Source organism: Miscanthus floridulus, chromosome 8 (assembly GCF_019320115.1).
Source record: "Miscanthus floridulus cultivar M001 chromosome 8, ASM1932011v1, whole genome shotgun sequence".
Classification (NCBI taxonomy): domain Eukaryota; kingdom Viridiplantae; phylum Streptophyta; class Magnoliopsida; order Poales; family Poaceae; genus Miscanthus; species Miscanthus floridulus.
In genome coordinates, this window is record NC_089587.1 from 186,179,918 (window position 1) to 186,251,040 (window position 71,123).

The window sequence follows — 71,123 nt, forward strand, 5'->3', positions numbered from 1 at the left end:
TGGGTTGCCAAACATGATGGGCAGGTCGATCTACCCAAGCGGGTACGCCTACGCTCCCAGGATCACGCCATGGAAGGGAGAGCTCGCTGGGTGGAGTTCCGACCGGGGGATGCGCATGGCATCGAGGGTGTCGACGTAGAGGGTGTTGAGGCCACTACCTCCATCCATCAGCACCTTGGTGAGGCACTTCTTGCGGATGATGGGGTCAACAATGAGAGGGTAACATCTTGGTCTGGCGACGTGGGAGGGATGGTCCCTCTGATCGAAGGTGATCGGAGATTCCGACCAACTAAGGAAGAAGGGGACGGCCGTCTCGGTGACGCATGCCTCTCTATAGCATACCTTATGCTGGCGCTTGGAGCAGATGGCGTTGGATCTCTCGAAGATCATGGTGCATTCCTCAGGGTCAGGGAAGCTATCCCTGTCCTTGCCCACCGCTCCTCCTTTCTTGGCTATCGCCTCTTTGTCGTCTCCTTCTTTTGGCCCGCCGGCCTATCGCAGAAAACATTTGAGGAGCTCACAGTCCTTGTAGAGGTGTTTGACGGGGTAGGCGTGGTTGATGCACAGGCTATCCATGAGCTTGTTGAAGTGGTCAGGTAGGCCCTATTAGGGCTGCTTGCCCACGTGATCAGCTGCGGCGACCAACGCAATGTTGGTCAGTCGGCGCCGATCCTTTTTGTTCTTCTTGCCCCTCTACATGGAGGGGCCCTCGTCATGGTCCTCACGGTTGGCCTTGCCTTTGTCTTGGCCTCCATTGAAGACCGCTCTGATCGCCTCCTCGTCGGAGGCATGGTTCATGGCGACGTCGAGTAGGTCACGGGTGGTATGGGGCTTTAGGTAGCCAAGCTAGTGGATCAAGGACTCACAGGTTATCCCAGAGAGGAATGCACTGATGGCATCCATGTCGATGACATCAGGGAGGGAGTTGCATCGTTGGGAAAACCTACGATGTAATCTCGTAGGGACTCGTTAGGCTCCTGCTGGCAGCTCTTGAGGTTCTAGGAGTTACCAGGGTAGACATACGTCCCCTAGAAATTTCTGACAAAGATCCTCTTGAGGTCCATCGAGTCACGGATGTTGTCGTATGGGAGGACTTCAAGCCATGCCCAAACATGTTCCCCCATGCAGATAGGGAGATATTGAATGATGAAATGGTCATCATCCACCCCTCTAGCTCGGTAGGCGAGCCAGAAATCTTCGAGCCATATACTGGGGTTCATCTCCCTGGTGTACTTGGCGATGTTGGTGGGTGGTCGGAAGCGTTGTGGGAATGGCGCTCTGTGGATGCGTTGGCCAAAGGCCCGTGGTCCTAGGCCATCTGGGCTAGGACTTCGATCGTCTAGCCGGTGACCATGCCTAGGGTGCGTTTCACCACTCCCCGGGGTGGTCCAGCCGGGGTCTGTGTCGCCTGCCCTCACTGCCGCTCGATGGACATTATCATCATGCTAGGCCCAACGTTGGTTGCTGATGATGCTGTGAGCGTCTTGGTTCAGCCTGAGCCGCTCGTGCATAGGCGTCCGGTGTGGAGCGGGTGCCAGGTCAGGCTGAGGCACTGCACCTCCTATGCCACGCTCGGTGGCTGTAGCGGTGAGCGGATGGAGCAATTCATCTGGTGCATCCCCACTCCCCTGGTGGGGAGAGAGGCCGTGAGTCGGTGTCACGATGCGGAGCTCTCTGCTTATTGAACAGTGGCGGTTTCCACCAGTGCCTGGAGGTTCCGATGGATCACCTGTTCCTAGGGATCGTTTGACTCGGGAAGGCTACGCTGAAGCATCGCCGTGGCTGCGATGTTCTAGCCAGTTCGAGCGAACTGTGGGAGATCATTTTCCCCGTCCATGATATCACGCTGGACCTGGCAGGCGCAACCCCGGGCGTCGCTCGCTAAGTTACGCGCACAGGGCGCAGCATGCTGTACCGAGCGCTCCGGCGTAGGTGGCGGCTAGTTCTGTCGCCGTTGTCATAGCTCCTCGCCATGCTCTTGTGCGAGCGCGAGGGCCCCTGCATGAGGGTCCGGAGGGGTGTGAGTCTGCAAGGACTCCGCTACCACCGCCTGTTGTCCCAGAGCGTCTGCCATAGCGCACTCCCAGGATGGACAGTGGCTAGGTGCCACGTCACCTATGCTGGAGCCATCACTCTCAACCTCTCCATCTACGAGTTCGTAGAAACAGGTGGGAGCATAGCTCACCATCCCCATGAATTTGGATGTGAGAGGGGGCATCGCCAGCATCCTTCGGAGACCCCGGCGTACGCGTCCATGGGGGACGCGAGGCCATAGGGGAACCGGTCGTACGGTGGTTGCGGTGCGGACAACGCGGTCCCTCTAGATAATCGGCGGAAGATAGTAAATAGCGAGTAAATAATAGCATGTACATTGCTCAGCGGGGTTTGAGCAGAACGTTTGCTCGGAATGAAGCATAGGCGCCTCGTCGTTGAAGTCGTCGGGTGTCCCAGAGCCAATGGAGGGCGCCCCTCCGACGGGTGTCGGAACAAGTGCCTCCTCGTGGAGGTGTAGTACGTCGAGCCGGTTGGCGACGAAGTCCAGGCTTTCGAAGAGGAAGCCTAGGATGGCTCGAAGATGGGTGGAACCCACATCCCAATAGGTGGGACTGCGGGAAACTCCAGCGAGCCAAAGCGAGTCGTATCGCTTGAGCCCGCCATGGCGAAGATGGTAGAAAAGTGGGCCATCCGATGATCAAAAGTGTGAACGTACAGCGTCTTCCCCATGGATGGCGCCAGCTGTCGGTGCAGAAAGTGACCAACATGTAAATATTTATTGTTTTGCCGCACGTTCTGATCGAATGTGGCCTAGCACTCAATGACACAGGGTTTATACTGGTTCAGGCAACGTGCCCTACGCCCAGTTTGAGTCAGTCGGTGACTTTATTCCTGAGCCCATGTGCTCGAAGTTTGCTGTGGGGTTACAAACGAAAGGGAGAAAGATGGGGGTGCAAGAGGTTCGGTCGAACTCTGGTCTGAAGGGCCGAGAGTGATGGGAGCTCTGTTGTGCGCTAAGTGTTTGAGCATGTGCTCGAGGTTTGAACCTAGTGGTTCTGCTGTTGTGTGTGAGTGAACTGATCGATCCTTTGGGAGAGAGTGCATCCCCTTTTATAGATGAAGGGGATGGCCTTACAAGTGAGAGAGAGAGTGTATGTATGTTAAGTCTTGTTGTCCACGCCGTCGGGTACAAGATGATTGTAGGCGCCCATAACACTGTTAATGTCAGATGCATGTGGGAGGTTGCGTCGTCTTCTTCTGGCATGATAGATGTCGGTGCCTGCCACACTGTTGATGCCTAGAGGCATGTAAGGGGTTTTACCGTGTTCGTCTGGTACGGGAGTTGCGGGCGCCCACAACACTGTAGGCAAATGTCGGCGCCCACAACACTGCTTGGGTTCTGACATGCCTGGAAGGTTGCATGGCACTCTTCTAACATGTCATGTCGGTACTGTCCTGCAGGTGTACAGAGTACGATCCTTGGTATTACGGTTGACTTGAGTGTCCTGTTTTACCTGCTCCGCCTGTTATCTGGTCCTTACCGTGCGGGCGTCCCCGGTCGGTCGGCCCTAGTTAGCTCCAACTGCGCCAGTCGGAGAAGAGCTGTAAGCAGGGGTTCGTTGCATCCCCGGTCGAAGACGCGGGTCGGAGTTGGTAGCGGTGTTTGACCAGGCCTTCCGGTCAGAGAGGCAGGCCGGAGTCGAAAGCGAGCGTTGTTCCTTTTTGGCCGGGCCTTTCGGTCGGAGAGGCGGGCCGGAGTTGAAAGCGAGCGTTGTTCCTCTTTAGCGAGGCCTTTGGATCGCCCTTCTGACCTGTCGTTTAGGTATTTGGGCCGGCCCAGGAGTTGCGCGTCGTTCGTAACGTCGTCTGCTAGGCCGAGCTTTTGTTGGAAAGCCGGTCCATGAGGGACCCCTGTTTTATGTACCCGACACGAAGATTCCTACAAGCTACTTGATCGTGGCAACCTCCAAGAGTAGTATGCTCACACGATTGCCAATTGATCACTAGTGCCATTATATGTTATCCCTCTCAAGCAAATGCACTAGATTACTCCTTATCACAGATGCTTTATCCACTAAGCATGTGAGTGTAGGTGTTTCTTGAGCTCTAATGTATTCTCATATCAACATGGGGGTCTCAAGAGATGTGTTGAGCCCGGCCACACCCTCTATTTATACACCCACAAGAAACTAGTTGTTCTAGCCTGGCTATATTGAAACACACCCATCAGAAAAGCTCCACTAAGCACCAGAACTCCCACACCAAAGAGTTCCAACGGCTACTTCAACTAGCTATTTCCCTTACAAAGCTTCGGTGCACCTCTTTGGCGAGCACAGAAGATCTCCGGTGCTCACAACGCCCGAAGCCGCGCGTTGAAAACCGCCTCTAGAATTAGTATATCTCAAGTGGACCTCTCTGCTACGCACTAGAGAGCCCGGCCCATGTGATCAAATGTTTCTTACCGCGCTGTTAGTTGGCAGTCGCCACTACGCGATCAAACGTTTCATCCCGCACCGGAAGGTATAACATGCTCCACTGAAACTTCAACTGACAACAACTTCTCCATGGAAATTCTAGTGCGTGCTCTCTAATGACCACTAGAGAGATCCGGTGATCACTTCACACCTCTCTGACCTTTGTTGGAATTACTCTCCGGTGGCACCACTCCGGTGTCCACCGAAGAGCTCCGATGAGTGAAAAATCACTCAACCAGCAGCAACGCTTAAACCTTTATTTTCAAATGCGCTAATCACATTTATTGTCCCATGAAACAACCAACACCTTTGGCACTGAGGTAGCATTTCAAAATTACTTTTTGTAAAGATTTTATTTTGCTTCCTTTCAACGTCGCTCGATCTAAATACAATCTCGTGTTAGATCTCATCTGGTGCGACTAGCTAGATAAATGATTAGCAAACATATTTTCCTCTTTTGATAGTATGATTATATCCTAGATCCGATCATCTCAAACCTCACCGCAACACCAAATGGCAAGCGGGGTTGGGGCCGGGCCTGCGAACTCCTTGTGTTATACCCTAATCATGACTGAAACATAGGCAAGTCGTAAACCGATAGACAAAATGTTTGGCCTTGCTACCTTGGTGCTGCAGTGTGCAAATGGAAATCGTTAGCTCCCCCATGGTTTTGCTCTACGCTCATTACAGCAACAGGAGCTGCTCTGGTCGACTGGTCGGTCCCTTTCACTGTAACATGACACCCCTTTTGCAATGCAAATATGCGTTGCTAAAAGTTCATATATGCGTTGGTACGGTCTATACCAACGCATCTAATATGTGTTGTCTAAAGTGACGTTGCAAGGATCTATTGCAACACTTATTTATGTGTTGGTAACATGTACTAATAAGCGTTGCAAAGTTGCAACACATAATGGTGGGTTATATCAACGCTTATATGTGTATGTGCAAACCATGGGTGAACGACTTATATTGCTTGTTGCAACATATAAATTTAGTTTGTTGCAACACTTATATATCTTGCGAGGAATAAACCATGCTGTCATTAATATCACAATGAATAAATTTATAAAACAATACAGATCATGCCTGTACAATTTAATGAGCAGTGCAAGATCAGCCAACACATAGGAAATAAACATATTCAGCCCCATATAGTATCAAGAATTTATTACGTTACAATGACTACCATCCACATAATACATGACGTATTTTTTTGTTCATAGTACAAGTTGCTATGGTAGTAAAATATAAACATAAAAGGATCCCTGTTGGAATGCTACCAGCCCTCCTTTCTCCTTCCTTCAGTTTAGTCTAACATTCCACCGACGTGATCATCCATTTATCTTCTTGACCTAAAGATGAAAGTTGGATTACTTTAATACGGCACTTTGAAGTAAAATCAAATTGGGATAATATGAAGTTTTAAGAGAGATGTCTTATACACTAGCATCGTATGATGAGCAGAAAAAATATTATATCTTACACAAATATAATTCCATACAGTATTATAGCAGTTCAAGAAAAAATATTGCCTGATCGTTAAAAATGAAATATTAGTAAACTTGTAGTACGAAGTACAATTGATACCACCCTTAACTCTGGTCGGTCCCTTTTCCCTTTCGGGACTGTGCCTGGACGCCGGCCGTCAGTCGGCACGAGGCCGGGGGCGGGGCCAGGATCAGTGAGTCGCTGACACGCCACGGCCAATGATTGGCTTCTCCGGCAGGTGGCTGCGAAAAAGACGGTGACATTATGGTGCGGCTAGCTGCCGCCCGAGCGACACATCACCACTACCACAGGATAGTGCAGCGTCCAGGCGGAATGCACCAGCCACCAGCGGACCAGCCCCATCGAAGCGAGCGCACCAGCACCACTGCACGACGACAACCAGCTGCAGTGAGCAGTGCAGCCTGCAGCGCGAGACGGAGTAGACGAGGAGTGACGTGGCCCTGCGTGCGCGCACGCGGGACCCGCCACGACCGTACCGTGGCGTGGAAAGCTAACGACCACGGTGGTTGGCACTTGGCCGCCGACGGCCGACCCGCCGTGCAAAGCGACAGCAGCAGCGCCCAAAACTGGAACGGGCTGGTCTCGTACGTGTCCGTCTTTGTTCGTGCGTGCATGATCTTCTGTGCGAAATAAACTAGTCGAAAGCATGCATGCAAGTAGAAATGAACATACAGGACGAGCCATGTATACCACGGCATTTGACGTCGTGACGATATATATACGGGCAACATGCATCTAGACTCTAGTAGTGCCTAGCTAGCTAGCTTTACTGCTTTTCGCATGGTTGAATCCGTAACAGTGGCGCCTCTTCCTGCGGTCTAAAGTTCATGTTCAGGTTCAGGTTCAGGTTCAGCAATCGTTTTCCTACTCTCGCATGCATCACAAAACATGTACGTTTGATGATTCATCGCTTGTGCCTTGTGGTGAAACTAAAGCGCTTTCTTTTGCGAGGGAAAAAAGCGCTTTATTTGTTGAGCTCCCGAGTCAGTCTGACGTGTTTCCGTTGCATTTCGACATGCATGCATGCCAACTTGGACAGTGGAAGAAACTGCTAAACCGAGAAACTAAAGCTCTTTTTTTATTTAAATCCAAGGTCGGCACACACACTTGTGATAGGGAACTGTCTTTTATTTGTTCCGACGACATTTGATGACTTTATTGTTTGTGTTCGTTAGGTATGACCATTTCCTTTTGCCACGTGCCGAACTTTGCTTCCGAGGGACTTTTCACTGCTACGCTTGATGAAGTGGGCCTTTTGATTTTTTTATTTATGGTTTTCAAAAAACAAAAATAAGTGTTTTTTTTAATTTGAACCATGACCTTCAGCTCATATAACGTCTCTCTACCATTACACTAGCTATACACTCATTTCTGAGTATACAAATATTATCTTTTTTAATCAATATTTTATAATATTTTATTGACTATTTTAGCCGCTAAATGGTATCAAGTGGAAAAAAGTTTCAAATACAAAAGCTTTAAATCTTATCAAACACTTCTATTTTGGTATAGGAAGAGTCTCTATTCGAGATTATTAAAAAAAAACTTAAAAAATTGAATGTCAAAATATGAGAACTTAGAACCAAATATTGAGACTCTAAGTAATTTTAAATTAAAAACTTGTTAACTATAAAATTATAGATTGTATTGAGCACTACAACTTTGGTATAGAACATGCCAACATCCGAGGTTATATTAAATTTTAAATTTTAAATTTTGAGAACTTAAAACAAAAATTTTGGGCTCTAATAGCTTCAAATCAAAAAATTATCAACCACAAAGTTATAGGCCACGTCAAAGTCTACAATTTTTATATAAAGTTTGTTATCACCTAACTTTATGTGGAAACAATATGAATTATTATGCAACTATTTTTAGAGATGGACCTCTTAATAGTGTTGCATCTCTTAGTCAATCTCTAGAGGTGGACCCTTAGAATGCCCACCTCTATTCATATCTATTTTTAGAGGCGGGCATTTAATTTGTCTAAACCCCTCCTAATAATTTATAGGGACAACACGTAAAAATACTCACCTTAGTTAATCAGGGAGAGTCTGTCTTCTCAAATTCTTTTTGTAGTTGTGAATTTCGTTTCTAGAGACAGTTACTTCACCCGCTTCTACTCAAGCACCTAAACAAATGAGCAAGATAAATCATGTGGCAGGTTGGTCAAAACACACACATGAGATACTCCTACAACGGAGCATATATTGGTTTATAAATGTGGCCGTACGGAGCATGGATGTCGGGGTATATGTAATTTAGGCTGCGTTTAGTTCCCAAAAAATTTCCCAAAAAGTGCTACAGTAACCATCATATCGAATCTTGCGATATGCGCATGGAGCATTAAATATAGACGAAAAAAACTAATTGCACAGTTTGGTTGGAAATCGCGAGACGAACGTTTTGAGCCTAATTAGTCCATGATTGAACGCTAATTGCCAAATAAAAATGAAAGTGCTACAGTAGCCAAATTCCCAAATTTCGCGAACTAAACACAGCCTTATTGTAGCTAAACGCGCTTTTGACAAGTTTATTTATAGGATTAGGAGTAGATCGTTAAACCCTTGACAAATCAGAGATTGACTGACCAACAAGTGACGCGAGACAAACAAAAAGAACCATTGTTATTGAGTGACAAATTTATAGTTAGGTGACCATCGTCGTCATAATGTGAATGCGAATGCGAATGCGAATGCGAGACGAGCATCTAGACCCCCGGCCCAGGTGCCTAGCCAGGCAACCGTAGTTTCGTGTGCACCATGAATCCCTGATGATCTGAGATTGCGAATTGTAATTTTTTTTTGAAACTTTGCGAATTGTAATTGGACTTATATGTGCCTCCAAAAAAAATCTTAAGTTCAGCTTCCAAATAGGACAGCACAGGCACGTAGACCTCGATCTTTCGTTCAATTCTCACCGTACCCCTTCCGAAAGTGTTTAACTTGCTTGGATGACTATTTCTTGGGATAACATGTCTGACCAAGGACCGGTGACACTACTACACAAATGGTTTTACGAGACATCACCATTTAATTAATGGAGACGGGCACACTGGGCGGGCGCCTTCGTTAATCTGTGGCAGGGCCGCCAACCGAGCACCCTCCTGCGTTACAGATTAACAAAAGCGGACGACTTTAGACGACCACCTCCGTTAATCGCCTATTAACCGAGACGGTCAAAGTGTCTGCCTCCGTTAATAGATTAACCAAGACGGTCAAAGCATCCGCCTCCATTAATCGCCTATTAACTGAGACAGTCAAAGTGTCTGCCTCCATTAATAGATTAACCGAGACGGTCAAAGCATCCGCCTCCGTAGGTTTGCATTAACGTAGACCTTTGTCAGGCTCGATTAACCGAAAACGACCGCCTCGGTTAAGTTTTCTATATAGTAGTGTGAGAGGCTTAGATGAAGAGCTAATTAACTCTCACTTCTTAAGGAGTAAAAAAGAATTGCGTGAACAGAAAAGACATGCCGATTTTCACTTTTTTCGAAAAGCCAGCAACAAGAACATGTCGGGCATATATTAATAGATAAGGAACCAAATACAATAAAAAAAGAAAAAGAAAAACTCAACACTCATGAAGGTGACAACAAGACCACCACCAAACACTACAGGAATCGGCCTCTTTGCCGACTGCCGAAAGCAGTCGGCAAAGGCTGAAAAACGGTCGGCAAAGGCTTTGCCGACCGTTTTTCGCCTAGGCAGTCGGCAAAGGGGTGCCGGGAGAGAAGATGTCGGGAAAGAATTCTTTTCCGACTGCCTTCCGGACAGCAGTCGGTAAAGGCTTCCCCGACGGCCGTATAACCAGTCGGTAAAGACTCCGTCGCCGTCCCGTCCCGTCTCCTTTGCCGACCGCCTTCCTGGCAGTCGGCAAAGGCTTTCCCGACTGCCAGGAGAAAAGCAGTCGGCAAAGGCTTTCCCGACTGCCAGGAAGGCGGTCGGCAAACCTGGTTTTGCAGGCTGTGGTGCCCAGCTTTGCCGACTGCCAGGGCAGTCGGCAAAGCTGGAAATTTTTTTTTTCTCTTTTCTCTCCTGTTTTTTCATATACATATCACACTTTAAAGTACACAGATCACACATTTATATATATAAGCCAAATGCACGCATATATAACACGAATTCACATATAGATCACATCCAAGCATCCATAAGCATTAATATCCATACAGTCCACAGATCATCGAAACATAAAAAACAAGTGCGCAAGTCCAACATCAAACCAAAAGAACTTCACTCCTCGTGCGACCCACGGTCCCTATGCTCATCCTGAACTGAAGGCCACGAAGACCATGAGGACTGGCCTTGCTGGAGCGGCGCCGACGTGTAGCGGTGCTCCCACCCGGTGTGCGCGTGGTGGGTATGTGGCAGAGGGTAGCTCACCGCCGCTCCGGTCCCGTACTGTGGAGGCCGAGGAAGACCGCCACCCGGAGGCCCGAAGTATGTCGGAGGCGAAACAACCTGCCACCCAGGAGAACGTCCATCTGGAGGAGTCGGGTTCGAACCCGCTGACATTGACTGCACAAAGTAGACATGATCTCATTAGTAGCTACACAGACCTCGTGAAAACAATGGAGACCAATATATATACTCACCGTACTCCCCGTAGGGTCAATAGGTGCTGGACCGAACATCGTGGCGGGTAAAGGAGGCATGACAGCACCAGGGATCTGAATGCTCTGAATGTAGCTGGCAAAGTCCTGCCTCCAGCGCAAAGCCTCCTGCCGATGGGCCTCCTCTCTGGCCGCTATCTCCCGCCGATGGGCCTCCTCTCGGGCCTCTGTCGCGGCCCGCAGCTCGGCCAGCTCGGACTGCAATGTCACACCCAGGTAATTAGGTACATATGTAAAACCAATTAACGAGGAATGGAACTGAAGGTACCTGAACCGCTGCCAACGTGGACGGCTGCCGACGGCGTATGGGGACGTCGGAGGTCGTGCTGGTGGACCTACGAATCTGACGAAGGCTAGGAACGTTGGTCGGATCGATTGCGTTGTTGGCAATCGAGTACTGGCCGTGCGGTTTCCCTCCTCCCGTCCTCATCACGAGGTCTGTGTCCAGGGGCTGCTGGGTTGGATCGTAGTCCGGACCATAGCGCTGGCGAGCCGCCTCGGTGTACCGGGCCATCTTTTCATAGACGTTCGGGTTGGTGTACGCCTCGGGCCCATCTGCCGAGCTGAAGACGTTGTTCGGATCAGACGCTTTGCCCTTGTTCGACAAAGCGTAGCCCTCGTACAAGTTGATGACCTGCCCGTCATGGTAGCGGGACTGCAAGGAACACACAAGGACGATTACACATAATGAAATAGAATAAATAAATAAATAAATAAATCAATCGACAGAAGCTTACCCATGCGTCACAGTACTGTCCGAGGGAGCGGCTCCCTTGGTGGTGTGCCGGCCCTTGCCTCATCTTGGCACGTTCACTTCGACTGCGACGCTCCTCATACGACTCCGGTGTTCTCCAGGCGTCCACAATGGCCTCCCAGCAGTCCATGTATGTTTTGCACCATTCAGCAGGAAACTACATGACATGGCAGAAGATGAATCAGTAGTAACGTCTTCTACTTCATTTGCATGGAAGGAATCATAAGCAATGTTCCTTAATTACCTGCATGTAGATGTCCTTGGCAACGTCGGTCTCAGGGTAGTGGAGCATCTTCTTGGCGTCCGCGGGTGGCAGCCTCTCAAGCTTCACGTCAGCGTAGTAGGTGACGAGGACTTGGACGTGCGCCTCGTAGTACATGTCCTTCACCCGCGCCATGGCGGCCCGGTCCTGCACCACCGACGCCCGGTCCTCGTACCCCTCGTCACATGTGAACCAGTCCTACATGTTTCATTAGTTCAAAAACGTCCAGCGAATGTGTATCGACAAAGCAGTGCAATAAGAACTCACCCAAAACTCCATCTTGATCTTTGTCGCGATGGGGACCTCGTGTGCGTCCTTGACTTTGTAGAAGTCCGACCAATGCCAAGGCACCACCTTGGTCCCGTCGTCGAGTTCGATAAGGCCAGGGTAGTGCTTCTTAATCAGGAGGCCCAGCATGCCATTCGGACTGCGTGCACCACCCCCGCTCACAATCTGCCAGCCTCTGCACAAGTCAGTAAGAAGAATTGTTAGTCTGAAGTTTTAATGTTAAACATGTCATATGAATAAGTCGTAAAAACATAAATGGTTACTTACTTAGAACCTTCAGGTCGAATCACAGGACGGTGCTCCAAGGCGATCGTCGCTCTAGGGAGACGTGTGATCCCACGCTGGTAGACCTTGCGCGAACCTGAGGAAGTCGAATCCCCTGGTGTCTCCTCCTCCCCCTCCTCCTCCTCCCCCTCCTCCTCCTCGCTGTCGTCTCCGGTCTCCTGCACGTCGTCTGAGGGAAAGAGCTGCTGCCTCGCTGTCCTACGACGTGACCGAGTCTCCTCTGACGTCGGCACCTCCAACGCCTCGTCATCGATGCCTGTCGGTGTCGGGGCCCGTGCGTAGATCGACTTTGTGTTTCGCCGCGGTCTACTTCCGCCCGGCATTTTGTCCTATGCCTGCAAAAACAAAGACAGAGATTAAACCAATTAGCACATGAATTAGAATAATAACAAAGTAATAATAACAAAGTAATAATTGCAAAAACAAAGTAATAATTAAACAATATAGTATATACATGAATTAGAATGCATCTCCACGAACGATAGTGGTTGGCTCCACGTCATCGCTATCATCATCATCATCATCATCATCATCGCTATCACTCCACTGGAAATCCTTGCGTGCCTGAGCTGTACTGTCCTCAACACCTAGTTCGCGACAAGCCCTCCATTTCTCTAGCATGATTATGTCTTCAGGATCTTGCACTACTTCACCCTCATCCTCATCAACCTCGTTGTCTACTTCCATGTCCATCAGCGATTCAATGTCTATCGACAAATGGCCATTTAGGCCCTCAGGAATATAGAACTCTCCGTTATCTGCCGTTGGGTCAAAGTTGTAATCATCATCAGTTGGGACAGGCAATTTACCGTGTGGCGATACCGAGTGCACAAGGAACCAACCCTTAAGCCTCTTATCGTCCTGGCACGCCCATGGGAGATAGTAAACTTGCGTGGCCTGTTGAGCCACAATGTAGACATCTTCACCAGCATAGACGGAATCCTATCGAATTTCAACTTGCCCAATGTCATCTTGTCTTCTAACTTCATTAGGATTGAACCAATGACATTTGAATACCACTGGTTTAAGTTCTTTCATGCCCTCAAAGTGGAGCTCATATATTTCTTCGACTATGCCATAATAGTCGAGATTGTCGTTGCCGGACGTACGAACTCCTGAGCATGTGGTCTTTCGGGTGGGCCGACTATCCTCATAGCTCCTCGTGCGAAAGCGATAGCCATTCACATCATAAACGGTGAATGTTTCCACCCTAGATCTAAAGCCCTGTGCAACCTGTTTCAATTCATCACTCATTTCTTTATCCGTGCGTGCCTGCAAGTTGAGACCAGATGGATCGCTACATTACTCGCTCCTAGGAACAAAGTGGAATCTCAAAGTTCAAAAGAGGTAAGTTGTGTCGTACCTTCGTATGGAACCAAGAGATAAAATCGGGATTGTTATTTTTGAGAAGACCGTCTTCTTCTTCGTTGGTAGGAGGTCTATTCCTTTTCCAGAATTGACAAATATACTCCCTGAAAAAACAAGAGAGAGGATGTCGGCACGATAGGTGGAGGATATTGACTGCATATGTAACTAGCTCATTGAGAACTTACGTTCGATAAGGAACCACTTCATCAAGGTTCAATAACACGTACATCATGATAGTGTGAAACTCATGTTGTTGTAACGTCTTGCAGGTAGCTGTGCTTCCCCTTCCGAGTTGCCCTTTGAAAAGGCTGAGGGTAGATAAACTCCACTCTTCGTTGTAACGAGGGGTTGTGTTCTCAGCATAGTATGCCTTTGTGAAATTGGACACCTCCTCCACTCTGAATGCCTCTGCCACAGAAGCCTCAATTTTGGCTTTGTTTTTACACTTTTTACGAAGAGTCTTCAAACACCTCTCGATTGTATAGCACCAATGAGCCCACACAGGCCCCCCCAGAAGTGCCTCACGCGGCAGGTGCAAAATCAGATGTTGCATCGGCAGGAAGAAGCCAGGAGGAAAGATCATCTCCAACTTGCATATCAACTGAGGTGCAGCATGCTCCAGCTCAAGAATCACTTCCCGAGATATCTCACGGGCACAAAGCTGGCGGAAGAAATAGCTCAACTCTGCCAAAACGCGCCACACTGGCTCTGGGAGGTATCCACGGGTCATCGCAGGAAGGAGCCGCTCAATCCATATGTGGAAGTCATGACTCTTCATCCCTAAGACTTTCATAGTCTTCAAGTTCACTCCCCTACTCAGGTTCGCCGCATACCCATCAGGAAACATTAACGTCTTGATCCACTCAAGCACTTTCTTCCTGTCGCTCCTTTTTATGATGTAATCGGCCGGGCCCCTTCTCCAATTCTTGCCTTCAACAGGTGTCTTCATCACGTACTTTGGTCTATCGCAGATCTCCTCCACGTCTAGTCGAGCTTTAACGTTGTCCTTCGACTTCTCCTTTATATCCATGATTGTAGCCCAGAGTGCCTCGGCGACATTCTTCTCTGTGTGCATTACATCGATGTTGTGTGGAAGAAGAAGGTCCTTGAAGTAGGGGAGCCTATGCAAGCCTGATACATGGGTCCACATGTGTGTCTCACCATATCCTTTGAAACCACCATTGTCTGGATCAATTTCCAAAGCCTCCAACTAGGCAAGGATCTGTGCACCGCTCATAATCTCAGGTTTGGGGTCGGTGACTTCAACACCTTTTGTGAAGTGCTTGGTGTCTCGTCTAAACTCATGGTTGTCATCTAGGAATTGACGATGTTTGTCAAAAGACGAATACTTGCCACCCTTCTTGAGCCAGGTGAACATCACGGTTGCCTTGCATGTTGGGCAAGGGAACTTCCCGTGAACACACCACCCACTGAATATGCCATACGCCAAGAAGTCGTGCAACGAATACTGGTACCACACATGCATTATGAAGTTCCTCTTTGAAGCTCGATCGTATGTACGGACTCCCTTCTCCCAAGCACGTAGCAATTCATCCCATAGTGGCTGCATGAACACACCCATATTGTTGCCCGGATGTCCAGGTATTATCAGCGACAAGAAGACGTTCTTTGGATCAAACATAACGCCGGGGGGGGAGATTGAGGGGTATCACAAACACGGGCCAACAAGTGTACGGTGCCGCCATCATTCCATACGGGTTGAACCCATCAGTTGCGAATGCTACACGTACATTCCGAGCCTCCTCTGCTTTCCTCGGATGTTGGGCATCGAAGTACTTCCATGCATCACCATCCGATGGGTGTACCATGTTGCCACTGTATCGTTTGCCATTCTTGTGCCATCTCATTTGTTTCGCGGACTCCTCCGTCATGTACAGCCGTTGCAGCCTCGGTATGACAGGAAGGTACCGTAGGACCTTCTCTGGGATCGGCGACTGTTTCTTCGTGCCATCACTACGCTCTACCTCCACAAACCTAGAGGCTTTGCACTTTGGACAGTGTGTTGCGCTCTCAAGGTCTTCCCCCCTAAATAGGACGCACCCATTAGGACAAGCATGGATCGACTCATAGTCCATCTTAAGTGCACGAAGGAGCTTCTGTGACGTGTACTCATTCTTCGGCAGCTCGTGACCCTCCGGAAGCATTTCCCCAAATATTTGCAACATGAGATTAAAGCCTTCCCGACTCATGTTCAACTGCGACTTCAACCCCATTAGACGTCCCATGCATTCCAGTTGCGACAGTGTTGTATACTTGTGAAGTGGCTTCTTTGCCGACTCCATCATTTCATAGAACGCCTTTGCGGTTTCCTCTGGATCCTCCTCCACCAATCTTTCATTGCCACGTGCCTCGTTGAAGTCTACAATCATGTCATCCACCCCGGCATCGCCATCAAACTTCTCGAGCTCTGCTCTCACCTCCTCTCTAATACGGGCTTTTTCACCATGGAAGATCCACGTCTTGTAATCTTCCACATAGCCGTTTCTGTACAGATCTTTCCAAATCTCATCCTTTATTTTTCTTTTTGAGTTCTTACAACTCCTACAGGGACACGGCATCCGAATCGACCCTCTAGCAGCCGGGCCAAATGCTTGGTCTAGGAAATTAGAGGTCCCCCTAACCCAATCCTCGTCCTTTCTTGCAAAGCCCGTGTACATCCAATCACGGTTAGCCATCCTCTGTAATACGTATGCATAAGCAAGTAGTAAAACCAGGCATTGCATCTACATGGCGTTCCTACCTGCTAATAGGTGAAGGATAGGTCCTAATCCCACCCGCGGATGCGTAGATGGGTTAGCTTCCATGCATGCCCACGTCTGAATCGGAATTTCGGCAGCACCTCCCCGCTGTTCTCCAGATACACGTCCCCGTAGGGAGTGTGTGTATCCGGAGAACAACCGGGAGGTGCAACCGAAACTACGACTCAGACATGAGCAAGACATGGAAGCTAACCCATCTACGCATCCGTGGGCTGTCCAAAAAACGTGGACAATCCGAAACAGATACGGTTGGAAGTACTACTTCCAACTGTATCAATTTCGGACGGGAGACACCTAACTTGGTGACGCGACCTAGACCATGATACGGGAAGAGGGGTTATACCTAAGGTGCCGAGGTGACGCTGTGCAGGCCGACGACCAAGGCACGGGGCTACTTCGGATCCGCGCTTTTCTGAAACACAACAAAACAATATAAGTACAAATTTTCAGCAGAACCTCCCTTGTACGGAGAGGTTTCCAGAACCTGCAAAAAGAATTCAACATCACATACACGGCTCGATGGCCGACATCACATACACGGCTCGATGGCCGACATCACATACACGGCTCGGCAAGGAGGAGAACGGGCGGCGCCGCAGCGGGCAGCGACAGGGAGAGCCCGGAGGACGAGCGCCGAGGCCGGACGGAGTAGCTGGGAGGGGAGATGGTCCGGCGGGAGGGGGGGTCTGCCGGCGCAGGGGGGACAGGCCGGGGCAAGGGCGCTGCGGCCGCGGCTGGCCACGGCGGGGCGGGCAGCGCGCTGCGCGCGGCAACGGCGCGCGGCCGGCCGGCGGGGCGGCCGCGCGCCATGCGGGGAACGCGGCTGGGAAAGCGGGGGCAGCGGCTGCCTGCGGCCGCAGGCGCGGCGCCGGGGCGGGCGGCGGATCTGGCCGGGCCGGGCCCGCGGCGGGGCGGGGGAGGCGGGCGCGCGGCCACGGGGGGCCGGTCCGGGTGTGAAGGCGGGGGTCGGGGGCGGCGCGCGGGTCCGCGGGGGTGCGGGGGGTGGGCGGCGGCCGGCGCGGCCGGGGAACGCGGCGGGGCGTGTCAGCGGCTGCCTGCGCCGCGCACGCAGGCGCTGGGCGAGGCGGATCTGGCCGCGGCCAGGCCGCGGCGGTGGAGGCGCAGGGCGGGCGCGCGGCCACGCGGGGCGGCGGGGGCCGGCGGCGGCGCGGTGAAGGCGGGGGTCGCGGGGGCGGGCGCGCGGGTCGCGGGGGTGTGAGTGGATAGGGTTATCCCTTCCTTTTTTTTATTTTTTTAAAACAACAGAGCCTTTCCCGACTGCCGTAAAGCGGCAGTCGGCAAAGGCTTTACCGACTGCATACAGTCGGCAAATCCTTTGCCGACTGCCTCCCCACGGCAGTCGGCAAAGATTTTTTTTTTTTTGGTTTTTTGGTTCCAATTTTTTCCTGTGGGCTAAACATATTGTTTCAAGTACAATGTACAAATTTGGGACCTTTTGATGATATTTTGCTATATTTTATACAATTATTTTATTTCCTTGCATTTTCTCGCATAGTCCAAATTTAAACTGCAGGTGCATAAAATAATCAAACGCAGCCATTCGAAAAATAATATTCATGTTGAAGAGTGTATTTTTAGACCATGTACATGAGCCCACCCAAAAATTAGAAGGTCTTGTCCACGCGAGATGACAATCCCGGTGCGGTAGAAGTATTTTTCAATTATAAAAAATTCAAACGTAGTCTGAAAATCACGAAACTTGGCAAGACATCATGATATCGTATGTGGAGACTATGGTAAAAAATTGAAAATGTTTCGAATAAGTTTCGTCGTCTGATGTCCAAAACTCTGATATCTCACATGTGATCACATATGATATCACATGTGAGATATGGGAGTTTTGGACATCAGATGACGCAACTTGCTCCAAACATCGTCCAATTTTTACCATGGTATCCGCATATGATAACATGACACCTCGCCAAGTTTCGTGATTTTCAGACTTCGTTTGGATTTTTTATAATTAAAAAATACTAATACCGCATCGGGATGGTCATCTGTCGTGGACAAGACCTTCAATTTTTTGAGTGGGGTCATGTACATGGCCTAAAAATACACTCTTCAACATGAATATTATTTTTCGAACGGCTGCGTTTCATTATTTCATGCACCTGCAGTTCAAATTTGGACTATGCGAGAAAATGCAAGGAAATAAAATAATTGAATGAAATATAGCAAAATATCATAAAAAGGTCCCAAATTTGAACATGAGATTTCAAACAATATGTACTGCCCACAGAAAAAAACTGGGATAAAAAATAATAATAATAAAAAAATCTTTGCCGACTGCCTAACATGGCAGTCGGGAAAGAGCTTCTTTGCCGACTGCCTTTCCTTGGCAGTCGGCAAATAGGGCAGGCCTTTGCCGACTGCTAACGGAGGGCAGTCGGCAAAGCCGACGGCCCGGAATTCCGTCCCGTCCGACCACTTTTGCCGACGGTCTGTCTTTGCCGACTGTCTTTTGCAGTCGGCAAAGACCTCTTTACCGACTGCCAGCCTTTGCCGACTGCCTTGGAGAGGCTTTGCCGACTACCAGGCTCTTTGCCGACTGCCAGAGAAAAACAGTCGGCAAAGAGCCCCTTTGCCGACTGCCTGGAGAAAGGCAGTCGGGAAAGAGACTGGCAGTCGGCAAAGCCTGATTTTCCTGTAGTGAAATAAAACACCGATGAAACCACCAATGCAACCACCACCGAACGCCACCTTGCACGCCACAAGAAACAAGCATTGAAGCAGGAAAGGGGAGGAGGTTTCTGCAGCGAATCCTCCAAAGAGGGGGAACGACACCCACAGGCGCCACAAACGTCGATCGGACAACCAAGATTTTTCAACCAAACTCCTACGGGGACGGGGGCTTCACAGCAATGCCTCCAACGAGGGAAATGCCGCCAATTTTCACATTAATTATTGTAGATGTAGATTATTGTTCTCCATCTTTAAAAAAACAAAGTCTGGATTTTCACTTTCCATTAGCAACGGTAAAAATTATTAGGGCGCATATATATCCTGACACTGCATGCAGCCACAAGATTGCAATTGCTATTCATTCATGCCAGTGCTTGTTGCCAAAGCAAGCACAAGCAACGCTCACACCAGCACCGCCGGTGCAGCAGAAAGGCGTCAAGCGTCATATTGTTTTTTTGGGGGTGTGGCCCCTCCAAGGTGGGGGCATGACCCTACCTGAAAATTTTCTAGTACTATGCAGATCACATCGAATCACATCCCTCTAGTGCCAAAGAGCCACACACACACTCTCACATGCATTGTGTCTTTCTTTTGCACACATTACAGATTTGCATCCTGCAGGTGAGGTACATCTTGTAGATTCTTTCTTTCTTTGGTGCTGCACTGGAGGTGACGTCATCCAAAAAGAATGTTGGGCACTCGGGCTGGCCTGGAAACCACCTCAAACTTTAGTGCAGAAATATGCTTCAAAAGTGTTTTTGTGTTTTCACAACTAATTAAATTGCTAGCATTAACAAGTAGTAGGTTAATCATAAATTCAGAAATATACTATCCACAATGGTGGACCTTTTTTTCATTTTTTTCCCTGATAAAAGAAAATTATGACCCTTTGTGTCTATGTAAATTTGTTATAAAAAAAAGTTTTGTTGCGAAACTAGACAGTTCATGGAGCCTTCTACGCTGCGTCTCCACGAAATATTTATATATAGCACGTGTAGCTAGGAAACGCCTCCTAAGCGTGTGTTTGCACGTCTGGAGTTGGTATAACCGTATACGTATAAGCGTGATTGATGTGTGTTATACGTGCGTATTATTTAACGTACTCTCTTTTAGTAGGGAAAAAACAGAAAGTTGTCAATAACTGGTAAAGCTGCCTTGGAGCCGAGCAGGAAGCTAGACTAGAGGCCACCAACAGGTGAAAGATACGCGTATGGATACCTCATTACCTTGCACTCGAAGCAAGGCACCTAAAGCCTTGCTTTGCCACATCAAGGTGAGAGGGAAATGCGTCTTTATCCAACGGAACCAGGCTCTTTTGTTAATAACCAGAGGGTGTGTAGCAGAAGCAGAGGGCTCTAGCGCTAAGCAGTAGCAAAGCATGGGACGCATAGAGAGGAGGCAGCCAACCCACTTGCGCGCCGCCCGCTTTATTCGCCCTCACACTGACAAGAGAGTAGAGAGAGACCCCCCGAAAAGGATATCAATATCATGGCGGCCAGCCGGTCTGGTAATGCGGTGTAGCAGGAGTAGAATCTAGGCCTACTCTGCGTTTCGCCTTGGCGCTCCTAGATTTCAGACCTCTCGCTGGCCCAAGGGGTCAAAAAGCTTCTTCCACGCGCCGGCCTCTCCCCCACACCACACGGCCACGACGTACAGATTCCTCCGGGTGGCCACACGGAGGTCGACACGACGACGGAATCCACTCGATGGCCTCGGAGAGATTCGTCCCAGCGACCACTGAGCACTGATCAGCAGAAGCAGATACTGTCTGTTGCGTCGTTCTCTTCTCCCGGTGCTCCTGCATGGGGCATGCATGGCTGCAGGCGAAGGCAACTATGGATGGCTCCCATTCTTTCTGTCATGTGTTGAGCTGTTACAGGCTTGACAATACAATTATTATTACAGACGACACCTTGCTTGCACCTGCACGGAATACGGATGGTGAATCGTCCCCCGGTCGTCGCAATCGCGACTGGAAGAAAGAAAAAGCCGGGTAAATCGCGGGGGAAAGGCGCCGATCGCGACGGGTTTGCTTCTGCCTGCGGTAGTTCAGTTCACTGACGTTGTCGTTGTGCCCCCGCGCGCACATCCCATGGCCGGACGGACGATTGATGGACCAGGAGACTGGAGAGGGAGGGGATGGTGTGCTCCTACTCCTATCCTACTCGGGTGCCCGGCAGTGCGATGCGGGCAGGGGCAGGGGCATGCGGCTTTCTTTCTTTCTTTCGTTTCGTGCGCTGCTTCAGTTTCAGATGACATTTGACGCGACGCTGGGCTGGGCGTGAGGCCCCTGCCGTGGCGGCAATTGAGGAGGCATGGTTGCCTGCGCCGCGCGCCCATTGGAGTCTACCTCGAGTATAGCTTCGTAGTTGCCCAAACGGATCGTTCCTCGTGCAGTCGTGCGTGCAGCGTGCTGGTGCTGGTCATTCGGCCGCCCCGCTTTCTCGCTCCTTCGCCGCATGCGTTGACGGGCAGAACGAGCAATCATTCGCAGGAGGGAAAGAAGCGTGACATGAGAGCTCGGAAGGAATCATGTCTGGATGGAAAGACAAACTGACTGAACTGGAATTTGCGAGTTGCGCAGCACCTCGATGCAGCGGCAGAAGAGGACGAGCGCTAGCTCGGTCGGTACGCTTTCACAGTTGCCTCACGCGGATGTGGCACCACTGTCGTACCTTTCAGCCGTGTACTTCTAACCTTAGATATAGGTTGTAGATTTAGCTTACGCACTAGGAGTGTGAGTGTATTAGAGCAGCCTATAATCGAAGGTTGAGGCAATAAAAAAATTAAAAAAAAATGCAGTGGCAGAAAGCATAATCCATCGGCATAGCAGATACCATAGTTAATGTAGGTACATGTACACGCATGAACCATCAGCTTGTTCGCTTGGTTGTAAACGATCATAAATTTTCAGCCAGAACAGTATTTTTGTCTCACACCAAACCAGCCAACAATAATAATCCACAATCGTATACGATCGTATCAGCACCAGCCGAACAGGCTGCATATCATCAGAGAAATGGTACACACATATCGTGCAATTTCGAGATGCTTGTACTACATGCCAATAATACTCCACTAAATTAGAATGGGAATCAAACAGTAAAATTCTGATCAAATACCGCCACGTGGCGTCCAAACAGTATGCACATGTAAACTATTCAAGTACCACCATGATATCCATACTCATACATGTGCGCACGCTATAACACAATCTTTCAAACGATCTGCACTCGTTGCCAGATTATGTTATATATGGTACATGGGCGGAGTATATGTGCTCTCCAGGTACAGCCAACTACCAGCTTTACCAAGCACCGTGGTAACTTAAGCCATTCGGACCATCAGAAAAATAGCTCCTTCAAGGCATTGCTATCTCCCATCAGTGGTAGAATTGTTTTATTTTCAGATTAGGGTGGTGGAAGCAACTATCCATCAAGCTGTGTTAACCTCCCGGAAATTCCTTCACTGTTAATCTGATCTGTTAGGCGGTTAAATAGAGACAAGCATTGCCCTGCCAAAAACCTCAGGACAAATATCCCACAAAGCAAACTTATATTCTCTTGCATAACTGTGATAGAAAGCACCAGAACCCGCGATGTGGTGCCGCTGTCGACCACTCCCATCAGGAAAAATAGCTCACACAGCAAACTTATCTTCTCCTGCCGTAACTGTGATAGAAACCACCAGAACCCGCAATGTGGTGCCGTTGTCGACCACCTCCCCGTGTTGAACCATCCCAGCTGCCCCGGCCACCTGATCTGATACTGCTGGTATTGGTAGCTCCTTGACCCCAGTTCCCCATTTGTGATGCTCCATTCAGTTCTTCTTCCTCCCTTTCATTGTATTCGAGGATCCTCCGCTTGATGCTCTGCTTCTCCTCAAGCTCAGCAGCTTCTTGCTGCTTCATGCTTTGCACAATTGAACTATCAGCGGGTATTAACATTTGTCTTGTCTGTTGTTTGTGTCCTTTCTTCATTAGCACCTTAACGCGCACCTTGCTGCTACTCCCAGCATTGCCACCCTCTTCATCTACTGTTTCTTCTCCACTCTCAGATTCTGTGGCCCTTGAGTCTTTTGAACCCTCAAGGACATTCATCGGTACCATCATATTCAAAGGGAGCCTTGAACGGGCCTCTGATTTTCGTGACTCCAAGCTCTCCTGAAGAAGGGCTTTGAGCTCTCGATCAAATTCTTCTTGCTCCTTAGGATCAACGTTCATGACTTTCTGTCTAACCTCGACATTTTCATCTTCATCAGAACCAACAGGAATGCCATCATCTTCATCGTCGCCTTCATTATCTGAGCCATCATTTGATTTATCCTCAGATAATATATCCTCCTCTTCTTCCCGTCCATCAATGCTGCCACTATCTGAATAGCTCTCACTATCTGCTACTTCACGATCCTTGCCATTTTCCTCAATTCCATTTGCAGCACTTTCACCATTCACAGATGGGCCAGCATCTCGTGGCTGTCTTTTCTGAGATTCGGTATCCGAGTGTCTTTCATTTTCAATATTTTCCACTGGGGCTGAACGTTCATTTTCTTCAAGCTCAACTAACGCGGCAACAAGCTCCTCAATTGACGAATACCGAGACATGTTTGGTCGTAGCTCGCCAAATAAATCCTGCAAGAACACATAAAATATGTCCTCAGTCAAGAAAAATAATACATGTATTCAGAGTCATCAAACATTTCAAAATTCAAGTGTTACAGTACTATGATTCTCTTTGAACTTCATGTAAACATAATTGCAGCAATATGATTTACCAATAGCTGATAGGAATATTGCCTCGACCAAATGTAGCATGCTGGTCGGAGAGTACATTGTGGGGTTGTTTTGCCAGACGTGCAGCCAGTATATTACTGGAGCACTGATTGTGGGCCTTGTGATTGTGAACCAAAGTCAGGCTCTAAACGTCATACACTTCCATTTGTCTATCATCATTTACAATTTAATTTATTAGGCTTTCCATTATCAAATTAAATGCTGCTGCCTAAGCACACTAAGTCAAATAGGAGTAAAGATACAATCTTATTTGAAATAAAGGGATCTGGTCCCATTGATAAGAAAAAGCCTGCATGATCTGATGAAGACGCAAACCACACACCAAAATGTTGACAGGCATGAATCATTATGATTGTGGCCCACCACGACACCAAAAAAAGGGTCCTGGATGTCCAATGTTTAATTATACATAGGTAAGCAAATTATTGGATAAACATCAGATACAAATAAGTTCATTGCCTCATATTCAGAACATCAAACCTACCAAGAAAGCATTCTTGATCACTCACAACATAGATTTAACTACATGCATCATACAGCTTCTAAATTGGTTTGACTTCATGATTGAGTCTGTAATAACATAAAAGTTTTATGTATGTATTCACGCATGATTGCAAGTTGTATACAAAAAGAACTAACCTGAATGTCAAACTCTATGTCGAGTGGTAAGGGCCCTTTACTAATAATGTATCTTTGAAAGTGTAGCAAGAATTTGTCGAGCTTCCTTTTTGAAGACCCCTTACTGAAATAGTGACCACAGGTCTGTAGAAGTGTAATGATCAACCTGATTCTGAAGCAATCTTCCGGTGGATCCAACACATCTTGCTGCACAAGTGAAAGGGAAAATGTTCAATGAGAACTGGGATGCAAGTGGGTACTCAATGGTGTTTTTGGGTCAGCTAACTAATTACGGCCAAATGCCATTCTGGTTCATTTTTCCACTCCTCTCAAACTACGGAAATACCATTCTAGTTCATTGGGTCAAATTTTTGGGTCGACCCGACGACCCAAAATAGTTTGAACTTGCATGCCTAATGAGAACAAATGATGGATCTAACATTGTGATCAGTCATCCTTCAAACATAAGCTTCCATTTGTTACAAAACATGAAAGAAGCTGGCTTAACATATAGTCATAAGCTTTGTGGTAATTCTTTATTGCCACATACACCCTCCGTCCCAAAATAAATCAACTTCTGGCTCTTTTGGGACGGAGGGAATAGTGTGTAAGGAGGTATGATGTCAGAAAATGAATTTGATGATAGCAATGGTCCTTAAATCATTGTTGAATGATGGAATTACTTACTTCAGGAGTTCCATGACCAAACACAATGATAAGGTACAGTGTATCAAAAACAACTGATGAATCTATATGCTTGTAGCTGTATAGCTCTCCAAGGAACCGCATGTGGGCAAGCCGCCTTTGTTGCATCCCATAGTCATTCAACTCCAATCCAACCCTTATCTCTTCTAAAACCTAAATCAAAATAAATAAATAAATAAACATATAACGTGGATGTCAACTAGTTTATCACCAGAGTAACAGCTGGATAACTGAAAACTGCCAGTTAATTAATGTGTTACAATTTCATCTTATGGTGACTACAACAGAAAAAGAAAAAAGAACAGACTCCAACAAATATTAAAAAAATGTTCCTTTTTCCTTTATTTATGCAGTCAGCTAAAGGAACTAACCTCATCTACCACTGCGACAGCAAAGTCATCATGATAGCGGCTGAGACTAGCAGTGAGAAGAGCAATCAGATGAACTTGGCTGTACTTTCCTTTGTGAACCTTTAGAAAGCACTTCAGAAGGTATTGTTGACATTCTGCCCAAGGTAACTTGCGTAGTTGGCGCAAAACATGTTCAACACTTGATTTGTCAAGATCTGAGAAAAGCAACTTTCTTATGTACTACACAGGAAAAGGAGGGAGAATAGTTAATTGTTACATTTTTGTAGACAAGGCACAATAGAACATGTAACAAAGAATAAATGGAAATCTTACTTGATGCAAAGGTGGCCGAACTTTTGATATCCGTGCAGATCTTTCGGGCGGTTTACAAAGGTAGTAGGCGTTTTCTACAAGTGTACTGTGGCGTGGATCCAAATTCTTGACATTTTTCAATCTCATCAGTATCTCCAGCATGTTAGCCATGCGAATCGTAGTTTCAGGTGAGCGATACAAAAAGCGGCCACAAGTCTCGAGAAGGTTGCAAGCCACATCAATATTATGATGACTGAAATCATCAAGGCAGGCCTGCAAAATATATAGAAAACAAATATTTGTTACCAAAGTAGCACACGTAAAAGGTAGAAATTACTAATTCTGAGCTTAATAAACGCATACCTTCAAACAGCTAAAAACAAGAGCTGGAGGAGCCATTTTGAACTTGCACAGCTCCCCGATAAACCGTATATTTTTTATTTTTGTTTCAATGTTGATCTGATCCTGAAAGGTAACAGAGCAGAGAGAAAAGTTAGTCCAGTAAATACAAAACATAGGAGGCAAAATAATTGCTGCCCCCCTCCACTTCAAGTCCAACTTCCTAGGAGGATTTGTAGCAACTAGTGTTGTCATGCATTTCATGTTTATATTCATGTTATTAATGCAACTTGCATTCCAGAGCAAACAATAAATACTAGATACTGTCAAGGCTTAGAAGCAAAATTTATGATAAGATAAGAGGAACTGAGCACAAACAACGTCAAGCAACAAAGAATTATGAGTATACCTTCTTATTTATTAAAAAGTTGAACTCCTCTTCAAGCATAGACAGAAGCATACTTGGAACATCTTTCATACAAGTTGATAGTGTCGCAACCAAACGAGAATAGTAAGGCAAAAGTTCCAGTGAAGTCCTATTAACATTGAATAAGGCACGCACAAGTTTCTTTCGATTTGCTTTAGAATTTAGGTAGCAAAACTCAACCTGAGGAAATCAAAAGTAGCTTGATTATGACAATCAGTCTAAAATAAAGAGGACATAAATTATAAGATGGGTGAATACCGTCAATTGATCAATGAGATCACGACTGACACATCCCGGCAGCCTCTGCTGGAGGTTATCCAGACTTGCACCATCCAAGGCTCTTCCTTTCTCCTTCTCTCTTTCATTTTTCTTATCCAGATCCTTCTCCTTGTATTTTTCCTTTTCTCCATCCTTTCCCTTCTCTTTATCTTTGTCTTCACTCTCTTTCACTACATCATCTACTTTAACTTCTAGTTGATGTTCAGTGGCAGAATTTTGAACGTTGTCATGTAGTTCAGTGTCTTGTTCTGTAGTGGACTCCTTCATAACAAAATTCAAAAATAATTTAGTGGCAAACCCAAAAATAAAAATAAAAGAAAATGGCAGTGAATGCATATTTAGATGAATAAATTTCTCCGCCTTCTCACTCAGAAGCAAAGGGCGCAAACCATGTTGATGCCAGATGTAAAAATCTATTGGAACATGTTTTATTAGTCAAAAGGTTCTACCATTCATGAATACATTTTACGCATCACATGAATTGGGAGCTAAACATGGTGCGGATAGCCGGATACAGTGAGGGACTAGGGGTAGCCCTGGCCCCCTAATGGTTCATTTATACTTATTTAATTAGTACTCAATCCGTTCCAAATTATAAGACGTTTTGGCTTTTTCTAGATTCATGACTTTTGCTACGCACTTAGATATACACTATGTCTAGATGCATAATGAGAGTAATGTATCTAGAAAAGCCAAAACGTCTTATAATTTGGAACGGAGGGAGTACCAAATAACTCATACATAGTATCAAAAACTTATTTGGCACCCACCGAGTTCTAATCCTTGCAGTTTGGTCCCTTAGAAATCTTTGGCTCTGACCATGACCCGCACCACATAAATCTTTGTGTGAAGCAAAACTACCATTCCGGGCAATCTAAGAGAGTATTTCACCACATCATACACAAGGGTGCCACCTCATGTCTCAGGCTTGCCCCCATTACTAACATCATAGGCGGACAGAGAACAAGGAAAGAATCTACCAGAGGTGGAGCCAGAATTCTCATGCCTGGCGCTGGATAAATGTGTTCTAAACTAGACTCTTTGTATTTTAAATTTTAATAGAGTTTCAATGTACTTATGAACATAGGCCTAGATCCGCTGTTCAATGCGGTTCCTCTTTTAGCTAGAAGAGCGTCTCTTTGAGATTGCCATATTGATAAAAGTTGAAGATCCTGTGGGATCACATCAAATCAACTTAATAGCCAACCCACATCTCTTAACACACTTAAAAGCTTATAAAAAGGCTAAGATACTAAGAAACAGGAGGAGTGTGCATGTCCTTAAGGCATGGGGGGCAGTCTTTCCCCCGATGGTTGAGTTTCTTTTGTGCATGCCCTTGAAAGACCACCTTGCAATCCAAAAGAAACAAGCCAGGGGATATTCTAAGTAAACCCAACAAAAGATATACAAGGAACCCATCAGCGTCCAAAATGTTGCAAGCAAACATAATCAGAGTGAAATCCAAGTTTATAAAGACGAAATTGCAATAGAACCCTCTTACATATACACTAAGACATGATGCTTGAAGAATGGACTACTTTAAAGATTCAGAGTCTTACACTAGATTCCTCACGGCCCTTAGCATGCTGCTCATTCGACTTTGGCTCAACCTCTCCCAGTAATACAGCCGGCACAAATGCTCTGCTCAAAAAAATATATATAATTTCAAAAGGATAATAAAAGAAAGCTAAAGAATGTAACAGATATTGGCAACTTAGTGAAAAGTAAACCTGAGATCAGGTAAAGATTCATAAAAAGTTTTGGTATCTTCATCATCCCAGATAGGTTCCAATGCAGATGATTCTTTTCCAGAAGAAGGCAAGGCATCGGTTCCTGTAGTAACTCTTGTTGTATTTCCATCATCTGGCATCACTGGAGGCTGCATGTCAAGAGATTCAGCCAACCTGCAAAACAACACGTTAAGAGAGCCAAGAATCATACAGACAAAAAAAAGATGGAATGATAACTGACATGTTAACAGACAATTATCAACAAACGCTCATGTCATGATAAAATTAATGGCCAGTTGGTGGTTGCTGCACCACGCTGTTACATCTAATTAGGAAATTACACTAATTCCTGATGCAGGTTGAAGGTGTGGATGGAACACTTAGTAGGATGGGGTACACCAATACTACCTATACCATGTCTACTTTAATATACCAATGATATTGCATCCTGACTGAGGTATGGAAGAATGTGACTTTTCATGCAAGTAAGAGTGCGTCTTATATTCTTATTTTTAATTTTAAAGAAGGGCTGGTCCAAGGGAGGCAAGAAAAATTCAGGTAGTAAGTTCTAAGGTCCATGTCCATGTGTGTGTTCCTCTGCAATTCATCATCAGCCCCACACAAACAAAACACCAGATGCCATTACGCTCAATCCAAAATTGGCAGAACTACATGATGTTCATTATATATATATATATATATATATATATATATATATATATATATATATATATATATATATATATATATATATATATATATATATATATATATATATATATATATATATAGAGAGAGAGAGAGAGAGGGAGAGAGAGAACTATTGTTCTGCAGCTGGCCATAGAATAACTTATTCTATGGCCACTTTGAGTTACGATAATTACTATTATAATTTACAAGATTACAGTAACTCCTTACTAAGTGATTTACTATAACATTATGGTAAATATCACCGTGAGTTGTAGTAACACGAGTATCGTAAATGCATATTCATGTTATCGTAAATTGGTACAAACATTATCGTAAATCAAGGTGGCTATAGAATAAGTTATTCTATGGCCAGCTGTAGAATAGCCTATATATATATATATATATATATATATATTATAATAATAATAATAATAAAAAGAGCTAGAGAATGGCAGCTTTCTGCTGAAATGGACCAATAAATACTCACGAGGATACACCACGTAGTAACTGATCAAAAGACTTCCTGAGTTTCTCATATGAAGCTGTGTTCTCATCACTTAGTTCACCTTTGGCACTTAAAACTTTTGCATTCTCTGCCTCCATTAGACGAAGAGACTAGGTACAAAGAAGAGTTTACAGTTTAGTTTATGCATGCATATAATAAACTCAAATCACAACAAACAAGAGTGTCCAAACTAACAAAGAAAAGGAGTTACCGCATGTTCTGATTGTAGTAGTTCAGCTACAGCATCATAGTAAGAGTTCAAGGCTTTCTTAAAGAACTTCTTCTGCTCAGCAGTAACATTTAGGTCCCTAAAGAACTGCATAGATTCAACATTGTTGGCAAATCAATTGATGTAGATAGATGCCACATGTAGTGAATAAATTAACAGGAATTCCACCAAATGACCAAGACATATCAATCTGTTGGCAATACTTGACAGCATGCTATATTTGGTCTGTGCTCACTGCTCAGCACAGTACCTAGTAGCAGAAGTCATGACTTTTATGCATGCAGGTTTCTCACGTGCTTTGGCCCTAGCCTTATGCCCATCAGGAGTCAATGACACTTCCTGAAGTGAATTGAACTGAAAATCTACTTTATCAGTTCACTTCCTAGTTTCTACTTCATTGGTTAACTTTGGCACTTCGTTTCTGGGGGGGGGGGGGGGGGGGGGGGGGTGGGGGGGGGGGGGGGGGGTTAAAACTTTGGAGCTTGGGTTATGCGTTCAACAAAGAGCAGCTAGATCTACTATTGCAGTTGAATTGTGTGATCAGTATTTTTTCCCTAAGGCCTTCTATAACTTAAACAAATAAGGTTGATACATAAGCTTATCTTACCTCATCATAAGCTTCTTGACCGTGAGATTGTAGCCCTAAAAAAAACTTCCCTTGACGAGCAAAGGTAGATAGAAGAGACAAGTTTGTTTGAGTTCCTTCACGGTCCTTCAAATGTTCCGCTGATGTAAGATCTTTTATAATATTTACAAATATGCTAGCATCTTCGACAATTCCAACAAAATACAGTTCGATCAAAAGTTTCAATGTGCTTCTCTTCTTCATGGCTCTCGAATTTTTATCTGCATCCAAATCATCTCCAGATTTTCCAGGAAAGAAGACCTTAAGTAGACCTTGTATAAGACAAGGAGAGAAGTCCTTGTATCTTTGATGAAGGAGCGAGCAAACCTACATTAGAGTAAATCCACATAAAATAAACTCATGAGTTAACACCTTCATCATTAATAACAAAATCTCAAAGTAAAGTGATGATGGTTGAGCTGCAGCAGGACTATGGGCCTGTTTGTTTCAGCTTTTTGCAGGCTTCTCCAGCCAGAAGCCAGAAGCTGAAACAAACAGCCTAGCTGTTGAGCTAGCTTTGGAAAAGCTGGAAAACTGGCTTCTGAGGAAATGAACTAATAAAAGACGAAAAGCACGTTCTGATGAGCTTTTCTTGCTTTTGGTGTGCTGAGAAGCTAAAAAATCATTACAAAAGCCAATAGCAAAGAGGTAACAATCAGAAGCAAAAGCCCAAAAGCTGCAGCTCAAACAAATATAGAAATAGAGGACAAACTTTCTATTAAAAACTCTGCCCAATCCCACCAGTGGCTACCCCACAAACAAGTGAATCAAACATTCCAGGAAGCCAGCAGCAGCTGGTTACCATAGCTATGCTACAACATATGTTAAAATGGTTGGTACCAAACATACAGTAACAAAAATAATTCCAAAGGTAATCATAAATATGGTATGAGAACAAGATGACAGCAAGCACTGTATGGGCAGACCAGCAGATTCCCCACTAGTCATCGGGCTTCTCCCATTGAAAAAGAAGCTCTTGTTGAACCCAATTTGGCGAACTGATACTTTATTGCACCAGCCAACTGGTCACAGCCAACCAAGTTGAACTCCTAGGGATAACCTTGCTAATATTAACCGACTGAGGTGATGCATGCCCCTAAGTATAACTTCGGTAATATTGATAACCTTCTTAATACTAACCAACTGAGGCGATGCACACATTGTTTCCATAACAACCACTGAGGATAATGAGCATACTTCATTATGTAGCTCAGATATTTCACACACTGGAATGATCTTGCACATGTAAAGTGAAGGGACCAACAGCAATAAACGTCATAAGCATGTCTAACAGAAATTTGCACTTTTGCATAAAGTGTAACCATTGCTATTGCAAATTACCTGAACAGCAGCTTGTATATCAGCGGAGCGAAGTTTGGCCTCACAAATATAAGAAACCGCTTCGCTGACAAATTTGCTCAAATTCACACTTTTTAACTCATCCATTAGCCCATCCTTCTGTTCATCATTTATTGTCTTCAACTTCTTTATAACTGTTGTATTTCGCTTGATACTGGAGTCCAGGGTTCTCAGGTAGTTTGCATCTGGGATTAGTGAATCGTCACAAAGGTAAAAAAAAAAACAGAATTAGGTGCTGCTAGTCAAGATAAGAAATTGTATACTCTAACAAAATATGAATCATATCCACCAATGAAAAAGAACCCAAAATTGCAACATGGAAGATGACATAAGCAAAATAAGAAAATAATAAAGTATGAAACCATTAAGTAGCTCATCATCACCCATTGTCAAGATTCTAAGAACATATACAAGCAACAGGAACTCTTGTATGTTGTTCCTCATCCACAACAAATTGTCAGAGTGGGTTTGTCAAGATTCTAAGAACATATATAAGCAACAGGGAACTCTTGTATGTTGTACCTCATCCACAACAAATTGTCAGAGTGGGTTTTTAGCGGTCAAACAAATAGAATTTTAGAAGTGACATGTGAAAGAAAAGGAGCATCTAAGTTAACGCAGATAAATAAATCTTCCTTGAGATTCTGGAACGAGAAGCTACAAAATTTGGTTTTCTTTGATTGCAGCCATATTTCTCATCTAATTTCTGGCTGCTACAAACTTTATACACATTTCCAGTCGTACAACACATAGATTTGTTCACTTCCACTCGAAGACAAGTTTTTTACTTGTAAATTGTTTCTTATGATTGTACCAAAAAATTCTTCCAACACAATTTGAAGCAATTATCCTGAACCATTTTTTTATATCATTGCATAAAATTGTTCCTTATCATTGTACCCAAAAAATATCCTCCAGCAGATTTTGAAATAATTATCCTGTAGCAAATTTTTGACATACAAGTTAAAATAGACAACACATACTGTCTGCAATATCTAAAACGAGGATTTCATGCAATTCTAGAATATTGTTCCAGTGTAGAAACAAACCCTCCACCTAACAAGAATTAAAACAAGAATGCTTCCAGCACTTGATTTGAATGATTGCTTGTGCAGAAACGCATTACTTCAACCACAAATATTAGCTCCATCTAGGTATGTCCTATGTTAAGCTTTTTTTTAACTTTGACAATCGACATACAAAATTTTACTCCTACCTATTCAAGAGAAAAAATTATATAGACTTCATCATGGAAACTAACTTTATTTTTATACATAACTGTTTCCATTTAAAGTAATATATTTTTATGGATTCTTGTTAAAGTTTTAAAATTTGACTTAGGACAAACCTAGATTCACTTATATTTGTGATTAGAAGAGGTATATATGAAATAAAAATAGTGAAAGAAATAACTACCAGGCCTTTCAGGGTTTAGGTTGCTCCGGCGGAGGGAAGTCTTTTGATCAATTATCTTTTTATATTCTTCAAGGCGGGCCTCCTGCATATATAGAGCAAAAGAATGTCAGGATTAGTGAGCAGGATCCTGATGTTTATGACACTTGAATTCAATACCCAGACAACTAATGGAAACAGGTATTTATAGGTAACACAAGTTTAAAATTACAAAGGTAAATCCACTCGAGCCGCATTCAAGGGTCCAGTTTTAAAAAGTTGCCTTAAGATAGGATACTAGAAACTGACAGACAGAAAGAAATTTTCATTTGTGGAGTGCTTTCACAGACACACGCTCTGACCAGAATAGTTTGTTGATGGAGATAGGTCCAAGATTTGTCTTTGCCCAAGTGGACAGATAACTGCTACTGGTGGCATTTGGTTGGTTAGCTCCATGACTAGAATTCAGAGTATGCAATGGTTACCGGTGTCAATATAGTGCTCTGTCCCACACCCCTCTCATCATTCAAACACTCTATGCCATAAAATATAAGTTAAACAGCTGCATATAGTTAGGTCAAAGTTGGGGGGTAATAATCAAAGTTTATCAGTGTTCCCAATTGAATCCACAAGACTTTATTATGGCAGGCCTATCAAATGCCCAACCGATTCTAGGCATAGCAAATAAAATCCCAATCCTACTAATTTTTTGCCCTATCAGTGCCAGGATCTGCCAATGAAATAAGATTAGAGGAGACTAATTTATCAGTATCATTAGGTGGACAAATTACAAGGCAGAACAATAGGATAACCATCAACAGTAAAATTGTGAGTTATCAACAACAATAAACATCATTTATCCATGAAATATTTAATAAAGGAGTAGAGGTCTCAATTTACCTCATCATCCTGTTTGCTTTGGCGCACATCATCATCTTGCTTGTTATCAGTTCGGTTCTCACTCTGAGCATTGTCCATTTTGTTCTTCAGAGCGAAAACCCAGAACTATCCAACGTGATATGCACAACCAAAATAACCTTAGTACCTGTTAATGGGAAATAATAAGCCACGATCCTTACAAATAAGAGGCGGAGCCAATAAAGGACATGAGTGTACCACATGTATACCCTATAATTTTTGCAAAAGAAAAATGAATTTAATAGGCATAATACCACTGTTCGTCTAAACGGTCGTTTAGCCCGTTTATACACCGTTTAAACGCTACACGGTGACACACTGTTTCCATTTAATCGGTTGTTTTGACCGTTTAAACACCCGTTTTGCCTGTTTAAACACCCGTTTTGCCTGAATAATAAGCTAAACGGTAGGTGACCCGTTTAGCGTTTAGGATAACATTGCATAATACACATGTATATGCTTGTAATTAGAACAGATCCGAATACAAATAGCCAAATAGCGTAAGTTAGGGTTTGGGTGATCGGTTTCGCACGGCAGGAAGGGCAGATAAGGGGTGGGCATACAGGGTTGGTGCTCCTCGCCGGCGAAGGGTCGGCGGTCACCCAATCGTCGTAACGAGGGAGGGAGAGAGAGGGAGCACTCGTGAACTCGAGAAGAGAACACAGGGGTGAACAGGGAGCACACTTGAACTCGAGATGAGAACGCAGGGGTGAACACAGTCGAGTCTGTTTGGGCGTTTGGCAAGCTCCTGTAGAAATTTGGATGGGCAAGAATCGTACCGTTTAGGATTAGGATCCGCGACCGCGTCTGCTCGAACTAATCGTACCGCCTCCTCCGGCGAGTCGCGGGTTGGGACGGCCGAGGGTGCGAGGAAGGAGAGCTCGGAGGCGATGCTGGGAGGGCGACGGCCGCCGGCGTGAGGAGAGGGAGCTCGGCAGCGGCGCTGGGAGGGGGACGGCTGCCGGCGCGAGGAGGGGGTGCGGGGTGGCGAGCACGGTGAAGCGAGGGGCGGCGACGACGAGGCGGGCAGCTGTGGGGCCGGCGTGCGTCAGGCGGGGTAGGGGGAGGTTGAAGAATCGAGGGAGATTTCTCCCACAAGCCACAGCTCCCGGAGATCCGACTCGACTCCGCTTCAGCGAGGGGACAGGACCAGCATGTGGAATTTTTTATTTTTTAGTATGTTTTTATGTAAAGGTGAACTGATTTTTGAAAAATTTCGGAGTAATTTCTGTGTATTTTTTACGTATTTTCTGTGAATTTTTTGGTTTTAAAGGGACCTCAACGTTTTAACGGTGTCATGTGAAAAATTGGAAGTAACTGTCTGTACTAAAGGGCCGTGTGGAGAGCTGCTTCAGCTTGTGCGAAGAGAATCACTCACAACCAGCTAGACGCTCAAAATGTCAATTGATTTAGATGGGCATCAGCAGAGAATCACTTCTCCATTTACGCTACGAGCTGGGAGATAAAAAAAACCTGCTTCACCCTGCTACCTGTTATATTCTGATGGAGATCAGCAGAGAATCAATTCTTATCAGCTCCACACCATGCTCCCTTCTAGGAATCCAATAGAATCACTCCATCGGAGAATCAAGGAGCATAGTTGAAGAATCAGGAAGCAAAGCTCTCCCAAATAGGACCTAAAATCGTGGCGAGTCGAGGGATCAGGGTTTTTTTTCACTAACCTAGGCAAAATCTAACCTAAGTAGATTATAAAAAGAGTCGCGAAACCATGCCCCTTTGATCACCTTGATCTCTCTCTCTTTTTTCACGTGGCAGCCTCGCACGCGGTAAAGAGGAGCGAGGACCTCCCTCCAGCCGCCCCTTTCATCATCACTTTGATTTCCCTCATGTGGCAGCCTCGCCGGCGGTAAAGAGGAGCGCGGACGTCCCTCCGTCGTTCAAGTCTAATGGTTTTTTAGATTTTAGATTAGATTGAGTAAAGTTAGTTCCATGAGCTATCGAATATCATCGTTTTCGTGGATTGCTCATCGGATATTCTGATGGAGATCAGCGGAGAATCAATTCTTATCAGCTCCCCACCATGCTCCCTTCTAGGAATCCAATAGAATCACTCCATCGGAGAATCAATGAGCATAGTTGAGGGCCTCTTTGGCCGGGCTCCCGCCGGCTCCGGCTTCTTCACTGTAGCCGGGTGTCGGCCGCTGGGCGGCTGACAGGTGCCTATAGGAGCCGGAGCCACGGAGCCAGAAAAACGAGCTTCGCCGACTCCGGTTGTGTCAGTGAGAGAGGAAAGAAGGAGAGAGAAAAATAGCTCCGGTGAACAGTACGTGGGTGTCGGCCGCTGGACGGCCGATAGGCCGGAGCCGCCGGAGCCCTGCCAAAGAGGCCCTAAAGAATCAGGAAGCAAAGCTCTCCCAAATAGGGCCTAAAATCGTGGCGAGTCGAGGGATCAGGGTTTTTTTTCACTGACCTAGGCAAAAGCTAACCTAAGTAGATTATGAAAAGAGTCGCGAAACCATGCCCCTTTGATCACCTTGATCTCTCTCTTTTTTCACGTGGTAGCCTCGCACGCGGTAAAGAGGAGCGAGGACCTCCCTCCAGCCGCCCCTTTCATCATCACTTTGATTTCCCTCATGTAGCAGCCTCGCCGGCGGTAAAGAGGAGTGCGGACCTCCCTCCGTCGTTCAAGTCTAATGGTTTTTTTAGATTTTAGATTAGATTGAGTAAAGTTAGTTCCATGAGCTATCGAATATCATCGTTTTCGTGGATTGCTCATCGGATATTCTGATGGAGATTAGCAGAGAATCAATTCTTATCAGCTCCCCACCATGCTCCCTCCTAGGAATCCAATAGAATCACTCCATCGGAGAATTAAGGAGCATAGTTGAAGAATCAGGAAGCAAAGCTCTCCCAAATAGGACCTAAAATCGTGGCGAGTCGAGGGATCAGGTTTTTTTTTCACTGACCTAGGCAAAAGCTAACCTAAGTAGATTATGAAAAGAGTCGCGAAACCATGCCCCTTTGATCACCTTGATCTCTCTCTCTCTTTTCACGTGGCAGCCTCGCACGCGGTAAAGAGGAGCGAGGACCTCCCTCCAGCCGCCCCTTTCATCATCACTTTGATTTCCCTCATGTGGCAGCCTCGCCGGCGGTAAAGAGGAGCACGGCCCTCCCTCCGTCGTTCAAGTTTAATGGTTTTTTTAGATTTTAGATTAGATTGAGTAAAGTTAGTTCCATGAGCTATCGAATATCATCGTTTTCGTGGATTGCTCATCGGATATTCTGATGGAGATCAGCAGAGAATCAATTCTTATCAGCTCCCCACCATGCTCCCTCCTAGGAATCCAATAGAATCACTCCATCGAAGAATCAAGGAGCATAGTTGAAGAATCAGGAAGCAAAGCTCTCCCAAATAGGGCCTAAAATCATGGCGAGTCGAGGGATCAGGGTTTTTTTTCACTGACCTAGGCAAAAGCTAACCTAAGTAGATTATGAAAAGAGTCGCGAAACCATGCCCCTTTGATCACCTTGATCTCTCTCTCTCTTTTCACGTGGCAACCTCGCACGCGGTAAAGAGGAGCGAGGACCTCCCTCCAGCCGCCCCTTTCATCATCACTTTGATTTCCCTCATGTGATAGCCTCGCCGGCAGTAAAGAGGAGCGCGGCCCTCCCTCCGTCGTTCAAGTCTAATGGTTTTTTTAGATTTTAGATTAGATTGAGTAAAGTTAGTTCCATGAGCTATCGAATATCATCGTTTTCGTGGATTGCTCATCGGATATTGGGAATAATCGAGTTCATCGTTTGCATCTATGTGTTATCGACTTGCTGGATTCTGATCTTGTGATGGAATTAGATAGAAGTCGTGATTTAGAGGTGAAGATTGCTATTGGTGGGCTCTAGATATAAGCTAGCGGATATCCTTTGTGTCCAAAGACTTGCATGTAAATAGGGATTTAATAATGCTACCTTAATAGTAGAAATCCCTTCTCATTTGAACAAACTAGTCCCGAAATAGGGCCTGATGTTGTTTCTTTATCCTGGTAGAGTATTGGCCAAACTGCCCAGACTTGTTGATGAAATAGTTCTGACTTTATTTTTACTAACGAACATGTTCATGTGTTGCAATAAAAATTATATTTTGCATCATATTATGTGTTCTAATACGTATTGGATTCAGACTTTGTGCCGTGGTTAGACCGCTGCTATTCTAACCGGTAATGCTTCGTTGTGGGCGTCCGTACGTCCGGACGGACCAGCCCGCGCTGCAGCGTTCGCGATGACCAAGAAAAAAAGCAGGGCGTACAGCTGTAGTTAAGAGGGCCCTCGCCTGCTTTTTACACGGGTCAGCGCATGGGAGCGCGTGGGTGGATGCGGCATGTGGGGTCGTGCATGCGTTGTGAGCATGTGACTAGAGAGAAGGTCTGATGCTTGGATTTCGTGAGAGGAGCGCAGGGCCGCATCTACATGTGCGTTTGTTGGTCTCGTGATGCGTGGCTGTAGATAGCTGAGTGCTAGCCCATTTTTTTCTAGGCACCGTGGCCGGTTCGACGCGTCGGCGTCGAGCTCTGTATGTTTCATGCGCTTCAGGTGTATGTTTCATATGTTTTGTTTGGATGTTGTCAAAGTAGATCTGGTGTTGCATATATGTTGCAATTGTTGTACACATATGTTATAAGTGTATATTTCAAATGTTTCATCTGTTTCAATAGTATGTTGCAAGTGCTTTATCTAGATGTTACATAAGTTGCAGTGGCTATACACATATGTTGCACGAGTATGCTACAAATGTTTCACATGTTTCAGACATATGTTACAGCAAGTACTTCATGTTTCAAGTGTTTTCATTAGTAACCACAGGAAGCGCAGGCGGAAGCGGTCCCCACGTCTTGCGTAGCGACAGTAGACATACATAGGGGCGCGCAGCAGCATGCGTAGGCGTCCAGACATGGGCTAGTGTCCAAACGTCCAGACGCTAGCCACGCCTTATTCTAACTTTATGAGCAAAGGTCATGACTTCGGATCATAGATGAGACAATAAGACAATCAGGACTCTAATATATAATTTATCACGTACCACTGCTCATAATAAAACTAACTATGACTCTTATGCCACGGAGGGTGGTGAGAGAGCCACCATGGATGAAAAAATTGGAGGATTTTTTTTGGTCTTTTAAGTAATATAGAGTATTGCTATACATATAGACTAACAAATATGTCTATGCATTGCAACGGTACACACAATTTGTTGCGATAGAGAGTTAGGTATAGTTTTAGTTGGATCTAATTGGGCTTGCCCTATCTTAAATCAAATAAATTTCAACAACCATAAAAATGTTAGTGCAATAAAGGATTAATCATGTACGGTAAGTTGACAGGAATTGACGTGAGTGGTGTGGCGTCAATGAAACTTTACAGTTTCAAAACTCAAAAAATCATGGAGGGTGAGAGCGAGTGATCTCGAACCGAATGACAGAATAGGAGTGAGGGGCAGACAAATTGACGCGGCAGAGAGCTAAAGACGAAAAAAGAAAGTTTCATTCTTTAATATTATTGTTATATATAAATATAGATATAAAGCATCCTTATTAGAATTAGTGCCTCTCCATCTCGAAAAATGTCATTCTCATTTTTCAGAGGAGTCAATGAGCTTAAGATTATCTAAATATATACAAAAATACTAATATTTATATACATAATAAGTTTTTTAGACGACTCATGGAATACTTTCTCACAATAAACCTATTTAAATTTATAAATATTGATATCTACATAAAAAACATAACTAAATTTAGGATATATTTTTAGGAAAATATCTTAAATTTAATTATGTTTTTACAAAAAAAATTAATTATGTTTTAAAATTTAAGATATTTTGATTTAGTCTAAATCTCAAATGATATTTGTTGAGACTAAGGGAGATCTTTTTTAAATGGAGGGCTCGGAGCCTTTGATTTTTGCAGAACCCGTATTGTGGAAAGGGTAATGCAGTCTGCGAAACTGCTGGTACAGGATCTAACAAAATTCTTGTTTGATGTATGTGTATCCACTTTAATCCATATATGTTGAAGTAGATTGGAATGGAACTTAGTTTAATTTCACTATAATACACTTTAACACATGTGGATTGTGATATATGTTCATCCAAACAAGACTAAAATCTTGTATATTTCCAGTTTTTCCAGCTGGAAAAACTCCCATTGTCTTGCATCCGTATATACCGAATTAGTACACAGTGTATCCTCGTACCTACCTTTTTCTCCGTGGAGTATTTGCTAGCACCATACGGTATACCGTAGCCTAAGCGCGCGCTGCCCATTTTTACCAGCACAATAAGGGCGCGTTTAGATCAAAAAAATTTTTTAGGTTTTGGCTACTGTAGCACTTTCGTTTGTATTTGACAATTAGTGTCTAATTATAGACTAATTAGGTTCGAAAGTTTCGTCTCGCGATTTCTTATCAACTGTGTAATTAGTTTTTTTTTTCCGTCTACATTTAGTACTCCATACATGTGCCGCAAGATTCGATGTGACAGGTACTACACAAAAATTTTTAGGAACTAAACAGGCCCTAATTCTTGCTGCGTGCCCCACTGCCCCTGCACTCGCGTGACGGATGCGTGTACAGAGACATGAATAGTCTAGCATCAAGAGGACAAGATTTCATGCCGTACATACAGCACATTACTCCTTCCGGGGGAACGTAAGTGTTCGGTTAAGCCGCTGCTGCTGTTGAAACAGTGTCTTACTGAAAGACAAAACGGCCGATCTAGTGCTATTTTTACGGGGATTCTTTTTACGGCTGTAGGACCCCTATTCAAGATTATTCCTTTTCGGGCGGTTGTAGGACGGACGCCCCCCTATAGGTAGTAGGGTAGGATGGACGGTACCGCTCATACAGCGGCAAGTAAAGTCCAGAAGGTGTTACGTCGGGCGTTTGGATGTTAATAATAAAATTAATTATAGAAATCCTGACTAATTCGCGAGATGACTGTATTAAGCCTAATTAATTCATCATTAGCACATGTTTACTGTAGCACACATTGTCAATCATAGGCTAATTAGGCTTAATAGATTCATCTCGCGAATTAGTCTCAATCTGTGCAATTAATTTTGTAATTAGTCTATATTTATTATTCAAAATTAGTATCCAACATCCGATGTGACAGGGATTAAACTTTAGGAGGTGGGAACCAAACACCCCCCGCGCGAACACATCCAGATCTTAAGAGGAGTCAAACCATTTCAAATTTAACTAGATTTATTACATAAAATATTATCAATATTTATTATATCTTTAAATAGATTTATTATAAAAATATATTTTATAATTAATCTAATATATACTTATTGCGTATCATAAATATTAGTAGTCATTTATATATATATTTGATTAAACTTAAGGTTGTTTGGTTAAAAAAAACGAAGTTTAATTTTTTAGGGAAGGAGTACATCTCAGCAGCAGCATATATAGGGTTAGCAAAAGGAGTTTTCCCTGTGTTATAAAGTGGATAAAAGTTTTGGCTTCTGTCGCTTCATGAGAGAAGGAGAGGCACCAGACTACAATTATAGGCACTGCCGAAAATTTAACTTCAATAGAAGTTCATGATTATAATTATTCTTCTAATGGTAAAATGGAAGACTATCAATTAGCCGCAAAAAAAACTTCGTAGCACTTTACTCGAAGCTTAATTTGGCACACAATGCTTTATTTGCTCTCTGCATTTCATTTGCGTGCTGCAACAAAGCTCACACCAGAACAAGTACATCCTTCTTAATAAAACCCTATTAAAATGTTTTTTTTGCTGACGTTTGCTAAAAACCAAGTCATTCCTTATGAGCCCAATTTGTCAGATTGCCCAACAAAGAAATATAACACTTTATCAATAACAGTCTATTATATTTGTTCATATTCAAATTTGACCAATGGCTAAATAAATAATATGCAATTCCAAGGTTGTTAAATACCGAACACAATGTGAACTGCAAAGCAAAGGAAACAGGCATAATGCCATTCAAAGAACAAATTCAGGGTATTTCATTCGTTCTTCAAAAGCAAGGGACTTTGCTACTGATCCAATTTCTCCCGGCTAAATTACCTTTGATGAGAAAGTACAACATGAAAAATCTTAAGCTCTATTTAGATCATCGAGTTAACCATTAGTTGTGTTAGCTAGAGAAACCAACAAACAACTAATTTTTAGCTGGGTATACTACTGGAAACAAATGAATAAGCTTGGACCAAATTGAATATGGAAATCTCTCTCAATCCTTAATGAGTCGGTCTCACATGTGTTGTAAAATAGAGGAACTGCCCCACCCATAACACCGCTCACACCGGCCTAGCATAATCTAGGGACTGATTTCCTTCATGTAGCTGTCTGTGCCAGTGTTCCATGTTCCCCTCATTTTTGCCCACGAGCCAGCGCCCCTTGGACCCAGATCCACCGGAGCCCACAACATATCCAGGCCTTGGGCCCAACTCAACCCAAAAGCCCAGGTCTACCAGAGCCCACAACATATCCAGGCCTTAGGCCTAACTCAACCCCAAAAACTAGTCCCACAAGTGAGGACTGTGTCTATGCTAGTGTTCCATGTTCCCCTCACTTTTGTTAGAGTGCGCAGCGGAATCTGGCCTAGCTCGCTACACCCACGAGCTAGCGCCTCTTGGGCCCAAGTCCACCGGAGCTCACAATATATCCAGGCCCTGAGCCTAACTCAACCCAAAAGAATAGTCTGATAGGTGAGGACTGCCCCCGCCTTATATGTTGTGCTCCCCCACCATTAATTACCGATGTGGGACTAAACCTAATAATCTCCCCTGGCCCAGCTCGCTACACCCCACGAGCCAGCGCCCCTTGGGTCCAAGTCCACCGGAGCTCACAATATATCCAGGCCCTAGGCCTAACTCAACCCAAAAGACTAGTCTGATAGGTGAGGACTGCACCCGCTTTATATGTTGTGCCCCCCCACCATCAATTACTGATATCCTTATATGTTGTGCTCCCCCACCATCAATTACCGATGTGGGACTAAACCTAACTAACAATCTCCTCCCACCTTATATGTTGTGCCCCCCACCATCAATTACCGATGTGGGACTAAACCTAACAATCTCCCCCGTCTCCTGAGATTTTTCCAGGTTTTTCCGACCATGGGCTCAGGTACTACCTGTTAGAGTGCGCAGCGGAATACGGCCCAGCTCGCTACACCCACAAGCCAGCACCCCTCGGACCCAGGTCCACCGGAGCCCACAACATATTCAGGCCTCGGGCCTAACTCAACCCAAAAGAATAGTCTGATAGGTGAGGACTGCCCCCGCCTTATATGTTGTACTCCCCCACCATCAATTATCGATGTGGAACTAAACCTAACAACTTTTATGAGCTGGAGCTTGAATCCCTTTACTGAATTCATACCTGCTAAAATAGTTCTTGACAAATTCCACCCTTTTCTATGTTCCTTTATTTGCTGCATAAGTGAACTCTGCATATAGGTTACATGGTTAGTCAGACCTGGTAAAATGAACTCTTGCTTTCTCTTTTACAAATTCCATCTTATAGTAAATTTGTTTATACAACTGAGTTCTGAAGCACTATTTCGGGTTGGCTTCTGAGTGTAAGTTTGTTAAATGCCTTCAAATTCAACACTACTTTTACCCTTCTTTGCTGTTGTTAGCTCTTTCTATTGGCTAAGTTAATATTTCTATTAAATTGGTTGATAATTTGTATGTGTCCAAAATTTAGTTTTGCTCCATTAATGAGTGATTGTGTCTTGCATAAGAGAAAACTGGAATAAGAGTAGCTGCAGAACTGAGGTGTTACTTAGTTGTTGTTCCAGAAATCACATTCACTTGAGCATTTACTTGTACTTGAGAAGTGAAACATTTTGTTCCACTGCAAGCTAGTCACATTTGTTCCAGAAATCTCTAATGGCGTAATGTTCCACTGCAGGCTTTCCTCAACGAGGATGAAGGACCCAGTCGATGCAAGTCTTCAAAGATGGGTACTGGAAGATAGGCTAGATTGTTTACTAGGCTAGTAGGAGATAACAGTGAGGCCCTTGTATTGATGTCAAATATTTAGAGAATATATGTACAAATTTTGTATGTACTGTTAATGTTTAAGGCAATTATAATATCTATATGATATTTCTAACTGTGGTCTCATTTGTGTACTTGTGAGCTATAATGTGTTACATGAAATGATTAATTTTAATTAAAACTGAAATTGTTGTATGATTAATTTAAATTAAAATTGAAATTGTTTTGTAGATCCTATTTTTCTGACGGTGGCCACAAATTTCCCTGTCAGGCTACTTCGACAGGGTTGAAAATCTAAACCTGAAGTGACTGAATTTTCCTGTCGACGTCGTACCGACAAGGAAATTGTTGTACCAACAGGAAAATTCAACAATCGATAGGAAAATTATTTTTCTTATTTCCCTATTGGTATTATGTATTTTTTTAGTTTCCAATGGTGGTAGTAAGTGATACTAGCTGACCTCTTATCTAAGAATACAAACAGGTTGTTAGCTAAATTTTAGCAGCTAGCTAAATGGAATACAATTAAGTCTTAGGGCATATTTGGCACTACTCTGCTTCATTTTTTTTAGCTTGGCTCCCAACTATACTAGTTAAATAGGTACAACTCTACAAACTTTGTTAAAAAAAGAGTTGAAGGTCAATTCTAATTGTTTTGTGGAGCACATAAAAGGGTAATTGAAGCTTTAGATTTTTATGGAGTTATTCCACGGTGGAGAGGGTAGGGTTTGATTTTGGTGGAGTGGAGCAATCCTAAATATAAGACCTTAATTTAAGAAGAATTTTTTGAGACCACATATTTCCTGCAATTGTAAGCAAAGGGAGGTAGAGCCCGAGGGCACTAAAAAGACATTGGTCCTGTTCGCTGGTCTGAAACTTGGCTAAAGGGTTGTGAGAGAAAAATACTGTTCGGCTGGTTTGATGAACAGTTACTTAAGAGTGGCTGGTCTGAACCAGACCAGCGAACGGCACCAATGTCAACCACATCACATAGTTAAGGCTAAGTGCACCGTCAAATTGTCACCACCTTTGATCAACCAATTCCCTAGACCAGACCAAACGAAAACAACTGCAGAAGCCCATACACAACCGAAGAACAGACGCTTGCTCCGAACTGCAAAATCCAACAAGGCTTGAAAAAAGAAAGTGTAAACACACACGGAGACCAGCCTTTGTAGACTGGCTCTAACACAAGAAAACGTAACCACACGGCTGTATCGAAGCACTTGGATTACAGACACCGACTGCCCGTACGACGTTCGTTTCCCGCGCCTGCCATCCCGAGAGCCCTACAAAAATCCGAAGCCGCACGCGCGCGCCGGCCCGCCGCGCCGCGCTCTCGCTCCATGGACAACCGGTGCTCATCGGAGCACGCGGCTGAAGACGCGCGACGCGTCCGACGCGCGGACGGGCTTCACCAGGAAATCCTCTGCCCCTTCCTCCAGGCATCTGATTTGATTAGACACGGAGGGCAAAACAGGGGTTAGATGTGTAGGTATGGGTGCTGCTACGGCTACATCTTTGCTATGATGATGAGGATTTGCTTATTACCTGCTGATTCTGGTCGAGACGTTCTCTGAGGACATGATCACCACTGGGATCTGCTTCAGCTTGGATGACTCCTGCATGCATGCACGGATTTTCATTAGTTTTTTTTTTTGAGGTTGCACGGATTTTCATTAGTGATGTTGAAAGGCTCAGATTTTACATTGCAGAATGGACTAGTCGTCAGATTATTACCTTGACCTTCTTGAGGAGCTCGTATCCCGTCATCTCTGGCATCCAGTAATCAGTGATTATCATACTCACGTTCGGCTCCTGTACGACCCGAAAACAAGGGTGAGAGAGGCGTAAATCTACGTGTAAAACAACGCCAAATCAAAATGAAAGACAGATAATTAGTAAAAAAAAACACAGTTGTATGACATACCGTGCCTAACAGTTCCAGGGCCCTCTTCCCACTTTCCACCGCCGTCACTGCACGAGCACAAGACCAAAACAACTTGAATGAAGAACTGAAAATCAAGCAGTGGAGTACTGAAGCCACAAGAGCTTGCAATGCAACAGTGTCGCACGCAACACACACCACGAAACCGGGAGCTCCGGAGGATGGCAGCGATGATGGCGCGGTCGACGGAGCTGTCATCCACCGCGAGGACGTGCGGCGTCGCCCCCACGCCCCCCGCCCCTCCGGCCGCCGCTGCCGCGACCGCCGCTGCTCCACCGACGCTGGCCATCTCAAGCTCGGTCGTCGCTCCGCTGACACCGCGAAGAGCTAGCGGCGCGTGAGAAGAGCGATCGATCAGCGCAAGACCCCCGTCGACGCCGCCGCCGTCTTGCTACCCAGCCACGGGCCGGCGCCGCGCGCTTTATTATTATATATACACGCGGGGAGCGGGGGCTTCTTGCTTGTTACGGAAGGTGGAACGGAAGCGATCGGTCAGGAGATCCCAATGCGGCTGTGCGGCGAGTGAATCCGCGAGATCTCGATACGGGGCCGGGGCCGGTCCGGCCGGTGAGCTCTGATCTGATACGGGGCGAGCGAGTAACGCCGAGGATCTTTTCTTGGATTCTTGCTGCGAACGGGAGGGGCACAGCGCACAGGAGACGCAGGTATTTACTCCTCCCCACCTGGCACCGCCCAGGACAGGAGATCTCGTCTCCTTTGTGCTTGGATCGCTCGGATATCTTTGCAGACTCCGTGATCCATATTTGTCTGCCATCTGATCAATGAGATTCAGCTGGCGAGATTACTACTAGCTTCGCATTACGATTTTACAGCTATGTGACCCATATTTCCATGCGTGTGCTACCATAACTCGTCTTATTTCATTCAGCACGCAGTGGTTTTGGTTTTGGCAGTGGATTTGTCGTCCTCGTAGAGCTCATGAAGATCACAGGCCCGTGACCGAGAAAGCAAGGCCACGCCAGCTCGTCGATTTGACCAAACCGGCGTATACTAATGCAGCTGTTCGCTGCCACTGACGTTTGCTATGGGCACAGATTTTCTCGAGAGATTGTTAAGAACTGGCCAAGGACGAAGACGAACGCACTACGCCACCAGAAAGCTGGTGTCGTAGAGCGATCTTTACATGAGCGCAGCGCAACCTCAAAGCGATTGGGTTCGTGCAGAATCCTCCGAGCAAGTACAGGCGTAATGGAACACATCCGGGGCCCCCGCCCGAGCTCAGGAGTCAAATTCCTGTGCACAGGCAACGTGCTTGCCTTGAAAAAAAAAAGTCACGGTCCTCTGTCTAAGCCCTATGCAATAAGGTTCTTGGGCCGCTAGCTTGCTTAGCTTTGTTTTGTAACTCTGTACTTCCTTTTGTGCTGTTCCCCTTTTCTATATCTATATATACCTATATACCCCTACCCCTAATACTAAAGAGCTAAAATTTCTGCCATCAAATCAAATTTTCGTCCAGCCGATAAATAGTGTTCTGTTCATGTTCGTTTTTTTTGTTTCCATCTCAGTTTCTTTCTCCCGTACGGTGGTGTTGCGTAGTCCGTACGTCCCGTTTCAGGAAAGTGCTCCTTGGTATGTCCTGTCTCAAGGAAACTGCTCCCCCCGTTCGTGGATTGTGGGTGTGGCGTCCCGTGCATCCCTTTTCCGTGTTATTTTTTCTTTTCTTCTTTTTCTGATATGTAACTCAGCTTTTTATAAAGATAAAAAATAAATAATAAAACAATATTATGGGTCCTTGAAACTGCGACCATTACCTAATAAATAAATGTTTCTATCGCTAAATTATCGAGAAAGGTCTCGGTCATACTTCATCCTTATCAACAATGAGACCAGTTCTTGATACAATGACGACTAAAATTACATATTTTTGTATGTTCTAAAAAAAAGTCACATAACATGATATCTAACTCTGTCGACACATTAATAGCATGAAAATTAAAGTTATGATATATTTATGAGTAAATTAAATATAAAGAAAAAAATATATCTAGGTTATATTTAATTCAATCTAATATTTACTTATATTATGGATGTCATGGTCATCATAAATAAAGTATAGCTTTTAAATTTTATAAAAAAGATGAAACGTAAATAGATATGGGACATTGTCGTCCTTGTCTCCGTTAAGGAGCCCATTCGTCTGTGATTGGTGCAATAGTCACTCACAACATAGGAAATAACACTTATACGAATTTAAGCTATTGCAGCCTATGCAGCTGTGCAGCAAGATGAAGCGAACAAGTTGAACAGTTGATAGCTTTTTTGTTTTGTTTTCCGTTGCATTGCACGAACATATTTGCTAGTTTAATATAATATTTCCTGTAGGGACTTCTTTGCCCCGTGTTCTTAAAAAACAAAGGTTCTTGGGCCGGGCAAGGTCAGGCCAGATTTGCTCTTGTCTAATCAGCATAAAGTAGTATCGTGTCACTGTGTCACATTGAAGTATCAAATAAATTTTAATCAATTTCACTAAAATTTGAAAATGTGATCGCGATGGTTTAGTTCAGGATCAGCCTTTGACGTGAGCCTATGTATTGATCTCGCAGTGCTAATTGGCACGAAGTAACTTTACGTGTCAGCGCAGAAAGTAACAAACACGTATATATTTATAGTTTTACCGTAAGTTATGATCGGATGTGGCCTAACACTTAATAACACAGGTTTTATACTGGTTTAGGCAATGCGTCCTACGTCCAGTTTGAGTCGGTCGGTGACTTTATTCCTAAGCCCATGTACTCGAAGTTTGCAGTGGGGTTATAAATGAGAAGGAGAAAGATAGGGGGTGCAAGAAATCCGGTTGGACTCTGTTCTTTAGGGCCGAGAGTGCCGGGAGCTCCGCTATGTGCTAAGTGTTCGAGCGTGTGCTCGATGGTTGAACCTGGTGGTTCTGTTGCGGTGTGTTGAATCGATGTAAGTGAACTGATCCGATCTCTCCTTTAGGGAGAGAGCACGTCACCTTTTATAGATGAAGGGGATGGCCTTACAAGTGAGAGAGGGAAAGTATATGTATGCTAAGTCTTGTCCACGCCGTTGAGTACAAGGTGATTGTAGGCGCCCATAACACTGTTAATGTCAGATGCATGTGGAAGGTTTCGTCGTCTTCTTCTAGTATGACAGACATCGGTGCCTGCCATACTATTGATGCCCAGAGACACATAGGGGGTTTTAACATGTTCGCCTGGTATGGTAAATGCCAGCGCCTGCAATACTGTTGATGCCCAGAGGCATGTGGGGGGAGCCTTACCATGTTTGTATGGTATGGGAGTTGGTGGCGTCCACAACACTGTAGAAAAATATCGGCGCCCACAATACTGCTTGGGTTTTGACATGCCGGAGAGGCTGCAGGGTACTGTCTTGCAGGTGTACAGGGTACGGTCCTCGGTATTACGGTTTGACTTGAGTGCCCTACCTTACTTTCTCCGTCCGTTTCTTGGTCCTCACCGAGCGGACGTCCCCGGTCGGTTGGTCCCAGTCGGCTCTGATTGCGCTAGTCGGAGAAGAGCTGTAAGCAGGGGTTCGTCTCATCCCCGGTCGGAGACGCGGGTCGGAGCAGAAGTGGTGTTTGGCCAAGCCTTTCGGTCGGAGAGGCCGTCCAAAGGCGGGCCGGAGTCAGAAGCGAGCGCTGTTCCTCTTTAGTGAGGCCTTCCGGTCGGAGGGGCGAGCTGGAGTCGGATGCGGGCGCCGTTCCTGCTCAGCCAGGCCTTCCGGTCGGAGATTGGATCGCCCTTCTGGTCTGTCGTTTAGGTATTTTGGGCTGGCCCAGGAGTTGCGCTTCATTCGCAACGTTGTCTGTTGGGCCGAGCCTTTGTTTGGGAAGCCGGTTCATGAGGGACCCCAGGTTTATGAACCCGATACTATGTTTGTACTGAATCATACCCAATAAGTTTTAGACGTGTGTATATGCAAGTTTGCATAAAGTGTGAATGTGAGATTAGAAATCCAGAGTTCGGTTTGTGAGGTAGTAGGTCCATCTGTTTGATGCAAACATAGGCCCCGTTCGTTTCGCTGAAAAAACAAGCCGAAAGATTGTTCCGGCTGATTTGTTGTGAGAGAAAAACACTGTCCCGATTAAAAAAACAAGCTGAAAAGTACGGATTAAGAGAAGCGAACAGGGCCATAGAGCATCTCCAAGAGTTTCCAAAATCCACTCACAGTTTTGATATTTTGGCAAGATTGGGAAAACTGCTCGCAACTCGCTATCTTAACTCTCAATCTTTCTGCACTTAGGAAAACTGACTCAATTTGCAGAAATATACGTGCACGTATCGATCGGCCAATTTAGAGGTGGAAGGACATGGGGAAGAATAATTAGTAGAACATGATTTCCAATGCAAATGTATAAGAGAGAGATAGTATAAAAGAGGTTATAGTGATTTGAAAATAGTTCGAGATTTCTGATGCAAAATTACCTTCTATATTTTAGTAGCGAGATTTTGTAAATTGTTGGAGGAACCCAACAAATATGCTCCCAATTTTTCTAGTCACTTGAAAAAGTCAATGATTTACCAATTACTTTTTGGGAAACTATTGGAGATGCCCTTACATATATATTTTATGCAAATCTGTGAGTTCTACTATTTGATGAGCTTGGATTGGGGTGGGTTGAAGTAATAAAATTATGGGGTGGGTAAGTTGGCTAAAAGAGTTCATGTGACATGGGTGACTTCGTCAATCTCGAGATTTGTCGGTCCAACGTAGTTCTTCGGAGATGCTCATAGGGGTAGGGTGTACGTACGTATGTTTATAGGGGTGCGTATGCGCTCGTGTTTGTTAGCGTCTGCGTCTGGAACTGGGTCTCGTAAAAATAAATAAGTAATGAGGCTTATAGCAAGCCAGGTAGTAGAGCCTACTATAGTGAACAATATTTTTGGAGGAGGGCTCACTCGAATTGATGGCACAGGCTCTGTTTGGAGGCTCTTATTTGGTCGGCTACTAACTGAGGAAGCTTTTTAGTGCAAGAAGTAGACTTGTGAATGCAAATTACCCCAGCAACTTGTAATATGCTATATCATGTGCAAGGAACTTATCATCTTAGTGCATAGACGGTCCAAAAACCCACCTCTCGTGCGTACCTGTCATGTTGGCAGTTGAGGCTATGATCGACCTCGTATATGCACGTACACAGCTCGTGCATACAGCAGCTCACATACGGCTCATATTGCAGCGCATACATATCCTTTGGCTTAGGTTGGGAATGAGTCATGATTCCTAATTGTAGTTGCCTGAGGCACAAACACACCATGTCGGATAATTCGCTCAGATCTCATGACGTAGTGGATCAAACAGAGGCGGCGGTTGGCCATGGAGAAAATATTTTTTTTTGTGAATTGCCATGGAGAAAATATAGGTGTAATGCTATTACATGTGAAAAGAATCACAAGACATCGGCCTGAAGGTGCACCGACCAATCTCCAGTCTCACAAAGGAATTGACAACAAGTGTGAAGTTCAGTGTGACCTAACTACTTCATCCTTGTTACGATGAACCAGGTGAGGAGCAAGAAGTTGAAGAAGGTAAAAGCTACGAATATGCAGTGGCCAGTGGAACTTAAATTAAAGGAGTCTTTTTGAATCGTGGGCCTCACCGACGTCTTCGGCTTATATTCTTTTTGGCTCTCAGCCTGTTCGGCTGGTCTATAAGCCGCTTATGCTGGTTTGTACGACTGATTTGTTGTGAGAAAAAAACACATTGTACCATGGCTATTAAGCCCCGGCTAAAACGAACATGCTTCTATCGTTCAGTAGCACACTGCATCAATCTTTGATGAAAGGTGTTACTAATGTGCTATGATAACTCCCTTCAATCATAAATAAATGATTTTCAAACAAAGTCTGGTCATCTCATCTTGAACCGTTAATAGCTTTTAAATAGCGGTCCAAAACAACCAAGTTGCGTCGAAATTCACCTATCTTGATGAGACCTGAAATGACATTGTATCACTCAAAAGTTTCAGATCGATTTAAATTTTTAGTATAATCTAGAGTTCAAACAAACCTACAAGAGTTCTTCCTTCAATATAAAAGTTCAAACTCTTATCAAATTATAATACACTTTGCCTCCCCTTGATTTTGGCCAAAATTTGCTAAAATATTAGCTAAACGTGGCTGTTTTGATTGGTCAAAACAAGTGAATTCCAATCTCAATTTTTCAAGATCCATCCATTTTGGTCGTATTTGAATCCGAAAACCTTAGCTGGTGTTGCACTCAGCTGAACTGAGCAACAACAATTATCTCAGATAGCATGGGGGAGCGTATAAAAAGGTGAAAGCTCTAGTTTGGTTTTGGTGAATTAATGAAGCCCTAAGTGCTAACCTAGTTTATCAAAGTGATCATGAGATAGGTAGCACATTCCAAGTGGTGAAGCAGATGAACATCATGACATGATGATGGTGATGCCATGGTGATGATCAAGTGCTTGGACTTGAAATAAAGAAAGAGAGAAACAAAATGCTCAAGACAAAGGTATAAGTGGTAGGAGCCATTTTGTTTAGTGATCGAGACACTTAGCGAGTGTGATCACATTTAGGATCGATAGCCGTACTATTAAGAGAGGTGAAACTCGTATTAAAATGCGGTTATCAAAGTGCCACTAGATGCTCTAACTCATTGCATATGCATTTAGGATCTAGTGGAGTGCTAACACCCTTAAAAATATTTGTGAAAGTATGCTAACACATGTGCACAAGGTGATACACTTGGTGGTTGGCACATTTGAGCAAGGGTTCGAAACTTCACCGGCGGAGTGTTCACCCGTAGAGTGCGGACAGTCCAACGGTGCTACCGACGCCTTGTACAGAAAAGACAGGGTTTCACAGAGTGCATCGGACGCGTTCGATGGCTAAACCTAGGTGAACGGTGGTCACTGTGAGTGACCGGACGCTGGCCTCGGTAGGACCGACGCGTCCGGTCAGTGGTAGCAGTGAGCGCGCGGTCTCGGTCTCGTGACCGGACGCTGGCACGAAATGTGACCGGACGCTCAGGGCCTGCGTCCGGTCAGTATGATGTATGATGACATAGGCGGCGCTGGAGTTGGCGCGTGGGCACAGAACTGATCGGACGCTGATCTGCGTCCGATCATGGTGGACCAGACACGTCCGGTCGCAAAATAGAGGCTCGGGGAGCTCTCTAGAAACGACTGGACTCAGGCGTAGCAGTGCCCGGTCATCTCACTGTGCTACGTCCGGTCGCGACTTAACTGTTGGCGTGAGACAGCTGACCATTGAGATCCAATGACCGAGGTTGAACGGAGGCGACACATAGCCTACATCCGTTGACCGGACGCTGACAGGGTGCGTTCGATCGATCTGACCGGCGCATCCGGTCACCCCAAGCAGTGCCCAGTGAAGGGGTACAACGGCTCTATTTCGTGGGGGCTTCTATTTAAGCCCCATCGCCGGCTCTAGCTCACTCTCTTGGCCATTTGCATTGACATACTAACCTTGTGAGCTTAGCCGAAGCCCTCCCACTCATCTCCATCATTGATTCATCATCTTTGTAAGATTGGGAGAGAATCTAAGTGCATTACTTGAGTGTTTGCATCTAGAGGCACTTGGTGTTCATGTTTCGCTGTGGGATTCGCTTGTTACTCTTGGTTGTTGCCGCCACCTAGATGGCTTGATGCAGCGAGGATCGTCGAGCATAGGTTGGTGATTGTCTCTAGGTTCGATCATGGTGATTGTGAGGGGTTCTTGACCTTTCCCTGATGGAGAGCCAAAAGGTACTTTAGTGAATTGCTCGTGGCTTGTGTGATCCTCATCTTGTGTTGGTTGTGCGGCACCCTATTGAGGGTTTGACGTGTGATGCCAATTAGCGCGTGAACCTCCAAGTGAGTGAATCACCACAACGAGGACTAGCTTGCCGGCAAGTAAGTGAACCTCGGTAAAAAATCATTGTGTCATCATTTGATTCCGAGGTGATTGGTCTTCATTGATATTGATTCTTGTGATTGATTGGTTCATTCCTTGACTCGATGGTATAACCATCTTGCTCTCTCTCTCTTTACATTACCGCAAACTAGTTATCAAGCTCTTTAGTGTAGCTAGTTGTGAGAGCTTGTTAGTTTGGTTAGTGTAGCTCTTTAGTTAGCCTTTGAGAGCACACTAACTTAGTGTAGTGACATAGCCATTGTGTGGTTAAAAACTATAGAAACTAGAATTGTGGTAGGTGGCTTGCATTTTTAGTAGGCTAGCGCAACACTTGTTTCGCCTCATAATTGTCTAACTGGTTTGTTAAGTGTTGTTGTAGAAATTTTAATAGGCTATTCACCCCCTATAGCCATTAGGACCTTTCAAGTGGTATCAGAGCCGAGGTCACCGTGATTTGAGGCTTAACAACCTTTAGTGTAAAAATGGCTCAAATCAACAACACTAAGAAGCTACCCCAATTTGATGGCATAAATTATCCATATTGGAAGTCAAAGATGTCCACACATATTAAGTCAATCAATAAAAATGTGTGGAAGGTGGTAGAAACCAAAATTGAGATTGATGATCTGGAAAATCCCACCGTGGCCGAAGAAGTGCTTCTCCAAAACAATGACATTGCTATAAGTGCCATTCATGATGCAATCAATGAGAGAACATTTGAGCAAATCAAGAACATTGAGATGGCTCATGAGGCTTGGAAGAAGTTGGAAGAATCATTCGAGGGCATCAGGGCAATGAAGGGTGCAAAGGCATACATTCTCAAGGAGAAATTTGCTAGCTTCAAGATGAAGGAAGATGAGAGTGTGCCGGACATGTTCCATCGGTTAGAAGTGCTTGTCAATGATCTCAAAGCACTTGGTGAGAAGGTGGATGACAAGGACTTCTCTCATAAGTTATTAAAATGCTTACCCACAAGATTTGGCATGTTGGTAGAGGGCGGCCGATCTTTGGTAGAGGGAGGCCGAGGCGCATCAGGACGCGGAGGATGCCGTGGGGATGCTCCAGGATCTATTGGTGAGGGCGTGACAGGATGGGGAGGAGGCGACTAGAGTCTGGAAGGAGTGGGATGAGCTGGTCCAGAAGAATGTCGAGGCTCGCCAGTGGGTCGTCGACCTCCTAGCCGAGGTGGAGAGGGAGCGGGATCTCAAGCTAGAAGCCGAGGAGAGGTCTATGGTCCTACGGCGGAAGGTGAACCTGGATGCCGAGGAGGTTGCCTGGCTACGCAGGGAGTGAGACAAGTTGTGCCAGACTATGGAGAGACTCTGCTTGGAATGCGGCGTGGCCCGTGAGGAGCGTGACTAGGCCATCCGAGAGCGCGACGAGGCAGAATAGGTGGTCAACTCCCTTTGGGCTGATATTGGAGCCGCGGTGACCCAAAGGCTGGAGGCCGAGAGCATCTCTATCGGGCTAGTCATGGAGCTTGCCAAGGTGTGGGGGATCCTTTAGGCTGATAGCGAAGAGCATGATCTCCTACGCGCTACTGTCGGGGTGGTCTTCGATGACCTGGGGGTGGCGCGGCCGAAGGAAACCAGCTCACTTGCGGCCCATGCCGTAGATATCACGGTGCGGGTGCACCAGCTTGAGGAGAATGCTTTTCACACCGAGATCACCCAAGCCTTTGCTGTTGCCCGCTCTCATTATGATCAGAGCATTGACTTGGAGACAATGAGCCTCGGCTTCGTGCCTAGCTACGAAGCCTCCGAGCAGGATGAAATTGAGAAGGCGGTGATTCCTATTGCGCGGAACCTGGCGGACAGGGTAAAAGACATAGTTCTCCCTAGAGGGGATAGTTAGTCGAATGGGTCCAATAGACACTATCTATAATCTGTGGACAAGTGTCAGCACTTTTGTATTTTGAAAACAGATTCACAATTTCGTTTCGTTAAACAAATCCGCAATTTTGTTTCGTTTGTTTGAACTTGTTTTCTTCCCTTTTTGTATTCGAAAAAGGGGGGTTATGCAATCTGACCCTTCCATTCATTAAGACCCTAGGGCCCGAGGTGCGTAAGAGGGAAACTTTGATTATGCTGGTGAGCAAAATTACCATAGCCATTGGGGCGTGGGTTTTTTGTAGTCTAACTGGGCATGCTCGGTTATTTGTTCCCACCAACCTTGCCACTAATCTTAACGTGATGAAAAGGTCTGACGCAGCGATTATTTCAAAAAGAGAGAGTATTTATTCCTTTACCAGCCCTCGAGTAAGATCCAACCCGTTGCGGTTGTTGGGGTCCAATCTTACTGAAGACCGAAGAGAGGATAGCGAAACTACTCATGTATTCGCAAGTACCCCTTCCTTAAGATTTTGGCTATCATTCTGTGACCATGCGTTCGGTCTCCTTGCAAGTCCAACCTTCCCCGAGCCCCTGCGTGTAGCGGGGATTCGGTCAAGGGTCGGCTCGCTTTTATGATTGTCACCCTGTTGTGGTTTCCGCAATCGGAGGGGTTGAGGAGACATCACTTGCCTCGATGCCCCGAGTGACGCGCTCCGTGAGCTCGCTAACGGGCATGTTCAAACAGAATCTGGTCCTGTTGCTCATGATGGGGTCAGTAAAGCTCTCATGTGGCATTCCGTTGCTCCGTAACCTGCCTTCCAACAGATTCCCCCTCAATGAGGATTCTATGGGCTCAGCTAAAGGCTGGATCGAACAAGAAGTTTGAGATGACCCTATCCGCCTCTATGCGGGTTAGGCGAAGGCCACTGAGGCTCATCTATGTTTTTCTCCCCTGTCTCTTGTTCGACGCGAGGCGGCCTTGGGCCCTTCGTGGGTCAGCCTTCGGACCTCGATCTCATGATCTAGGATCGTGTGGCTCGAGCCCCTGAGCCCCATGGGGTTTGGTAGGGGTCGATCGCATTTCATGCGTCACCCCATCCTCGGTTTCCGCAACTGGACGGGCTGAGCTAACAACACTTGCCTCAATGGCTCGAGTGTTGCGCTCGGTGAGCTCGCTAATGGGCATATTCGAGTGGAATCTGGGCCTGTCATCCATTGATGGGGTCGGTAGAGCCCTCATATGGCATTCCACTACTTCTTAACCCGCCTCTCGGTAGATGCCCGAGCCATTCGATAGGCTCGAGTGGCCATTGACCTCTCCTCGACGGAGATTCTATGGGTTTGGTTCAAGGTTAGAATAGAATGAGAAAGGTTTGAGATGTCCCTGTCCGCTTCTGAGCAGGGTCAGGCAAGGCCACTGGGGCTCATCTTGGTTTTTCTCCCCTGACTCTGTTTGACGCGAGGCGGCCTTGAGCCCTTTACGGGTCAGCCTTCGAACCTCGGTCGATTGTCGTTCATATCGAATGAGACGACTACCACTTCGTGATGCGACACGAAGCGATGTGATGCGGCAATCACGTGTGCAATGCTTGAATGTACAATATAATGCAAACAAAAGTGGGGGTCAGTGATGTTACCTCAGTGGCATGAGTGACGGGGAGGTCTTACCGGACATGTCCATGCAGGGTTTGGGTCCAACGTTCATGACGGGGCCGGCATAACCTGCACGAGTATCCCAATTTTTCATTTGTCTCTCGACAGCGATCTAAGCCGTTCGATCGACTTGGGTGACCTGGCAGCTTCTCCTTGAAAGAGATTCCATAGGTAGACCCCTCAAAACCCTTCTCAAGAAGGCGGATGCTAAAGCTTGGGATGCGGGGACAAAGAATTCGATCATGTTGGTGAACAAAAATGCCGTAGCCGCTGGGGCGTAGGGTCTAGTGGTTCAACCAGTTTTACTCAAAGTTTACACACGCACGCCATGCCTCTGGTTTTTAAACATAAGGAGGGATTGGGCAAAGAGAATGTCTAAACGAGTAGACACTCTCGGCCGCCCTCGAGCGATGTCCGTGCCCCTACCGTTGCTGGGGTCAGAGGCTCGGTAGTGAAATTGATACGTTAAGTAAGTAAATAAAGGTGCTTATCTTTCAGTGGCCGTTTACCCATCGCTCGGCATTCGCCTGAGCCGTCCGATCGACTCAGGGGGCCTATTGGTCTTCCCTTGATGGAGGTTCCATCGTTGGGCCCTTTTAGGTCTTGCCCGGGAAGGCGAAGAGCCACCTGCATGCGGCTGTGCCTTGTTTCTCGTGCCCAGACCACGCCCCGTTTGACCAGGCACCGTCTCATCGAGTAGAGTGCGTCCCGTCGGTCAAGACGCATCCCATCAAATTCCCATATGCATCGATTTCCCATATGCATTGAATAGGGGAAGGGAGAGGGTTTTTCACCCCAACCCTTCGTCTTTCTCCAACTGCTATGTCTTCTTTTTAAATAGGGGAAGGAAGAGGGTTCTTGTCCCATTCCTCTGCCTATTCTTGAGCTGCTGCCTCTGCTCCTTCTTCCTTCTCGCCGAGGGCACTCGTGCGTTGCGGTGATTCCTAAGTGAGAGAGGGTAATGCACGGGAGAGGAGAACTCATAGATCTGTTCATGAATCTAGAGCGCAATGTCGAGCTGGAGGTCATCCAACGTAGATGAGATGGTGCTGGACGCCTTCGCTGAGAAGGGGCCGATTCCACCGAAGGAGGAGGCACACTGGAGGGTGCTGCATGCCACCGGCTTTATTGCCATCTACGAGTTCTTCATCGGGATGGAGCCGTATGTAGGCTTCTTCTAGCGAAGCTTCTCCGAGCGAGCCTTGTCGGTGGGGAAGCTGCCCAGGGCTACGCCAATGGGGGGTTTTCTCCCTTGTAGCCGCTTGGGTCAGCTAGTTCATCAAGTTTGATGAGATGTCGGAGACACCTTCCAGCCATGGCGGCCATACTTTAGTGGGTAGCATCCCTGTCTAGAAGACTCTGCCTCAAGGTGCCATTGTCAGGGTTGTGGCTGATCATGATGGTATAGTCCCTAGATGCCCTGGCGGAGACACCACGGTCACTGGCGTGGCGCTTGATGTTGCAGACGATGGCACACTCAGGGCTCCCATGGAGCGGTAGGACGTTGCCGATGGAGAGCGTGGTGCAACGATCGCAGTAGACGAACTGGCCGATGCCGCCGGGCGGCCATGGTAGTATTTAGAGTAGAAGTGGTCAGCAAATGTAACCGTTTTAAGTAGGGAAACTTGTAACAAATGGATAGGCTTTTGAATTTCGTTATAACAAACATCTTCTTATTTCATCTCCCCTTTTTTGTGTAAAAAAGGTTTAGCGCATCCTGACCCTTTCCGTGGTTAAGGTCGCAAAAAGCTCAGAGTGTGGGCGAGCCAATTCTGATCACGCTGATGAGCAAAGAGACCATAGCCGCTGGGGCATGGGTGTCTCGCAGTCCGCACACCTTTACTCAGAGCTTGTTCCCGAAGTCCTAGCTCTTAGGACTTACCGTGAGAAAAGAGAAAGCACCGAGAATATTTATAAGATAAATGTACTTGTACCAGCCCCTGAGTGAGGTTTGATCCCTCGCATTTGTAGGGGTCGGATGTCATGAAAGATCGGGGATTTTGATGACAAAACTAATAAGAGAAAGTATGCATTTATTTAGGGGTAAAAATGACATAGCTGCTCGATGTTTTAGGCATTGGTGAAGATCTCGCCATCAATGGTTTTCAGTTTGTAGGCACCTGGCCAGAGTACTTCCATGACAACATACGGCCCCTCCTAGGGTAGGGAGAGCTTGTGGCGGTCCTTGTTGCTCTAGATGAGGCAAAGGACTAGGTCCCCAATGTCAAAGGCTCGACCCTGCACTCATCGATTGTGGTACCGTCGCAACGCCTACTGGTACTTGGCTGAGCGGAGGAGGGAAACATCGCAAGCTTCATCTAGCTAGTCCATGGCGTCTTCATGGGATGCCTCGGCTCCCTATTCATCGCATGCCCTGATCCTTGGCGCTCCATAGTTGAGGTCAGTTGAGAGGACAGCCTCAGAACCATAGACCATGAAGAAGGGCATGTAGCTGGTGGCTCGACTAGGGGTTGTTCTTAGGCTCCAGAGTACTGAAGGAAGCTCGGTGACCCAGCGTGTAACACCTCGGGTGTTTTAAGTACTAAAACCTGTCATGTCATCATATGCATTGCAAAACATTTGGTCTTAGTGAAATTTTGATATGCATACACTAAAACAAGTTTACCTTTATGTTATATGTGTTGACTTGTATGGCTTTAATTGAGTTAAAAATCTTTGTATTGATTTGAATTTCTGAAAACCCTGATTTCAACATTTAATTTTACCCTGGAAAACCCATTTCAAAATCTAAGCACATTTTGGGGTTGAGCCTAAAAGCAAAAGTGTATAGCTTGTCAAGTTGTACAAAGTTTGTTTTTGGAGTTTTCAAAGTTGTTATATAAAATTTGAAGTAATTTGAAAAGGCAAAATATACTTAAAGTGTCCCCTTTTGATTTTAAACTTGCATTTCAAAATCTAGACCGAATTTGGGTATGGTTATAAAATCAAAGTTGTAGAATTTTGAATTTGTAACAACTTTTTTTTGGAGATTTTTGAGTTACTATACAAATTTGTGAGTAATTTGAGAATTTAAAACGAGTGGCAATTCTATAATTATGGCAAACAATGCCATCGGGCAGCTGTCATCGCCGACGATCTTCTTCTGGCTTCCAGGCACGCTCGTGGCTCTCTTCGGCTCTGCGCTGGCATGGAGAAGGCCGCGGCATGGCTTCTTCTTGCTTCCTGGCCGCCTTTAAAGCCCTGGTGCCGTCGCCGTTTTCTGTTTTCTCCTCCTCTGTTTTTCTCGTCACCGCCGCCGCTGCTCTGTTGAGCGGTGCCATCGCCGTCGCACGTTCCCATCCTTGGCTAAGCTTGCCATAGCTCCGCTTGTCCCTTGCGCACCCAGCAAACCAGCCCTTGTAGCTTGACTTCACCGGGAACCGCCGTTCATCGCCTTTCTTCCTCGCGGCCGGCAGCACCACCGTCGAGTGAGCGCCGTCGTGGCCAGCGCTCTGCGGTGAGCCTTTGTCCTTGCGAAGTATTGTTCCAGCTTCACCTTGATGCCATGGTGCTTTATGCCTTGTTGCTTGGCCATTTCTTCCACCGCAGCCACTGGAACACCACCATCGACGATCGTTGCTCCGCCGTGGCTGTTGTGCACGTCGACCCACCTCTCCGTTGCTCTTCTGGTCCTGCTCTTTGCTCAATCGTGTTCGGGGTGAGCTGCTAAACCTTCCATTGCGATTTGTTTAAGCTCTACCGGTCTCACACCGCCGGCGTAGCGCAGCCACGGCATCGTGGCCGCCATGGCTGGTGTCATGCTCGGTCTAGGCCGTTTTAGGTCTCGCTTGTGCCACCAATCGACACGTAGGAATGTAGGGGACGTGGTGGTACCTTGGCCGTCGCCGGTGATCTCGCCGTCGGCGAGAAATCGCCGGTCAGCGCGTGTAGCCGCCGTGGTTAGCGCGGGAGGTCGGGGATGACAGGTGGGGTCACGTTGCCAGTGACTCTGTATTTGAAAATGAATTTTCTATTTTTCAGTGATGAATGAATAGTATGAGTTTTTGTTATTTTTGTGTAGAATTATTTAGAGCTCCAAAAATTATGAAAATTTTTGTGTGACCTCTCTGTGATGTATTATATTTAGGAAAAATATGAAATGTTGCTTTTCAGTACTTTTTGAATGTGATAAAAATTGCTCAATTAATTAATAAATGAGTTTCCATGATTTTTCTAGGCTTAAATAATTATCCAAAAATTATGAAAATTGTTTTGCCACTTAGTTATCATGTGATGAACCTTTACAAAAATTTTGAGCTCAATTGGAACAAGTTGATTTATTTCATAATTTTTAATTAAAGAATTAATTCATAAAAGCAAATAGTAACCTTTAATGGTTTAGGTTTTTGTTTGAATTTTTGGATTGAGTGATGACCTTGGGTCATTAGTTGGTAATGATCCTTGGTAATTGAAATAAGTGTTATGAAAAAGGTTTAGTTAGTTTTGACTTGTAACTATACCGCGAAGGAAAGTTGTATTCAAGTGTTTAACTTTCGCATCCATTATCAAGCATCACGTTTTGTATCTCTCATCATGTTAAACATGGCATTGTTACTACGTGTAGTGAATGAAAGTGAACACGTGGTAGTGAATCAAGTTGAGGAGGAGGTTAATCCGTCTATTGAGGTCGGATCTGATATCTGTGGAACGACTCCGGAACCTGACTTTTCCGCAATTAAGGCAAGCCCCGGATGCATTTAAACCTACCTTGTGTTTTACAAATTTATATCGCTTTTGCTTTTCAATACTGCATTAAGTGATTAGGAGTGAGTGAAAACCTAATTGGTGCATTAACAACCTTGTTTTTCCATATCTACCTTGTTACCAGTTTTACTTCGTAAATGCCTAGTTATGCTTAGCCATGCTTAGACCGATAAAAGTCGTGTGATTACCTGTCACCTATGAGTTTAAATGGATCTTTGGTTACGTTTGGTTACTTATGTTATCATATGATATGAGCATGTGGAGTAATAAATCTAGACCGGGCGGACTCGGTGTATGAGAGCCACAAGACATGGATGTCTTGTGAACGGGTTCTTTCTGCCTGTGTCAATTGAGGCCCGTCCTTTGTTGAACTGCATGAGGTGAGACCTTGTAGTACTAACCACATACTCCAGTAAGCCTTAACTTGGCAATTCTATTACGAGAATGGCTACTCACGCACTGGGAGTGGAGAGATGGCGGGAATAGCGTGTACCCACGTGGCAATAGGCTGGATTGGTGGAGTACTATATTCTTGGGTGGCGTGGACCCGTTCTTATTTTAGAGGACCTAAGGGTAGGTTGGTATATGTAGGTCAGGGACCTGCATATGTCGTGTGGTCTAGAATCCCCAGCTGGGTTTTAATCGGTTCAAATCGTCGATGCTCCTCGGTTATGGAGACTCAACTCACTGTTCATCATCGTAGTTTAATAACTAGAACTTGAGTAAGGTTTGAGAAAGTGTTGGATACGAAGTTTCATGATCTCAATACGGATCATGTCAGCTTTGTATATGATCTTTTTATGATAAAAATGTTGATATAAAGAATCTTGTTAGAGAGGTTTTACGCAAAAGAACTTTGATTATTGCTGAAGCCATACCTTGAATCCTTGAGCCTGCATCCCTGAGTCTTCTTAGTTTTATTTTGGTTAAGTCTTGTTGAGTACTTTTATACTCAGGGTTCGTTGACCCTTGTTGCAGGTGAGCCTCATGAGCAGGTCTATTTTGGACCGTGCTGCATGACTGTTGTTCAGGTCGATGATGACAAGTAAATGTGTGGCCCTTGGGTGGGGCAGTTTAATTGTGTGTTTTGTATTATGTTAATAATGCCACTCCACTACTACTATGGGTTGTAATAATTATCAAACTTAGTTTGTATGATTTGAAACTACTGTTTTGTAAACTAAGTTATTGTAAGACTTCCGCTATTTTACTCTGATGTAGATATTTGAATAAATGTTGTAATACTGCAATGACTCTGTAATGGGATCCTGCTCGGAAATCGTGGATGATTCGGGGTTCCCCGAGGACACTCGATAGACTTCTTAAGTTATCGGTAACATATGCATAGTCATCAGAGGTCATTGAATAGTGATAGGTGCATGTGGGCCCAATAATTTAGGAGGTTCTGCCACAGAATGGTATCAGAGCGATCGTTACAAAGTCTTTGTTGTATTTTTTTACAAAAAAACTTCAAAATGATTTGGGACAAATAAATATAACTTGTTAAATTGGTCCAAATTGCTTCTGGCTTATCTTATTTCATTCTCTCCATTCCTTAATTGATTAAAAAGGCTTTGTGTGGTGGAGTAGTAATCTTATTATACCCTATATAATAACAATTGTTGTTTATGTACCTTATAAGTTTTGATGTTTTTGTTCGTAAGAACGATTCATGCATCATGATTAATCCATTCGTTACTTGCTTTCCCTCTTAGTCTGGAGTTAAGTAGTGAGTCTGGGTTAAATAGTGTAATCCATCCTGGCTGCTATTGAGACTTGTATCAGATTGTCTTAGTTTGATTAATCTTGCTTCCTACAGTATGGCTCGTACCAAGATAACGCCCCATAAGTCCATTGGACCCAAAGGAGTTCCTCGTCACCAGCTTGCTCCTAGAAATGACGGTGCTAGCAGTAGCAGCTCTAGGCCTAATCCCTAGCTAGAGATACAGAGGCTTTCAGCAGAGTTAGCACAGGCTACTAGAGATAGGGCTATGGATGCCATGCATGTGGGCGAGTTACGGAATAAATTGAGGTGTCTCACCACCGCTCATAAGAACTGTGAGCGTATGTTAGTTCGTATGGTTTAAGGGAGAAATGAGGCTTGGCATAGGGAAGATGTAGCTAGAGCTAGAGTACATGAGCTAGAATTTTATGTAGAAGATTTAGAAGAATATTCTACCAATCTGCATGAAGAAGTTCATAGGCTGAACAATCTCCTAGATCCAAATCATGAACCTCAAGCTGATGCAATGGACCCTGGTGTCATCATTGCTGATAATGATGAACTTGAAGAAGAAGAAGATCTAGAAGAATTAGTGATGGTCGATGAAAGTGATAATGAAGGCAGAAATGTTTCCGGAATGGATACCGATCATGAGGTTTGATGTGGTCGAGGAGAAGAGTAGAGTTGTAAAATAGTGAGTTCTAGTTAAGTTAAGTAGTTTTGTTTAGGTGCGGGCTTGTGCTTAAATAAGTGAACCCAGTGTAATGTGTTTGTAGTCAATTCTTTTAATAGTTCAATAAAGGCTTGTGAGTAAAGTTTGGTTTGTCATGAACATATGTGTCATACTCGGGGTTCAACTATTCCTGGTACTTCACAAGATGAGGATGGTATTCCTGATCTGCCACCAGTTCCACCAAATCTGGCTGATGCTATCACCGCCCTTGTCAATGTGACTATTGAAAATGCTTGATTGCTTCGAGAGATAGCTCAGAGTAATCAGAATGTAATGCAAGGGAACAGTGGTCGCAATCATCCCAGGCATGAAGCTACGTATGTTGATTTCACAGATACAAGACCACTAGTGTTTACTAAGGCCGATGAACCACTAGAAGTTGATGATTAGCTTCGTACAATGGAGCAGAAGTTTGATCTCATTTCCTGCACGGAGTATCAGAAACCTATTTTTGCTGCCGAACAGCTTAGAGGCGCAGCAGGTGCTTGGTGGGCAAACCTTGTGGCTATGCAACTAGTGGGTGTTTAGTTAACTTGGGCAGAGTTTCGTACTGCTTTCCGAGCCCATTATATCCCAAAGGGAGTTATGGCTATGAAACTAGATGAGTTCCTTGCTTTGAAGCAAGGGGATCAAATAGTTATGCAATATGTGGGTAGATTCAATCACCTGTCACAGTATGCATCTGAACATGTCAACACAGATGCTAAGAAAAAGAAATGGTTTATGTGAGGTCTGAATACCAAACTATAGACAATGATGACTACCTGTACCAATGTCACTTATCATGAGGCAGTGAACATTGCTATTGCTTCAGAGGAAAAATATCGGTAGCATAAGGAGATCAAGAAGAAAAAGAGTGTGCCATCTGGATCTTTTGGTGGAAATCAAAATAGGCAAAAGATAATCTATCACCCAGTCAATCATTATTGTCCTCCTTATCGTTCGCCATAGTTCCAAGCCAGGCAACAATGAAATGTGTGTCCTGCCACAACTTACCAGAATCCACAACAGACAAATGCTCCTGGTGTCCGTGCTCCAACACCCCAGGGTCACAGTTATCCATGTTACAATTGTGGAAGGTCCGGTCATTTCTCTAGGGAATGTCCGTATCCCAAACAGTATAATCCAAATTCTCAGAAGGCTCCTGGCAATCAACAACAGGGTCAAGTTCAGAATAAGAACAATAATCAGAATGCTCAGAAGGGCAAAGATGAAAAGAAGATGGGGTGGGTTTTCTATATTCAGGCCGGGGAGATTCCAGAAGGGGAGCCCATGATGCTGGGTATGTTTCCTGTCACCGATCATCCTGCAGTTATGCTTTTTTGATTCTGGTGCATCTCATTCATTCATCAATAGAACCTTTGTCGTAAAGCATGAAATTCCAATTGGGGAAACAAAGGAAAAATTCTTTATACAGTCGCCCGGGGGACGTCTATGTACTAAGGAAATGGTATACCAGATACCCATAAACCTGGGTGGGCATATTTTTCCCACTACCATGATTATTCTCAAGGATCAGGATATAGATGTAATCTTGGGAATGAATTGGAAGTATCAACATAAGGCTGTTATAGATGCTTTGAATAGGACAATAAATGTGAGTTTGCCTGATAGTAATTCTTAGCTTCTTATCCAACTTCCAACCTTAAGGAGATCAGTGGAAAAAGTTTGTGCGACTTCCATCAAGGAGATTAGAGATATCCTGGTAGTCTATGAATTTCCAGATGTTTTTCCTAAAGATTTACCCGGTCTACCACCAGATAGGGATGTTCAGTTTAACATAGAGTTAAAACCTAGAACAGCTATGATCTCTTGGAGAGCTTATAGGATGCCTCCCAAGGAATTAGCCGAGTTGAAGACTCAGTTGCAAGAGTTGATTGATAAGGGGTTTATCCAACCTAGTTCATCACCTTAGGGATGTCCTGCAATTTTTGTGAAAAAGAAAGATGAGACCCTGAGGTTGTGTGTTGACTATTGTCCATTGAATGAAGTAACCATTAAGAATAAGTATCCCTTACCTCGGATAGACTTGCTTTTTGATCAACTGGCTGGAGCCAAAGTTTTCTCCAAGATTGATTTGAGGTCAGGTTATCACCAAATCAAGATTAAGCCTAAAGATATTCCCAAAATGGCATTTACCATGAGATATGGATTATATGAATACCTGGTAATGTCTTTTGGTTTGACGAATGCCCCAGCTCATTTCATGTATCTGATGAATTCAGTATTCATGCCTGAGCTAGACAAGTTTGTAGTGGTCTTCATTGATGACATCTTAGTATATTCTAAGAACAAGAAAGAACATGCGGAAGACCTCAGAATTGTTCTGACCCGCTTCAGAGAACATCAGCTTTATGCCAAGTTTAGTAAGTGTGACTTTTGGCTAAAGGAAGTATAGTTTTTAGGACATGTTTTGTTAGCTGAAGGAGTTGCTGTGCATCCAAGCAAAGTTAAGGATGTACTAGATTGGAAACCGTCAACCACAGTTCATCAGGTTCGGAGTTTTCTTGGAATGGCGGTTTATTACCGTCGCTTTATTCTAGATTTCTCTAGAATATCCAAGTCCATCACTAGGTTGTTGAAGAACCAAGCCAAGTTTGTCTGGTCATCTGATTGTGAAGAAGCTTTCCAAACCTTGAAGAGATTGTTAACCACTGCACCAGTATTAGCATAGCCAGATATTGAGAAGTCGTTTGATGTTTATTGTGATGCTTCTGGTATTGGTATTGGATGTGTATTGATGCAAGAAGGCCGAGTCATTGCCTATGCTTCCAGACAACTTAAGCAACATGAAGAACATTATCCAACTCATGATTTGGAGTTAGTAGCGGTTGTCCATGCTTTGAAGATTTGGCGGCATTACCTACTTGGTAATACTTGCCATATGTATACAGATCACAAGAGTTTAAAGTATATCTTTACTCAATCAGAATTGAACATGCAACAAAGAAGATGGTTAGAATTGATTAAAGATTATAACTTGGAAGTACATTACCATCCTGGTAAGGCAAATGTGGTTGCAGATGCCCTCAGTCGTAAGAGTCATTGCAATTGTCTGACAGTAAAAACAATGGATTTGACTTTATGCCAAGAGATGGAAAAGTTGAGTATAGAGGTAATTCAATGAGGTAGTTTGACCAATATAACTGTTGGATCAACTATTCGAGACCAGATTATTGCCGCTCAGAAAGAAAACAAGGGTATAGCCCATATCAAAGAAAGAGTCTAGAATGGAAAAGTGGAATGCTTCAAAATAGATGATGAAGGGGTGCTATGGTTCAAGAATTGTCTTGTGGTACCAAAGGTTCCTGAGTTGCGATAGTCAATTCTTGAAGAGGCACATGCTACTAGGTTATCTATTCATCCGACAAGTAATAAGATGTACCATGACTTGAAACAGAGATTTTGGTGGACCAAAATGAAGATAGAGATTGCCCGGTATATAGCCAAGTGTGATACTTGTCAAAAAGTGAAAGCTATACATTTGAGGTCTGCTAGGGAGTTATAGCCATTGCCTATTCTAGCTTGGAAGTGGGAGGATATTAGTATGGACTTTGTTGTTGGTCTACCCAAGACATCTAAAGGCTTTGATTCAATATAGGTTATTGTAGATTGACTAACTAAGTCAGCACATTTTCTTCCAGTCACGAGTACATACCCCACTATCCAATATGCCAAGATGTATTTAGCATGAATCGTGAGCCTACATGGAGTACCAAAGACCATAGTGTCAGATAGAGGTACACAGTTTGTCTCCAACTTTTGGAAACAATTGCATGCTTCATTGGGTACCAAACTCCTGCATAGTATAACTTATCACCCATAGATGGATGGTCAGACTGAAAGGGTTAATCAAGTACTTGAAGATATGTTGAGATGTTGTGTTCTTAACTATTCCAATAAGTGGGATGAATGCTTGCCTTTGGCTGAGTCTTCATACAACAATAGTTATCAGTAGAGCATTAGAATGGCTCCATTTGAAGCACTTTATGGTCGTAGATGCAGAACATCACTAAATTGGTCTAAACCCAGGGAAAGATGGTTCTTTGGAGTTGACCTTGTGAAAGAAATAGAAGAGAAGGTTAGACAGATACAAAGTAATTTGAAGATAGCTCAGTCTCAACAAAAGAGTTATACAGATAAACGACGTAGACCAATGGTGTTTAACAAGGGAGATTTTGTATATCTGAAGGTATCACCAATGAAGGGAGTTACCCGTTTCAGTGTTAAAGGCAAGTTGGCACCTCGTTATATTAGACCATTTCAAATTTTGGAAAGGTGTGGAAAGGTGGCATATCGCTTGAAGTTACCAGAACATCTTTCAGCTGTACACGATATGTTCCATGTTTCTCAATTAAAGAAGTGTCTCCAAGTGCCTGAGCAGAATGTTGAGGTTGAAGGAGTGGAACTTGAACCTGATTTGACCTATTCCGAATATCCTATTCGAGTTCTGGATCAGAAAGACCGTGTCACATGAAGGAGAACAATCAAGTTCTACAAGATACAATGGAATCAACATTCCGAAGAAGAAGCTACTTGGGAATCCGAAGATTACTTGCTAGAAAAGTTTCTAGAGTTTCTTGCGTCAATATAGAGTAATGTTAGTTGTGCTCGGTTGTTACAAATCATGTTTTGTAAAGAGACCTTAGCTGTTTTATGGATAGGTTTTGTATGTGTTCACTCAACACAATTCCTTTTCCATTACTTACCCTTGGACTTTAAATCTCGGGATGAGATTTCTTTTAGGGGGAAGGATTGTAACACCTCGGGTGTTTTAAGTACTAAAACTTGCCATGTCATCATATGCATTGCAAATCATTTGGTCTTAGTGAAAATTTTGATATGCATACACTAAAACAAGTTTACCTTTATATTATATGTGTTGACTTGTATGGCTTGAATTGAGTTAAAAATCTTTGTGTTGATTTGAATTTCCGAAAACCCTGATTTCAACATTTAATTTTACCCGGGAAAACCCATTTCAAAATCTAAGCACATTTTGGGGTTGAGCCTAAAAGCAAAAGTGTAGAGCTTGTCAAGTTGTACAAAGTTTTTTTTGGAGTTTTCAAAGTTGTTATATAAAATTTGAAGTAATTTGAAAAGGCGAAATATACTTAAATTGTCCCCTTTTGATTTTAAACTTGCATTTCAAAATGTAGACCGAATTTGGGTATGGTTATAAAAGCAAAGTTGTAGAATTTTGAATTTGTAACAACTTTTATTTTTGGAGATTTTTGAGTTACCATACAAATTTGGGAATAATTTGAGAATTTAAAACAAGTGGCAATTCTGTAATTATGGCAAACAGTGCCATCGGGCAGCTGTCATCGCCGGCGATCTTCTTCTGGCTTCCAGGCGCGCTCGTGGCTCTCTTCGGCTCTGCACTGGCTTGGAGAAGGCCACGGCGTGGCTTCTTCTTGCTTCCTAGCCGCCTTTAAAGCCCTGGTGCCGTCGCCGTTTTCCGTTTTCTCCTCCTCTGTTTTTCTCGTCACCGCCGCCGCTGCTCTGTTGAGCGGTGCCGTCGCCGTCGCGCGTTCCCATCCTCGGCTAAGCTTGCCATAGCTCCACTTGTCCCTTGTGCACCCAGCAAACCAGCCCTTGTAGCTTGACTTTGCCGAGAACCGCCGTTCATCGCCTTTCTTCCTCGCGGCCGGCAGCACCACCGTCGAGTGAGCGCCGTCGTGGCCAGCGCTCTGCGGTGAGCCTTTGTCCTTGTGAAGTATTGTTCCAGCTTCACCTTGATGCCGTGGTGCTTTATGCCTTGTTGCTTGGCCATTTCTTCCACCGTAGCCACTGGAACACCGCCATCGACGATCGTTGCTCTGCCGTGGCTGTTGTGCCACCAATCGACGCGTAGGAATGTAGGGGACGTGGTGGTACCTTGACCGTCGCCGGTGATCTCGCCATCGGCGAGAAATCGCCGGTCAGCGCGTGTAGCCGCCATGGTCAACGCGGGAGGTCAGGGATGACAGGTGGGGTCGCGTTGCCGGTGACTCTGTGTTTGAAAATGAATTTTCTATTTTTCAGTGATGAATGAATAATATGAGTTTTTGTTATTTTTTTGTAGAATTATTTAGAGCTCCAAAAACTATGAAAATTTTTGTGTGACCTCTATATGGTGTATAATATTTAGGAAAAATATGAAATGTTGTTTTTCAGTACTTTTTGAATGTGATAAAAATTGCTCAATTAATTAATAAATGAGTTTCCATGATTTTTCTAGGCTTAAATAATTATCCAAAAATTATGAAAATTGTTTTGCCACTTAGTTATCATGTGATGAACCTTTACAAAAATTTTGAGCTCAATTGGAACAAGTTGATTTATTTCATAATTTTTAAT

General features: G+C 44.8%; 4 protein-coding genes across 5 annotated transcripts; 1 reads left to right on the forward strand and 3 right to left on the reverse strand.

Annotated features, from left to right (window-relative positions):
• Positions 1 to 13,734: 13,734 nt before the first annotated feature.
• Positions 13,735 to 16,249, reverse strand: LOC136470323 (uncharacterized). Its single transcript, XM_066468208.1, has 3 exons — positions 15,249 to 16,249; positions 14,784 to 14,983; positions 13,735 to 14,684 (listed from the first exon to the last, which is right to left on the reverse strand). Exons 1-3 carry the CDS (start codon positions 16,247 to 16,249, stop codon positions 13,735 to 13,737), a joined length of 2,151 nt encoding a protein of 716 aa, XP_066324305.1.
• A 748-nt stretch (positions 16,250 to 16,997) lies between these two features.
• Positions 16,998 to 17,552, forward strand: LOC136470324 (uncharacterized). Its single transcript, XM_066468209.1, has one exon. The coding sequence runs from the start codon at positions 16,998 to 17,000 to the stop codon at positions 17,550 to 17,552; it is 555 nt and encodes a 184-aa protein (XP_066324306.1).
• A 4,393-nt stretch (positions 17,553 to 21,945) lies between these two features.
• Positions 21,946 to 35,441, reverse strand: LOC136477747 (regulator of nonsense transcripts UPF2-like). Of its 2 annotated transcripts, none has more exons than XM_066475997.1 (17): positions 35,086 to 35,441; positions 34,289 to 34,433; positions 33,413 to 33,494; positions 31,979 to 32,181; positions 30,620 to 30,964; positions 29,995 to 30,099; positions 29,766 to 29,893; positions 28,589 to 28,762; positions 28,418 to 28,499; positions 26,838 to 27,116; positions 26,562 to 26,759; positions 26,177 to 26,278; positions 25,835 to 26,086; positions 25,523 to 25,741; positions 25,134 to 25,304; positions 24,468 to 24,653; positions 21,946 to 23,666 (listed from the first exon to the last, which is right to left on the reverse strand). In XM_066475997.1, the coding sequence occupies exons 2-17, from the start codon at positions 34,364 to 34,366 to the stop codon at positions 22,689 to 22,691; spliced, it is 3,582 nt and encodes a 1,193-aa protein (XP_066332094.1). In that variant the 5' UTR covers positions 34,367 to 34,433; positions 35,086 to 35,441; the 3' UTR covers positions 21,946 to 22,688. The 2 variants fall into 2 exon arrangements, with proteins under 2 accessions (XP_066332094.1, XP_066332092.1); XM_066475995.1 differs by having other exon boundaries at positions 26,838 to 27,119.
• Positions 35,442 to 45,666: 10,225 nt separating this feature from the next.
• LOC136474286 (two-component response regulator ORR11-like) lies at positions 45,667 to 46,542 on the reverse strand. Its single transcript, XM_066471878.1, has 5 exons — positions 46,392 to 46,542; positions 46,236 to 46,282; positions 46,046 to 46,123; positions 45,857 to 45,927; positions 45,667 to 45,754 (listed from the first exon to the last, which is right to left on the reverse strand). Exons 1-5 carry the CDS (start codon positions 46,540 to 46,542, stop codon positions 45,667 to 45,669), a joined length of 435 nt encoding a protein of 144 aa, XP_066327975.1.
• Between the last annotated feature and the right edge of the window lie 24,581 nt (positions 46,543 to 71,123).

What these genes read in the sequence shown, in the direction of transcription:
- LOC136470323 (XM_066468208.1), bottom strand. Translation starts at nt 16,249, where the DNA reads ATGGCTAACCGTGATTGGATGTACACGGGCTTTGCAAGAAAGGACGAG. An exon ending in TATGGAATGATGGCGGCACC is followed by an intron (nt 14,984 to 15,248) that starts GTACACTTGTTG and finishes TGGCATATTCAG; the next exon opens with TGGGTGGTGTGTTCACGGGA. An exon ending in CAAACCTGAGATTATGAGCG is followed by an intron (nt 14,685 to 14,783) that starts GTGCACAGATCC and finishes CCCATGTATCAG; the next exon opens with GCTTGCATAGGCTCCCCTAC.
- LOC136470324 (XM_066468209.1), top strand. Translation starts at nt 16,998, where the DNA reads ATGGTCCGGCGGGAGGGGGGGTCTGCCGGCGCAGGGGGGACAGGCCGG.
- LOC136477747 (XM_066475995.1), bottom strand. Translation starts at nt 34,366, where the DNA reads ATGGACAATGCTCAGAGTGAGAACCGAACTGATAACAAGCAAGATGAT. An exon ending in TTGTTTTTAGCTGTTTGAAG is followed by an intron (nt 26,087 to 26,176) that starts GTATGCGTTTAT and finishes TATATTTTGCAG; the next exon opens with GCCTGCCTTGATGATTTCAG. An exon ending in CTGTCGCAGTGGTAGATGAG is followed by an intron (nt 25,305 to 25,522) that starts GTTAGTTCCTTT and finishes ATTTTGATTTAG; the next exon opens with GTTTTAGAAGAGATAAGGGT.
- LOC136474286 (XM_066471878.1), bottom strand. Translation starts at nt 46,542, where the DNA reads ATGGCCAGCGTCGGTGGAGCAGCGGCGGTCGCGGCAGCGGCGGCCGGA. An exon ending in CCGGAGCTCCCGGTTTCGTG is followed by an intron (nt 46,283 to 46,391) that starts GTGTGTGTTGCG and finishes GTGCTCGTGCAG; the next exon opens with TGACGGCGGTGGAAAGTGGG. An exon ending in GTCTCGACCAGAATCAGCAG is followed by an intron (nt 45,755 to 45,856) that starts GTAATAAGCAAA and finishes TAATCAAATCAG; the next exon opens with ATGCCTGGAGGAAGGGGCAG.